The sequence below is a fragment of the Cavia porcellus genome, unplaced genomic scaffold, assembly GCF_034190915.1.
Source record: "Cavia porcellus strain 051 isolate PalLab524CR breed Dunkin Hartley unplaced genomic scaffold, mCavPor4.1 scaffold_1, whole genome shotgun sequence".
NCBI classification, from domain to species: domain Eukaryota; kingdom Metazoa; phylum Chordata; class Mammalia; order Rodentia; family Caviidae; genus Cavia; species Cavia porcellus.
Genome location: NW_026947484.1, coordinates 41,698,462 through 41,770,550, shown reverse-complemented (window position 1 = coordinate 41,770,550; position 72,089 = coordinate 41,698,462). Strand labels below are relative to the sequence as shown.

Genomic DNA, 72,089 nt, shown 5'->3' with positions numbered 1-72,089 from the left:
CAGTACAGTACAAGACCAATAAAACCTACACTGGAGACCTTACAGTACTTCAAAAGAAGATAATAGTCAAACCATAATGGACATCATAGTAAATCTTATTTCCTTCAAAGTGGTTGCCTATACCCTCAAACTTGATACTATCAAACAACATAGAATACAGTAGAATCAGACAGAACAAGATGGGGAGAGTAATACTGGGGTTCAGATCAGGTTAATAGGAAAACAAAAAAGTTACTATAATATATCCAGCTATTGTTTAATTTAGTTTTCCCTTAATTGAGAAAAAATAAGAAAAAATAGATTAATTTTTTTAAAAAATTGTGGAGATTGAGATAAAAGAGGACATTATAACAGAACAACACAGGTCAGAACCAAACAATTTAAGCATCATTGTGTTTCACCCCCAGATAATCTAACATAATAGTAATCACCATAGTGCCTCTTTCCTTGAATTATTTGAGTATAACTTCGTATACTATAGCATCAAGCATATCAAGACAGTGTGAAGCCATTCAAGAGCATTAAAGAATTACAGGGTATTTAGAACCAGTTAACAGAAAACGAACAACGGTTTCTATATTATCTCTTTGCCTATAAAAAATTTTGTTTATACTATCGCATATAGTAAAATATAGTAAGATACAACATGTTAAAACCAGTGGAAACCGATGTACAACAGCTTGATTGGGACTTCAAAACAAGATGATATTGAATGAGCACTAGCTTTTATGATTTGCTGTTTTCTTTAAAATAGCTATTTGTACTATCGCTGATACTAAAAATTGAACAACCCAGGTTAAAACCTTTGCAATTAATGAGTGAAAACATTATATGGCTTCAAACCAATATGATTGGGAATCATGATTATCACATACTTTTTTGTATGTGGTATTTTTGTATTCTTATCATTTCTTACACTAGGGAAACTATTCGGTATTTATACATATGAGTTCAATTTATTTCACTTATGAGTATGGTCTCAAGCTGCATCCATTTATTTATAAATATCTCAACGTGATCATTCTTTATAGCTGAGTAGTACTCCATTGTATAAAAATACCACAACTTTTTTTTATCCATTCCTCAGTTGATGGACACTTGGGTTGTTTCCAAGATCTGGCGATTACAAATTGTGCTGCTATAAACATAGGTGCACATATATCACTGTGGTATGATGCTTTCAGTTCTTCTGGGAATATGCCTAGAAGTGGAATAGCTGGGTTAAATGGGCTTCCAGTCCCAGCTTTCTGAGAAATCTCCAGACTGACCTCCACAATGGTTGCACCAGTCTACACTCCCACTAACAGTGCAGGAGAATTCCTTTTTCCCCACAGCCTCTCCAGCATTTGTTGAAAACACATCTTTTTTACCCATAGATATGGTTTCTGAGGTTGATGGGCATTTGGGTTGTTTCCAAGATTTAGCTATTACAAACTGTGCTGCTATAAATATGTGCATGCATGTCTTACTGTGGTGTGATGCTTTTAATTCCTTCAGGAAGATACCAATGGGAACTCTAGTCCCAGGTTTATGAGAAATCTCCACATTGATTTGAACAGTATAATGAGTATTGCACCAATCTGCCCTCCTACCAATATTGGAGAAAGGCTCATTTTTCACCACTAGAACTTGTTATTGGTTGATTTCTTGAATAGCCATTCTTTCTGGAGATGAAATCTCAGTATTGCTTTAATTTGCATCTCTTGCATTGCAAGTAGTGTTGAACATTGTTTTCACATTTTCTTTTACCATTTGTAATTCTTTATCTATGCAGCTCAGATGCTCATGTTTGGATGGGACACTGAGAGTTGGGTCTGATTTTTTTCAGTACTTTATATGTTCCAGATATTAGTCCTTTTTCTGAGGAACAACTAGCTAAAGTTTCTTCTCATTCTGTGGGTTCTTATTCAGTTGGTGATTTCTTTTCTTGAGCAAAAGCTTTTAAATAAGATGATAACTCAATTATTGATTCTTTCTAATATTTCCCATGAGACCAGGCTTTTGTTCATAAAGTCTTTGCCTACACCTAGGTCTTTAACAGTTCTGCCTATTCCTTTTTATACTAGATTTAGTGTTTCTGTTTTAATATTTAGATCTTGGATCTACTTTTATTTTAACTTAGTGCATGGTGAGGGATATGGATCTGGTTCTAGTCTTCAGTATGTGAAAAGTCAAATTTCACAAAACCATTTAATAAAATGTCTATCTTTATCCGATGAACATGTTTGGCCCATTTGTCAAAAATCAAGTTTGTTTGGAGTTCTTTCTATGTCTTCTAATCTATTCCACTTATTCTGTGGTCTGTTACTTTTCTGGTAACATGCTATTTTTTCACAGCACCTCTGTAGTATAATTTCAAATCAAGGATTGTATCCCCTGTCTTGCCTTTGTTGCCAAGAATTGTCTTTGCTATTATAGGTTTCTTCTGGTTCCAAATAAATTTTAGAATTTGTTCTCTAATTCCATGAGGAATGCTATTGTTATTTTGATCAGGATTGCATTAAATCTGTAAAGCACTGTTTGGAAGTATGGCCATTTTCACTACACTGGTTCTTCCTGCCTAAGAGTAGGGGCTATCTTTTCATTTTCTGATACCGTCTCTGATCTCCTTTTTCAGAGTACTGTAGCTTTCAATGTATAGGTTTTCACTTTCTTGGCTAGACTGATGCCTAAGTATTTCATTTTATTGTTTTCTTGGATGCTATTGTGAAATATGTTGTTTCCCTCATTTGTCTTTTGGTGAGTTTCCTATTTGGGTACAGGAAGGCCACTGAGTTTTGAGTGTTTAATTTGTATCCAGCTGCACGACAAAATTTGGTTGTTAAATCTACAAGTCTCTGATGAAGTTTTGGGGGTCTTCTGTATTAGAGTATAATGTCATCTGTAAATAATAATTTAATATTCTTCCTAACTTTATTCCTTGCATTCTTTTTCTTTCTAATTGCTCTGGATAATGTTTCTAAATTATGTTGAAGAAGAGTTGTGATAGTGGACATCCTTGACTTACTCTTAATTTTAGCATGTAAGTTTGCAATTTTTGACCATGCATTTAATGCAAATTTTGACCATGCAATTAAAGACCATGTATTCCAATTATCTGTAGTTTTTATCATGAATGAGTATTGGAATTTGTCAAATGTTTTCTCTGCTTTTATTGAGATGTACATGTGATTTTTGTCCTTGGCTCTATTTATATGGTGCATTACATTTATTGATTTGTGTATGTTGAACCATCACTGCATTTATGGGATGAATCCTATTTGGCCATAATGCATATATAATATTGTTGATTATTTGCTGTATTCTGTTTTCCAGAGTCTCTTGAAGATTTTTGCATTTGTGCTTATTATGGAGACTGATATATGGTTCTCTTTATGGTTGGATCCTTCCCTGGTTTCGGCATCAGGGTAACTCTTGGTTCCAGGAAAGAGTTTTGGAGTATTGCTTTCATTACAAGTTCATTAAAGAGTTTCAGAAATAATGCCATTAGAACATCTCTAAAATTTTTGTAGATTTCAACACTGAACTTTTCAGAACCTGGGCTTTTCTTCATTGGTAGTTTTTTCACTACATCCTTCATTTCATTGAGTGATATTGGTTTATTTAGAATTTTTTATCTACCTTTGTTTTAGTTGATTTTCTTCGAGGACCTCTGTGATTCCTCCTCTATTCAGCCATGTATTTCCCTTCAGCTATTTCTCTTTCATTTAATTTAAAATGGCTGCCCTTCACCTATTTTTAAACACAAGCATGCCTTCAGTTTATGCTGTTGAATAAAAATAGTAAATGAAAACCACATATTTACTAAATACTTCACATATAATAACACATTATACTTGTCTTTGACTTCAAGGGGCTTATGTTACAATAAAAATGTGGAAATAACTATGCAATGTATAACACAATGAATGAAGTTAGAATATTGCTTCTATGATATCATATGACCCATTCTTTAAATTAGGATTGATAATGCAGCTCCCTTCTATCATTCCATCCTACTGAATAAATTAGTCACTAGTGGTGAATAATCTTATTTCCAAAGTAGTCAAATAAAATTTAATATATTCCTCATCTTAATAATTGTGTTAAACTACAAATTATAAAACAAATTTTATGTGATTCAAAAAACCTTAGACATAAATGCAGTGAACATTCCAAAAGAAAAGGAAAGGAAGGAAATCTCTAGAAATAATTTATTTGCAAGGACATTGTTATAGCATTATTATTCATTATTTACCATTTCTCTAATTAGATGGCAGAAGATTTCTATGGTGGAAGAACACAAAGCTCAACTGGAAAATTTCAGAGCAATTTTGCTTCCTTCCAAGTTTTTAATATCTCCTTTTTGATATTGTTCATGGGAATTCCATTCTGGCCTTTTTTATATTAAATATTTTTTTCAAAATAAGTGAAGAAGAATACTGAGTACATTGCACGGTGCTGATTTTCAGATTAAATCCTTGTAGAACAGATGTATGGGAATGTCTCTGTTTATTTAACATTTATTTAACAGTTCAGATGAGAGCTATAAGGAATGAACAGATATATTTGCATTTCATGCACATATGGAGATCATTTGGGGAACCAACTTGGGGTTCAAATGCCAAACTCTACAACTAGACTTGAACTACAAAAGACCAGCTGGATCCATCCTGTTGAAATTTCCTGTATCATTACTTGAATTTTGTAAGTGATGCTTAGGGTATACATTATTTGAGCTGTACTGAATTTCCCAGATTTCCAAGGCAGTAGGCATGAATAAGGAGAAGATATCAGCCTAGTCATGGGGCCAAATGCTGAGTAGAAGACAGAGGTTCCCAAAGTGTAGCGAGAAGGAGGTTTAAACTGAGAGTTTTAAGGAAGAGGTTTCTCTGAAAGATTGAAGGACCTAAGAGTGGAGCATGACTAGGAGCTGGATTGAGTCTACAAGAAAATTCTCTAGGTGGGGTTCATCCTTCTTGTGCTTTGCCATTTGAGTGAGGAAATAGTCATATTTAGCAAACAATTTAAAATGTGCTATACATTTGCTTTACCTCCAACCCTTCAGGAAACTCTAACCTGTCTTCTCATTCATGAGAGATGTTAATGTGGAAAAGTTATAGGATGGAACAAAAAAGATAAATATGGCCCCATCAGCTTCACTTTCCCTCTCAATGCCTACACAGAAAAGGCGTCTATTGAGAGGACTGATAGGCAGGAGGACACAGAGCAGCCAGCATGAAGGAAGAAAGCAAGGAAGGGCAGAAAACCTAGGACCCAGTGAAGTTAGAAACAGCATGGATGAGCTTGAGCCACTGGGATGATCCAGAAATGAATCTGAAACATTCCCTTCTGCCTCATATATTGGGAATGTCATGGTTTATGTCACTGGCCCCCATCTAGCATTGTGATTGATTCATTATTCAGTGCTCAGATTGGTGGTGCTAGAGCCACCTAGGGGTGCAGCCAGGATATGATGTAATGGTGGGAAGAAAGCATCTCTCTCTCTCTCTCTCTCTCTCTCTCTCTCTCTCTCTCTCTCTCTCTCTCTCTCTCTCTCTCTCCCTCTCTCTCTTTCTCTCTCTCTCTCGCCAGTTTCCACCTTGCTGTTTGTAGATGCCATGAACTGCTGCCCTACCATGCCACCCTGCCTTGGAGCCAACTGTGTATGGACAGAAACCTCTAAGAACGATAAGAAATAAACCTTTCCTTCCCTAACTTTGGGCATCAGGTATTTTGTCCCAGTGATGGAAAAAAAGTAACCAAGACAAGGAGGAAGATAATTTTGTCAGGCAGTGTGGATCAGCCAATGATCATTTGTAACACCCAGCTGAACTGACTCATCGTGGTTGTGTGTGTGGAAGGACAACCAGCACAAAAAGAAAACTGGAGGGGAAGAGATAGCACTGTCGATTTTCCTGGAGAATCCTGTCGTGCTGGGTTTCCTGGTATGAACTGTTGTACTCATTGTCAGAGGAGCTCAGGTCTATGATGTTGCTGAGGATGACCATGGTTCTCTCTGGGAGAACTCTGGTCCTTACCGTGAATGTCACTTCCTGGCTCCAGTGCAGATGCCTCAGTCTACTGGCCCACATCCTTCATCCTACTGGTACAGACTTTCTAGCTTCCACTGCTGACCTTTGGGCCCTCCCAGTGCAGATATTTGATACAGACCTGCATGAGACATTGTCATGGGCTCTAGGCCTCCAGTTAGACTCGGGAAGGACATTGCCATGGGCTCTAGGTGTTCAGCTGGACTCATGCAGGACATTACTGTGGGATTCAGGCCCTTCGCTGGATTCTTTGGGTTTCTAGTGTGTGGACAGATCTCCTGTACTCTTTTGCATTTGACTCTGGGTGACTACTATAAAATAATCTTATGAATTATGTATCCTGAATTAAATCTTTTCTTTGGTAAACCCTGACTACAACAAGAAGAAATGATGGTATAAAAGGGAGGCTGATAAATGAAGCACCTCATTTGTACAATTGTTATTCCTGTTTAGGACAGGTAAAAATGAAGAAATTGGGCTCTTAAATAAGATAGATCAGATTTGCATCCCACATCTACCACTGAATAACAAATTGAGGCAAGTATCCTTTCTTGGATTTCCAAAAGCAAAATGAAATATCATTAAAGTATCTGTTCTAGTGTTGAGAAGTGAATTATATAAACTGTATTAAGTTTCCAGTAAAATGTTTAACAAATTTTCAATTAGACCCAATGTTAGTTAAGTATGGAAAAATTTCTCACTTAAAAAAGTATAAGTCACATCTTCAAATGAATCACATTTCCTCTTAATTTTTGTCATTTTGTATATGTATATTGCTCATTTTTAATCAGGTATTGTGCGATGTTTCAATACGTTAATATGCTGTGTGATGATTAAATCAGGGTAATTAGTATAGCCATCACATCATGCATTTATAATTTCTTTGTGATGATAGTTTAAAAACCTATCTAATAAATATTTTCAAATACACAGTTTTTTAAAATTATAATCATCCTCCTGGGCAGTAGAATACCAGAAAACATATTCCTATGTGTAATTTTTTATTCTATATCTATTGACCAAGATTCTAATTTAATATCTCAAAAATCCCAAAAGGCTTAGCATAAAACAACATTGTAGGATGCTCTACTGGAAAAACAAGGCTTCTCATTATCTCTGTCCTCTTTCTAGTGGCATCCTGTTTTTATATATGAGTAAGAACATGCATTTTTAATTAATCATTAATAATGATGAAGGCTTTTATATGATGAACTATTTATCATTTTGACCAGTGTACCTACCTGTATAAATAGAAATGAGTTAGTAAAAAATGAACATTCTTATAACAAAATACATAATGCATAGTTTTGATTCCCCACTGAAGGACATGATTTAAAAAGCCCACTTTTAGCTTGGCATCTCTTTTTCTGGATGCATATCCGAGTTTTACTAACTTTGCAAAGCTATCTACCCAACCTAGCAATTGGTATGATTTAAATGTTAGAGGTGGAACTATGCTTTGATAAAAAAAAATTCTGAATGCTTTTGAACTGAATATTATAGTAAGTGAATACAGTCAAATTCTGATAATGTTTTACTTTTAAAATAAAGTATATCATGAAAATTTAATTCTCAAGGTTATGTATTTGGGAAATTTACAAGTAAAGATAGAAAAAGTCTTGCACAAAATATGGTTACTCTGCTGCATTGTCATTTTACTGTGTTTTTTGTTTTTTTTTATTTCTTTTACATCTCAGCGCTTTGAAGCCTGAGGCAAGAGAATTGTGAGTTCAAGTCCAAGCTGGTATAGTCACTTGTAGAGAACCTCTCTTGGAATTAAAATGGCATTGAAGCTCAGTGTGAAGGCTGTGGCTTCAATCTCCAGTATTGCCAACAAACAAACAAATAAATCTTCAAAATTTCTGTCTGGTCTGAATCCATAATCACAGATATACCAGCATGGCTTTTCTCATCTGTTCACTCCATGTCTTCCTCTGTACTCAGAGTAGAGAGTTCTTGCTATTTATTAAAATTCCCACTTTCAATACTACGTGAGAGCTTACTCCCTTGGTTTGCTTTTGGAATTCTCCAGGTAGACTCACGAATTTCCATGCTGATGACTGTCATGTAAATATCATGTGAGGGTTCCATTCTTTTAATTGCTCAAGGATGGACACACAGAAACAGCAAAACACCTCTACCTCATGCACAACTTGGCCTACAGTCAAGGTTCCAAAGATTGTTGCAGTGGCATAAAGAAATAGCATATCTGGGGCTGGGGATTTAGCTCAGCGGCATAAGTACCTGCGTTGCAAGTGTGTGGTCATGAGTTCGATCCCCAGTACCGATAAAAAAGAAAAAGACAAAAAAGAAAAAGAAATAGCATACCCATATACCATGAGTGTCCAAATCTTCTACTCTAAGAGCTAGAAATTCGAATGAGAAGTTTATTATAGAGTGGTTTTCTACGCCACTACTGTAACCAATCTACATCCAAGATCAAGAACTGTTAATGTCTCCATTCAAAGGAAAAAGTCCTTAGAGTATTATGTAAAACATGCTCTCCATTCCTGAAGAGGAAGTCCAGATCCTCAGTAAGACTTATGAAACATAATCTACATGTGTTTTATAAAATATTTATAATCCTGGGCCATATAGCTCATAGCTCCATAGCATAATCTCCTGCCTGGCAAGCACAAGGTCTTGAGTTCAATTCCTGATATCTTACATGTAATTTTTTTTTTCCAATCCCAATAGTGACTTTATCCTATCCACACCATACTTCAAATCTCAAGGCTCTTTCTAATTTTTCCTATATTTGCACCTTGAGACTATTTCTTCCAAGAAAGCTCACCCTCTTTCCCCAAAATACATCATCCAGCTAACACCTCCTCACACTTCATGCGTATATTTCGTCAGTATTATTCTGTAACATGTAAACAGTTCACACACTCTCTATATGAACAGTATGCTTTTCTCTCTTAGCACTTAACACAATGACAAGTAAGTATATATTTTCTTATGTTTAAAGTCAGTCTTCTGAAGTAAATATAAGCTATTTCCACTCCTTTTATTGTTCTTCAAATATGACAAGCCTCAGGCATTTGATCTTCTGCAGCAGGGAATTTCTCTTTTCAGAAACCTTTTCCTTTTGCTCTGTGTTCCAATGTCATCTCACAATTATTTCCCCGAAAATGCTACATAAAATAGTCCTTCCATCAATCATTATTCATATTTATGTTATTCTACTTTAGTCTTCTTCATAGTAATTACCTTGATTATATATATATAATTTACTATCCTTCTACAAACAGAATAAACTCCTAAGCATTGGGACCTATTTTTCACTGCTATTTCTGCAGCATGAGTAATAATATTTAATATACAGCACACAATAAATACCAAAGCTGTGCAGTATGTGACCAGATTGACCTCACATTCTCTTGTATGTTTCCGTTTTGAATTTTTTGTGCAAAAGCAACATATTAAAAGATTAACTGAATGTGAGTTTAAATTCATATCCTATATTTACTGTGAACTTCATGTTTCCAAACATTTAAAATGTCATTTTAAATTGGAATTTTTATTTTTCAGCATTATTTTACAAATCAGTGGACTGCTTTTGAGAAATTTTTCAAGCTGAAGATGTAATGAACTAGATCAGTAACAAAAACAACAGCTAAAAATCCAAGCTTTAAAGGTGTCATGCAAAAGAACTGAAAGTGGGTTTACTTCAGATGAAAATGTTAATTAAGATATGTTAAGTGTCTGAAACCCAAATGCAGCATTTAAGATACTGTAATTTCTAAGGGAGAGGTATTTTTGTGAAATTATAATTTCATAGTTCAGATTATGAGGGATACATAAACCAAAATTGTTTCAACTTCTTTTCTCCTAATGGGCCAAAATACATGGGCCATTTATGAGATGATCAAGAACAGCCAGTAGTTTCAAAGATTGCAATGGAACACTTTATTTTTTTTAATTTTTATTTTAATTTAAAGAGAGAAGGAAAAAAAAGAAAGGACATAATAAAAACAATGCAGTAGAAGGGTACAAATAATACAGTATTTCTAGAAAAAAATATATACAGTACGAAATCACCAGTTAACAGGCTACACATTATCTTTCCAGTAACGGTTGTCCATATCACTAAGTTAAAGCATATAAAGTGAACATTCATACAGTGGAATTGGAGACAGTTCCGTTCAATGATCCAACAAGAGCTCAGTTACATGTTTTTCCATCCTACACTCTCGAACATACCTGCGGTTATATCCCTTAGTCCACCTTACTTTCCTCTCTTTTTTACAGTAACAATTAGACTTTTAGGGTTTTACTACTCTCACGGTTCTTATTACTTTTTTGAAGAGAATAAAAACAAATGTGACTAAGTAAAACAGAGTCAGTTAGAACAGAAGGGTGGGCATAGCACATGATGCAAAAATAGAATAGCAGGTGATCAAAAGTGGTTACCATTGTGCCTCTTGCTATTTTCAAATTGAGTTGTCTATATCATCAGGTATAATAGAATTGATCAAAACAATATGGAACAAAACCAATAAAATCTACACTGAGGACCTTACAGGACTTCAAAGAAAAAAAAAGGATGATAGTCAATCCATATTGGACATCATAGTATATCTTATTGCCTTCAAAGTGATTGCCTATACCCTCAAACTTGATACTATCAAACAAAATAGAATATAAAATAATCAGACAGAACAAGATGGGGAGAGCAATACTGGGGTTCAAGTCAGGTTAATAGGACAACAAAAAAGTTACTATAATATGTTCCATTATTCTTTAATTTAGTTTTCCCTTAATTAAAAAAATGAAAGAAAATAGATTAATATAAAAATAGGGGGAAGATTGAGATAAGAGAGGATATTGTAATAGAACAATGCAGGGCAGAACCGAGCAATTCAAGCATCATTGTGTTTTACCACCAGATAATCTAACATAATAGTAGTCACCACAGTGCCTCTTTCCTTAAATTATTTGAGTGTAACTTCGCATGCTATAATATCAAGCGTATCTAGACAAAAATAAGGATGTTCATACAAAAGCCCATCTCAGAGCAGCAATCCACATCTAACGATCTGCTCAGTCTTCCACACACTATAGACATTAGTATGCCTGTCACTTTGTTCTACCAGGAGGCTCCATCATGCACTTTAAGCAGATAACTGTTGTAGAGCACCCTGCTGGCTTAATATAGATAGAGCTTAGGAGAACACGATTCCTTTAAGACTAATTTATTGTAGAATTAGTGAAAAGCAGGGAAACATAGCTAGTTAAGCTTCAAAACAAAGAAAATTTTGCAATATTTCTTGCAGACCCAAATTATTTCATAGAATATAAATTTAAAAAATCAATAAAACAGTCTTATCCAATACAGTTAGCGCTTCTGAATGCATCTATATTTATTTATCCTCATGATTATATAAATAATCATTCATTCAAAAATAATTGAATAATTATGTAGCAAAGATTAGGAATCTAAAACTAAATAAAGTCATTTCTGTGTGCAAAGATTCCACCATAGAAAAGCTCTCCTTAGATATTTATTTTTCTGCAGAGATGTATAATTGATGAAAAATACAGGATTTGTTCCTATTTGTATGTATAAAATGGGCTGGGGATTATGAATAATCTCATAAACTTTCCTCCTTTACAATATAAGGTATAATTATTTCCTCCTTTATAATTTCAGAATTCTCATGGGACTGCAAGTGCCTAAAGGCATTAATACAGGGATAACTTTAAATCTCTGATATCTCCATTCACAGTCAGCACCATAATTATCATCAACAGGAAGGTTCTTCACATATACCTTGGGAAAGATTGACAGACTGCAAGAGCTGATGCAGTATAACCTAATCAGGAGGAAACTGGGAAAAAGCTAGAGCTCACTATATTTATTCAAAGTGGATTTTGATAGACATCTAAACCAGTAAGGAAATTGGATCTTCTCCATGTACCTTCATTTAAAAGTTGATGAGTCCAAATTTTATAACATAACTTTAGTATGAAATATTAAAATAGCCTTTGAATTCCACTGAGATATCAAGAATGATTGTGTGTGTGTATGTGTGTGTGTGTGTGTGTGTGTGTGTGTGTGTGTGTGTGTGTGTTCTGTCTAGTTTTCTGGTTTGCTTTTTTTTTGGCGGGGGGGTGGTTCGGGACCAGGGATCAAATTCATGACCTTGCACTTGCCTTGCAGGTACTTATGCCTGTGAGCTAAATCCCCAGCCCAGGAGTGATTAATTATACTGTTACTTTTATTTTTGTTTCTAAAAGGTCAGTAAACATAATTTACAAATTGAAAATAAATTAATCCAACAAAATATTCAAAATTATTAATTGCAAATTAAATAGTTTAATACAATGCCTATTGAAAAAGACAAGAAAGGACTTTTATTCACTGACTAAATATTCCAACAGAATTCGCGTGGCACATTGTTGAAAGGTAGCAGCTCAAGTGCAGAAAGAGTAAAGGAGAGTAGCGTTACTAATAGCCAATGGTGTGATGGACATACGGAACATCTACTGAATGTTGTAATGGCGGCAGTTTGCAAATGAAATGCATTAGTGCTTACATACTAATATCTCTCTGAATAAATCCAAACTTTTAATAGGAGTGCAACCCTAACGTGTCTTCTTTGCATATGTATAATACCAGTGATTCTGTGTAGACAAGGTGACAATATGCACCTTTTCTTCCCATAAGATGCTGCTGAGTAAATGAAACAAGCACTGTGCTAGTATCACCTGCTGTAGATAAACTGAGGCACATGCAACATTTATGTGTTTTCCAATAACAAGAATATAGTGAGCAAAGTTTTAATTTATTGCTTTTCAGTTTTGGTTGAATAAACTGGAGTAAAAATAAATTACTCATTTTCATTCCTTATCCTGATTCTACTGGAACTGGAGATATCCAAGAGAAATTGCTTTTATATATATAGCAAATAATGAGTGGGTTTTTCCATAAATTAATTGTTTAAAAATTCTCCCTGACTCATTCTTGAATCATACAGGAATAGGAAATACTAGACTTTATCTCCCATGAATAAATATCTAAACCTATTAAAAATGTATGAAGTTTTTCCCCTCAACCTCTAATGTTTTAAAAATAAGCAATATAGCATTGTCATCCTTCAGAGAAGGAAAACATCACAAAATTGACCTTCATGGTTGTCCCATAATCTCCCTGGCTTTCTACCTAGGAGCATTTTTTTCTGCTAAGAGGCAAGGAATGGGAGCCTAAGCTAAGTTGGGGGATCTCAGTAAGATGAGGGGTCCAAGACAAGTCCAGGTGACCTGAAATAACTGGAAGTGGCCGGCCAGTTTTTCTAGAACAGATAGATAAGATGGGATGAAGCCTTACAAAAGGCTGCACATGGTAACTGTGATCTGTAGACACGCCCACCAAACACACTAGAGCGCAGGCAGCTCTGGAGATACTGGCTCCGGCTCACCCACAGCAGCAGAAAGGCATACATACGGTTTGGTTAGTTGAGAACAATGAATGCTTAGGAACTAAATCAACTCTGAGAGAAAGAGCGTCTGCTACGACTAAATTAAAAACAGCCAACGCCCACTCTAAAATTAAATAAGACCAAGCCAGACAAGTCAGAGCAAAATTATCTGCTAGTGGTTTCACTGGCTAAAAAAATGAACTTTTTAGCTGTGCATGGTGGAGCAGCTCCGTCATCCCAGCCCTCATGAGAAGAGGCAAGAGGATCATTGCTGAGTTCCAGACCTGCCTGGTTTACACAGTGGGTTCAAGATCAACCTGGAAAACATAGCAAGACCTTGTCTCAAAAAAACAAAAATAAAATAAAACTTTAAAATGAGGTAATGTAATTCTTTTTCCCCCTCAACACTAGGACTAAACTCAGGGCGTCTTGAGTTTACCTCTCATCTACAGCCCCAGCCAGGGCTTTTATTATCATTGTTAAGCCGTTTTGTTTTTTTTTTTGTTTTTTTGTTTTTTTGTTTTTGTTTTTGTTTTTTTTTTTTTTCTTTTTCTTTTTTAAATAAGCACTAATTTCTCAGATTGGTCTCAAACTGGTGATTCTTTTTCATCAGCTCCCTGAGTACTTATGATGACCCAGGAGGGGTATAATTATTGGCCCAGGAGGTAGTATAATTATTATTCCTTTCAAAACCTCATCTACACTGACCCAAAAATGCTCAAAAATAACAATATGTACTAAGAAAGGAGAAACAAATGACCCACATTAAAGAGAAAATGATTATGAGGTGACATTGTAACAGATATAATGCATCCATTTATGTCTTCAGTTCAAAGTCTTAAAGAAACTTGTGTATGTTTTATCTACTCTATTACAATATATAAAATGTTTCCACATAAAACCAAATGGGGTTTCTCTCAGGATTAAAGTGGTGATCAACATTTGAAAATCAATGTAACTCACTTTATTAGCATAATAAAGGGAGAAACATGTGATCACCTCAATGCCAAACCAAATAAAATCGATAAAGTCAAAGCCCAGTCATGATTTTTAAAAACAAACAAACAACAACAATAACAACAAAAAACCCTCTCAACACAAGAGATAGAGAAAAGACAAAGGGGAGAGAGACAGACAGACAGACAGAAAGAGAGACACATACAGAAACAGAGAAAGAGAAAGAGAGAGAGAGAACAAGCTATGGCTAGCATCACATTTAATGATCAAATACTAAAAACTTCACACTTAAATTGGCAAAGTGGCAAGAGTGTACTAACACCTTATTTACACCACCTCATGCAGGATGTTCAACCCAGAGCAAGAAGGCAAGTAGAAAAAATAGAATACATAACGACTAAAAATATTTTATGTTTAAAATCCTAATAATAAATGAAGTAATTACCAGAATAGCTAAGTGACTTTAACAAAATCAGAGAATGCATGGTCAATATATCAAATCGATTATATTTTCATGTACCAGCAATAGCAAATCATGGCAAATAAAACCTCAAAAATAATAAATTCACAGTAGTTTAAAAAATTCTTAGCCCAGGGGTGGTGGCACATGCCTGTAATCCCAGCACTCAGGAAGCTGAGGCAAAAGGATCACTGCAAGTTCAAGGTCAGCATGGATACAAAGTGAGACCAAAGTCAGCCTGAACTGCATAGCAAAACCGTGTCTCCGAAAGGCAAACATAAATAGATAAATAAATAGAATAAAATTCTTATAAACAAATTATCAAAATATGTAGACCTCAACAATAAAAGTGTAGAACATTAATGAATATAACTAAGAAACTTAAACAAATGATTTTTTTTTTTTTTTGGTACTGGGAATCGAACTCACAACCTCACACTTGTCAGACAGGCACTTATGCTGCTGAGCTAAATCCGTGGCACAAATGATTTTCTTTACTAATATTGGAGGAAGTAAAAAATGAATTTTCCCCAGATGCACTGAGGAAAACTCAAGATGCTCAAAATTCTAGCAGACTTTCTCAGGAGAAATGAGCAGATTGAACTTAAAATGTGTATGTTTGGAAATGCAAAGGTCTTGGAATATGCAGAAGACTTGAAAAGAACAATACCAAAGTTTACCTAATTAAAACAATGATGCAGGGACTAAGAATATACAGTGCCACATAAGGGTAGACAAAAACAATTGCATAGAAAAATGGGTCCAGAAATGGATCACCTCTATATTTGTTTTCAACAAAGTTATCCACATAATTTAATGGTGAAAAGAAAGTCTTTCAACAAACAGTTCCAGAACAATTCTAAATCCATGTTTTGAAAAAAAAAAATTGATCCATATTTTACAATTTTGAAAAAACAGCCTCATTAGAATCATAGAAATAAACATAAAAATTGAAAGTACAAAGTTTTTCTGGAACAGACTGAAGAAAATCTGCGCTGGATAAAGAAACAGAAAATAACTCATCAGTCTGCTCCAGCAGCTCTGGTACAGAAGAAACCCCATGACTTGCCAATTGTTTGTTACAATTGAGGAAGATGAAGGTTTCAGCAAATTCAGTGTCTGCTGAGAGAACACTTTCTGGCTTACAGCTGTCTGTGTGGTAGACTCATACAGGGGGAGAAATAAGTTAGCTCACTGGCATCTCTGTTATCTCAACGACCTAATCATTTACTAAAATCTCGTTTTATCCCCATCACCTTAGAGATTAGAATTCAACCTATAACTTTAGAGAAAAAAGACCAAAGCTTTCAAATCATAGAAAGAGCTCTTAACAATACTTTACTATGTAAAATATAACCAGTTCTTTTTAACTCCCAAAACAAAATTTGCTTCAGCAATGAATATGTAAGACAGAGTTGGAGAAAATATTCTTAAAACATGTATGTGATAAAGAAGACACACAGTACATAAAGAATACCTCAGAGTAAGTATAATGCCAATTTATTAAATACTCAAGGAATTCTGAAGTTAGAATTATTAATGATTACTATAAAGATGGGCTGAAACTTCAGTGAGTATAGCCTTAAAATAATTATGAATTAAGTTTTCAAATAACCAAAGTTAATATCATTAACATTAGAATAAAGTGACATTTTTATTTTATTTTAATAGGATTTCAATAGGATCATTGAGAGTGACAGAGTTGCAATTCTGTGAAAATTTTGCAAAAATCTGTGATTTGAATCTAATCATACAGAGATGCAGGTCAACCAAACTGAGGGATATTGTGGATTGAACTCTAAAATATCTGTCAAAAATGACAAATAATGTCTCCATTAAAGGATATTTAAAAAGACACAACTGCTAAATGCAACTCTTGATCTGGATTGGGTTCTAGAGATGGGCACTACATAAATTGACTTGTCAAAACTTAATTATGGAATGTAGGGAGATAATATTACAATATCGATATAAAATTTCTTGAAATGTATTCTTTGATTTGGTGAGAGAATATCCTTCTTCCTAGACTGTCAGACCAAAGTGCTTAGTGAAAACAGTGCACTGGTTTTCCAGTTTACTTGCAAGTAGTTATAGAAAAATATATGGCTGTACATAAAGATTTGTGTGTGTGCATGTAGACACAGCAAATGATAAATCAATGAAAAGAACAGTATAAAGGAAAGTTTATTATGGGTATTAGTATTTAGAATTTTACTGTATTATAATTATTGAAAAACTCTTATTTGTGAAGTCATGTCTGTGAAATATTTTATATGTGATATAAAAATGGTAATAAAAAGCATTTTAATAGACATCTCAACAAATTTCTGAACACTGAAGCACCATATAGTAAAACATGAAAAATGACTCAAAAATAGATTCACAAAGTTTCTCCCATAGGAATGAACTTTTGAGCTGTAGTAATTAATAATTACAATAATTAATTCATGTAATTAAATAAAGGCAAAACTTTCTATTTAAATTTTGATAAATCATTTGTTTTAAAAGTGAAATTTCTGAAAAAAGGCTAACTTTTCTTCAACCAAATCTTGCTAGCACTAGTTAGGATTTGGCATTTTGTTAATTTATTCCCAACTCTTATGAAGATGGACATTGATCAGTGACACAATTACTAATAGCAGAATTACTAAATGGGCAGCACATGGGTCCATCTCTAAGCAGTACACAATTTAGAATGGACAATAAAATTATATTTTCCCTCCATTATACACAGAAGTCCAATTTTATTATGTTTTCAATTGCCTTTACACATCATTACCCTGTGGACTAGAACATCAGCACTTGAATTTCAAAGCAACACATGGGATCTGCCATAGAACTCCCACTGAAAAAAAATCCTTGCCTCATGCAATGAACTACAGGGTTCACAGACTATGGAAATGGAAATGACTTATTAGGTCATCCTATCCATTTTTTTTTTGAAAAATTATTACATACTCAAGATATAGTCTCTATTCCCAAATGCTTTATCCATTTAGACTTTTAACAACTTTACCATTACAATTTTGTCTGCTGACTTCTGAAAACCATTTCATAATGCCCAAGGACTCCTTTGTAACCTACATGTGTATTTTCCACAAAGAATCTAAAAGAAAGAGAGAAGTACAAAATGTTCTTGTATTTCCATCTAAACTGAGTCTCTCTATTGATTTCTTCATTGAATTACCTTCTTTCTACAGAGTCTCACAAAGTTTTGCTTCAAATTTAGACTAGAAGCAAAAAAAAAAAAATGATAGTACTGGTCAGTATTTTTAATGGTTGTAACTTGGCTAGTGTTGAAATATATACCATAGAGAAAGAATGCTTGTGAAAGCTTCAGCCAATAAAGATCTTATTAGTCACTATTTGAAAGAGTAGTAAAATAACAATATTGTTTCCTAAAGCTTGCACAGCATATCTACTTTAAGTTAATAAGTAATATACTCAGGTGAATATGGCATTAAACAAAGATTGTTAGAGAGATGTGTTCCAAGTAATCTATAATTTTAGTATGTTTAAAAGCAACATACTGTTAACATCTGTGTTGCATCAGAAAGTTAGAGATCAGGAAGATTGTTATTTTAACTCCTCAGAAAATGATTACTTATGTGAAAATTAACAGGATCATGTACTATTTATTGCAGTGATATTTTAGCATATTTAGTAACTGGAACTTGAGAAATTGTCTCACATTCTTCTTATTCAGTTCTTTCCATTAGAGAATAGGTTCACACACACTTTTGAGACCAGAATTATGACATATACCAAACATCATAGAACAGCTATAAAGAAAAGAATGCTGTACTTCTAAAATCTGTGGCAATTGATTCTATTATATTTCTGACTTGAAAAGTGATGTTTGTTTCAGTGAGAACTTAAAATTAGTTATTCAGATATTTATCATACCAGGAAAGATTTCTTTGAAATATGTTAAATAATATATTAATAAAACAATTCTATTAACTTTATATGTTTTTTAAAATTTTTATTTAATTCACAAGTGAAATTTCAGTAAATTCAAGCAATCAAAAATAGTACAAAACATGTATACAGACCATAACCCAAATCATATTTAACTTTAGAGGAAAGACTAAATAACAATAGTAAAACCCAATCCTATGCAAAATAATAAAATAAAAACTAAAATTTCTCCCTGGTATTCAGGTCTGAGAAGGCTGTAAAGTTACAAAATTCTAGTGAAAATTCATAGAAATTATATATTTTAACTGATAAATCTATCACCACATTTAAAAACTAGAGAAAGAATCCTATTAATGAGAGATTGTAGTATCTAAAAGCAGAAAGTAAATGAAAGGTACCACAGTAATTTTCCGTTATATTCTCAAAATTTTTCACATGGAATACAAGGTTGTAATGTAGAAGCATCAATATGTGTAGGAAAGCCAAGACAGTACTGTAGAAGTAACAAATGTAAAACATACACCTAAAGAAAAAGACTTAAAAAAATAAACAATAAAATAAGATAAATATTTTTAAAACATATAACAAATAAAAAGAAGTACTTCCCTGATGTATAGTTGTATAATGCAGGAACAAACTTCTGAAAAGAATCAGTTACAAAGCAAAAAAAAAAAATTAAATATATGTATTATTGAAATAAACATCTTCAATTTTTGAATAGCAGAAGAGACAAAGATCTAATGCCTTTGTAATTCAACCTGAAAAAAATCCCTGAATTTCACACTCATACCATAAAATTGCAGTTGAGAAATAGGAAAATTATCAGAAAGTTTCAACATTAGAAAAGTAAGTGTGCAGCTTTAGCAACGTTGAAAAATGTAATGACCTTTTGTGGAAAAACACACAGAGAGAAAATCAGAGAGACAAACCCTCCTTCTCTACCCATCTCTTCAGCTCTCCCTTAACCAAAAGCTCCAAGAGGAAAGAGGTCATGAGCATCTCACTGTGTGTGCAAGTGAGTCAGCTCCTGATTTAGACAGCAGTGTGCAGAAGGAAAGAACATACACCAGAACCCATAGGAGGTACCAACACAGTGAGTTGCCTGATTCTGACAGGCTCTCCCTTTTTTCCGATTACTATATTAATTTTTATTTCTTTAATTTTTGTGACTTCATCTATTACTCTCTTGGCAGTTTCTTTTGAACCACAGAGGGGCTTCCTTTTTATATAGTCAAATGTAACCTCTCTGTTTAGGTTACTTTTCTACTAAGTCAGTTTTTGATCTCACAGCAAAGTGGGTGGTAGACCTGACTGTTTTTCCCATTTTGTGGATGAGGAAACAGCCGTAGGGATGTGAGGTCAAAAATCTTAGCTTATGTCACTCAACCAGGGTTGCCTTTCACACCTCCCGTATCCAGAGCACACACTCTTACAAATATGAATATTATATGAATCTTATTTAATGTTTTTTAGCTCCTAGCTACACATGTTTGTATCCCTAAGTTAAACTGCTAAATTTATGCTTATTGCATCAGATTTGTCCATATTAATTTGTAATAGATACTGCAAAATTTATCCACCAGTTCTTCTACTCCTGTGCAATGTGTCTTACTATTTAAAAGGAAAATCATGTCACTTTTATAAATGTTCTAATAATATTATCTTGATATGTTTTTAATTTTGAGTTGGGTTTAGCATATTAAGGCTTTTAGTCTTGGTTACATTTTCTTCAGGTCTTCTTAATAATCATTTTCTTCTATTTTTAATTGACTATTTATTTTCGGTTTTTTTTTTTTTTTTTTTTTTTTTGTCTTTTTCGTTTTCGTTTTTATCGGTACTAGGGATCGAACTCACGACTGCCTGCTTACAAGGCAGGCGCTTATGCCGCTGAGCTAAATCCCCAGCCCCGGCTATTTATTTTCATAATAAAAATTAAGAACATTTATGCTTTGACTTTAACCACAATATAATACTCCCTTCATAGATATCTTACTGTTGGCTTCATTGGGTTAATGGTGTTTTTAACAGGCAGAGGTAAAATATTATGTATTAGAATATATTATTATTCTCATTTATATTTTTCTTCTGTGAATCTTGTAGTATACATGTTGCTATATCAAATTTATTATAAATTATCTATTTTAATAATGATATCACTAAGCTATTTATAACAGAAGTTACTAGTTATAAGTTTTGAACAGAAGTTACACATCTATTCTCTTGATTAACTTCTTTTGTTTTTTATATGGTTTTCAATTTATTCTCTTAGGGTAACAAGTGTAAATCACACCATCAGAAATTAAAATTTTGCCTCTCTATAATGATACTTCTTAATTTATTCTTTGAACTAATTATTTGGTACAGTAATTTTGAAACGATGTTAAATAACAATAGAAATAACAATCATGTTTCTTGAATAATATTACCAGAAATTCAAATGTTTTGCAAGTGTGAATGATGTTGCCTTTTGATTTCCATATTGCATCTGAATGTGTCTGCTAATGAAGAATTTTAACAGAGAATATTGTTGCTTCTCATATGCTTCAGCAATATCTGTAGAGATGCCTATATTTTTATTCATTAATATAATATATACCATATATCTGAATAGCATTCAGTTTCTTCCTACTATAAATCAAATTTTCAGAATCATTACCTTTCTAGATTTTACTCTTGAATATTTCCTCATTTTCCTATTTGAAAATCTGCTATATGGAACTATGTGAATTCTAGTTTTATGATAGAGATAATATATGACAATGAAAAAATTTGATGATTCAGCATGATTTTATGATACTAATAATTGCAGCAGCAACAGGGATTATCTTAATGCCTTCTCTAAACGATTATAAATGCCATTACCAAAAAACCAAATAAATAATTTCTTAAACATCTCTACTCATATTACAGTTAAAAAATGCACATTTATAAAAACTAGATAGGTAAAACAGATTTTGTAATTAGTAAATATGGGACTAGAATTCAATCCTTAATATATGAGGCTAAAGTCATTGTTTTCTTTTACAACACAACAGTACTAACCTCTGTTTAACATATCTCTTACCATAATAGATATCACAGAATATATAACATGTCTTCTTGTGTATTATTGTCAGTTAATTACAGCTTAATCAATAAATAATTTCCAGTTATTTATAAAAATAATTTGAGGGATGTAATATAGTTTCCTAGGTTGAAACTAAAGCAAACTTACTAAATGAGTTAATGCAGTTATCTTGTTGAATGTCATCTAATGTCCTCTCTTAACTATCATACTCTTAACCTATTAATTTTTTAATTGAGAAATAATGTAGTTTTCCAACAACTTTAAAAACTAGTCCAAAAGAGCGATTCAGTAAGTGGGGGAAGTTCCAGCAGCAATTCCTCCAGCCTTCCTGACTCCATTCAGCCTTCAAGACAGATACTGTCTGGTCACATGGGAAAGAGACGAGAGTTGTTTCAAATTTTCTACTTGTGAATCTGGAAAAAGTAAAGGTCTTAGGTGCATTGTTCACTTTTTATCAAGTATATTGCCTGGAAAATTTGGGATATTTTCCCATACTCCTTGTCTAAGATAATTAAATTAGGTGTTTTTTTTAAAAAATAAAAATATAATTATATGCTTTACAAAAATTTGCAAATTGAGAATTCATAAAAATTTTACAATATTTATTTGACTGCAAAAAATCCAGGAAGCTAAGTATATGAAATGCATGACTGCTAAAAACAACTTTAGAACAAAAGAATATAATGATTGTGTAATATATTTGTTATAATTTTAATAGCATAATGTTTTTGAATAAAACTGCAGAAGAATGCTTATATACCAAAGTTCATTGTACTAGCTTCTCTGTATGCATAACTACATCATGAGTTCTTCATGAATTACTGATGAGTTCTTTATGAAATTCATTTACAAAACATAATTATTTCAACAGTTAATAGTCAAGTTATTCATCAAATCATTAATGTTGTTCTGTTCCTTTGTGAACACTCAGAATCTACATCTTTCTTTCTTTGTATAAGTTTAAATAAACTCTGTACTAAACTCTTATATTACTAAATGTGCTAGCAAATAGCTGGTGATTCTGTACATCGTTTATGTGACAATTTGCAAATATTTCTTATAGAAATCCTTTTCTTTATTCTGATGGAGGCTTTTGAAAAATCATTTTAAACTCAAAGTTAGTTTCTTATTTTCCAAAATGAATAGCCTTTAATTCCTTAATGCAAAATAGCCTTTTGTGGATTTTCAATAATGCCGTTCTAAGGTTGTGCTTGCAATTATACTCAGGCATCAGCAGAAAAAAGGAAAATAAAATTGGACAATGAGAATAGAATGTCAGAACATTAAGCTGTCAACATATTTATGTTCCCAAGATTATTCACATTAGGACATTACATTTAAAGATTGAGATAAAGTTCAGTGAGAACTATAAGTCTTCACATTTCTGCCAAAGACTTTAGAAATGAAAGAGAAAATGTATTGTTTTGGCTTAGAATCATTTTGTAAAATGAAAAGCTCTCAACGCTTTAATATTTTGACCTTCATAAGAAAAAATCTTTCAAGAAAAGTTTCATCCTCTCTCTTACTTCTAGCCCTAATGTTACATACTTTTCCCTACTATTGAATTCCAGTCAAATTCAAATTGATCATGAAGACGTATTTATTAAGCAGAATTTCTGACTCGGGAAAAAATTAACAGATGAAGATAAAAGGGATAATGTTATAATTTATTAATGTACTTTTCTTGATCATAATGTAGTCATGACATCAAACTGCAGTTCTAATCCTTTAATAAACCACTACAAAGCATGTACTGAACTGCATATGTACATATCACAAAATAAAGTGTATCTGCTCATTGTTTTTCAGGAGTTGGCCAATATCATCAATGTTCAAGGTGTGTGTATGTGTGTGTGTGTGTGTGTGTGTGTGTGTGTGTGTGTAAACATGAATACATTAAAAGATATATGTAACATAATATTTCACGGAGAATTGAGCTACCTCCTAAAACAAAAAACATTTGTGAAAAATCTTCCTGCGGGTACAGGAGATGGAAGAGTCACTGTAGCAGAACTAAAGACATTGAGATTTCCATGACAAATCTATCATCCAGCAAGTATGATTTTGTGCATATAAATTAAAAGTGTGTCATTTCTTTGCATAGTGTAAAACCCTGGAGTTTGATGACAAATTGGTATTTATTTTATTGGTCATTTCTGAATAAATAAAAAAATGATGCACATAGTACAGGTTACAAAATTAATCAACTATGTGACCATCAAGCTGAGAAGGTAAGAGTGATCTATTTGAAGTGTCTACCTCAATCGTGGGATTGGTCTGTGCTTGCAATTAACCATCCTTCACTGTATGCCAGCTAAATCTTTTACAGGAAAAGCTTGGATTGTGTCTTTATGTAGTTTTGTTTCAGGAACTACATATACCCCACACACACACACATACACACACACACACGTCAATAAGTTGGCATCATCAGGATATTTTATATATTGTGCTTTTTTCCATGATCGTCACAGTTCTAAGTTATTTTATCCAAAAGAATCCACTAAAGGTTTGATTTATTTTAAGAAAATATATTAATGTATTTCATAAGTGTATGCTATGAAAAATAGCTATGTGAATTCAAAGGATTAAATTCCCCAGGACATAAGTCCTAGAGTTATTAATGCGAGGTTCTGGAGGGAAACATGCCAATTCATCTCTCACTCCATTAATAGTTTGTGAGATCCAACCACTTCTCTTTGCATACCTCTTAACATTAAAGTTTATCTTTCCGCTGACAAAATCAGATTTAATTTTACTCTACATTTTGGCAGATCACTTAATAAGTGTTTCCAGAAGTGGAAAGAAAAGATGAATCTTAAGAAGTGAAACTACAAGGCTGAGCCATCTCTGCGGAAAAAAAAATATTAACTTTTATAATCTTGAATATCTGGTATTCTTTTTAAAAACTCAAATTTTCCATTATATAAGATTCAACAGCTAAAAGGATAAGGTTTCTTCCATCTTAATATATTTAACCTTGTGAAAGAATTGCCACAAGAATTAAATCCTCAAGGGAATCTAAACACTCAAGAAATTAAGGTGTATGAATAAATACCTTTGAAATATCTCCAGTAACATAAGTAGAGACCCTAATCTACCTAGAGGACCCAAGAAGCCCTCACTAAGGAAAAGACATTAAATGTGAAATTTGTCAGGTAAAATGATAGGTAAGAACATATTTGCTTGAGGAAATAATGCTCAAAGTATTGGAGATAAGCAATAGCTTCTACTTAAAATGAAGTGAAAAAGCACAGGAGACCTGGACCAAATGAACATGAGTGTAGGATTTCAGGACATGACAGTGGTGATTTAAACGGAGGTCGTATGAATGTGACAGGATGTTGATTAAAGACAATTTAAGAGTTTTATGCAAGTGCAAGCCCTAATTTGATTTGTATTTTATATATATATATATATATATATATATATATATATATATATATATACTAGTTGGAAAATGGGGTACAGGAGGTAAAAGTGCATGCTACAAAACTCCAGAGAAGGTGTTGCAGTAGTCCAGGCAGACAGAGATTGTGGGCTTAGTAATGGTAGCAGTAGAGGGTTTGGAGATGGAGACAGATTTAGGAGATATTTGACAAAATTAAGTAAGAGTGTGGAGCTGAAGCAAATGAGTAAGTCAAATGTGATTTCCAGATTTCAGGTTGGAGCTAATAAGTAAGTGGTTAATTGCCATATATATATGCTAATATAAACATATGCAGAATTTTATGATGTTTAAAAGTGCTGTGTTCTAAATACAAGGCTATATAAAAGTTGAAAATAAATGTCTGTCATTCAGACACTAAATCAAAGGAACTTGTATAGCTATGCTAATACTGGGGTAAATAAACTTTGAGTTAGAAGACTTATTAGAGGTAATTACCTTACCAGATACCAGAAGTTCATAAAGCAATAGTAATTAAGATACTAGAATCTGTTACAAAATAGATATAGAACTGGGATGGAATAGAGATTCCAGTGTGAAGATCCAACAGTCTACTTGTGTAAAAATTAAATGTCGCCTTCTTATTTCCTCAGTGCAGTCTTCAGGTGGATTTGGTTTGGTTGGTTTGGTTTGGTTTGGTCTGACTGGAAATTTTCTAGGGACAGGTGAATTGAACCTCACTATTTAGTGGCAGCTACCTATCAAGAACCATAAAGAAAATCTAATGTTGATGAGAATTTCCACAAAAGCAGCTCTCCTAATGTTCACACACAAAGGCAATTCAAACAAAATGGTAAACAATTTAGGATTTCCTTAAAATGAATAAAATTTCTAATCAGGGTTTATGTAATTTTGAATTTACTTTAAAACCTGAGATTAAAATAACCTAAGACCACAAAATAAGCAAAGTCCTGTCCTGTTAAACTTTTTTATTTCAGTGTTTACCACTATATGATAGAATGTAAGCTCAGTGAGTTTCTACTGGGTTGAATGTAAATTAAAGTTTCTTGGTCTGTTTCTCTAAGCCTAAAGTAAATCATCAGGGAAATATAAAAAGTAGTTCACAACTAATTTTGAAGCATTGTTGGGGACCACAAATCATAGACTAGAGGATGTCCAAGGCTGTCCTTGTCCTGCCCTTTGAGCCAGGAAGAAGGAATCACGTCTCCTGAACAGCTAGTGATGCTGTGGTACCCACAGAGCAAGGCAAAACCTGCCAAGGATGTTAAGGCAATGGCGAAGCTACAGGTTCCCTCTGATCCTTGAAAGACTTTTCTGTTCTTACGAGCGGGCCACATTCACCATTACTGTTCCTGGAGACACTCACTGCCCTTCACCCACTGTCCGTGATACAAATGTGATCAACAAGTGCCAAGGCTCTGGCTGCCTCATGACCCTTTGTCGTCCATGAACAACAGGTCATGCCAGACCCATGCTAACACCACTGCTTTGCATTCTGACTCTTTCACTTCTCACTGTACGCCATTCCAGCTGGCAGGAGATTGGGGTCCACTGCAGGGTCCTCTAATACAGCACCACCTTTAACAACTTAAGAAATTACTTTTAAAACATGAAAATGTAATACAGTTTGAAACAACCAACTATCAATGTAAAATATATGGTATTAAGGTAGAGATAGAAAAAGGTCCTTTTCCTCCTCTATATTGCTGTTGGAAATAACGTAAATTTAGCCCTATTATTATCCTTACGGTGCTGAAAAGAAGAGAATTATGGAGAAAAAAATTACTATTTTCAGAATGCCCTGGAAATTTTGCACTTGTTTCAATTTTTACTTTTTTCATAAGAAAAGTAATTTTGCTTTTTATCGTGACACATATCATATTGGCACTGCATGAAGTAACTTCTGTATCATAATAAAATGAAACCATTGCATGGGCATACTTATAATAACATTGTACATGATATTGGATTAATTTAAATTCTTGTAATTATATTGTATGATCCATGTGTTGAAAAATCTTTCCTACAAAAACACACCAGAGGGGAATATTAGGAGTTGCATATTTATGAAAGTACAAAATTATATGATGAATGGTAAAAACTTCCCACTCTTTTTACTCTATAAAAGTGTACCTTTAGGTACACGAAGCCTACCTTAAGGAAAAATAATTGTTCCCTTTGATGCTGTTTGGAGGATGAGTAAAGACTTCTCCAAAAAACATGAGCTGAGCTCCGACTAACTTGGGGCAAAGCCCAGAAAAATGCTTCCCAACAAAGGAAGCAGCAAGCGAAAGCCTTCAGACCAAGGAGGGAAGCAGCTAGATGATACCGATGTAAGGTTGGCATGGCTGCAGAAAGAGGCGGATGTGAGAGGTAGGAGAGGCCTTCCGTGATGAGAGCCCTGTAGCTCTGTCAACGATGAGCAGCCCCCCGAGGCACATATGCAATAGGTTCACCATCACCGAATAATGCCAGGCTTCAGAGACATGATATAGATTATCATCCCAATGGTATTAAATGAAAGACTGTGAAAGATTTTAAGACATGGACTTATAATTCTAAACCTAAATTATGAAAGTCCATAATGCCAGCACTCCGGAGCATGAGGCAGGAGGATTGGCAATGAGCTCAAGGCCAGCTTGGGCTACATGGTAAATTCAAGAATATCCTGGATTACATGGTGAGACCTCATCTCAAAAATTTTTAAAAATTATGCAAGTTCATGTTTAATAATGGTTGAAAGGGATTAATATAGGGCCTGTGTTTTTTTCCTAGAAAAGGAATCAGGGTATTTTGGACCAAGGTAGTAGAGACAGAGAAAAAGGAACAGATTTGAGTGGTGAATAAAATTCACTCAGCACATGGGATATGGAAGAATGGGAAAGGGCCCAGTAAGACACACTTTATTCTTCCTGGTGTACATGGGGGACCACATGAAGTTCTTTCCAACCTGCTACTATTTTCATACCCTGCCGCTACTTTCTTTGCAACCTGTGCTCCATTCACAGTGGCCCACCTATTATCCCTGGTCACACTCACAGATAGGCCTTTTCCTCTACTTAAAACGTCCTGTACATTTTGCTCAAGTTTCACTGGTTCAAAATTTGTCTCTTCTCAGAATCACGGTTCCATCAAATTCATGCTCACTTAGTTGTGCTCTAGGGTAATGATCCATCGGATAGACTTCAACACAAGTAACTGACAGAGTTTTGCCTTCTCACCCTCCACAAATTATATGTTGAAGCACTAACCTCAGTATCATAAAATATGACTGATTCTATTATAAAGCCTTTAAGGAAATAATTGTGGTTAAATGAGACTATAAGAATGATACTGTAATCTACAACACACCCTTACATCATGAGGAATGGAGAGCAAAGGACACCAGCACAAGGGAAAGGCATCTTCAGACACAGCATCAAATTGACAGACAATGCTACAGAGAAGTTTAGGAGCAACCACACATACTGACATCTCAGTCTTGAAGTTCTAGCCTCTAGAACCATGAGAAGACAATTTTCTGCTGTTTAAGCCATCCAGTCTGTGTCATTTTGTTATGGCAACCCTAGAAAACTAATATATAACATTATATTTTATGTACTTCTCTCTTTTCACATAAAATATGAATCACAAAAGGTCATTTGATTTTCTAGTACAGAGCCTGTATGTATCAAGTCTGAGATAAAATTTCCTAGATAAATTAATGAAAATCATAACTGTGTACCTTTCTCCAAAACATTCTTTCCCTTCTCATCTACCTCCAAGAGCTAAACTACAAACCTGACTTCCCTCTAACAGGAGTTCAAGAAAAAAAATTCCCACTTGCCCCCTGTTCATCTCATTGGCTGCTAGAACTTCATTTCAGATTAGCTTAGCATCTTTACCTCCACAAACTAGCTTTGCTTAATTCTTGTCTCCTTATACTTAAGTTCAAAACCCCATCTTCGTTCCACGTATCTATCTACTCCATCTCTCAGAAGGCGATATTGCCCCAACCCAAAAATGGGCATTTGAAATGAATAGATGGTCTCAGATAAAGAAGTAGAAATGGAAAATAAATATATGAAATAATGTTTAACATCACTGATTACTTAAGAGATACAAATTATGACAATACTGAGATTCTACCCCACTCTGAAAAGAATAGCTTTTATCAAGAAATCAACCAACACCAAATGTTGGCAGAGTAGAGGAGAAAAAGGATGGCTTTTTCACTGTTGATGGGAGTGTAGACTGGTGCAACCACTGTGGAAATCATTGTGGAGACAAAAATTTAAAAACTAAGCCCAGGAATATAACTCACAATGCTGCCTGATGAGCACAAGGTCCTAAGTTTGATTCCTGGCACCATAAAAAAATCTAAAACCTAAATGTTCCATTATATCCAGCTAATCCCCTTCTTGGTATCTTCCTGAAAAAATTAAAAGCAAAACATCACAGCAATATACATGCAGACATGTTTGCAGCAGTACCATTAGCAGTAATAGCTAAATCTTGAAAACAAGAAAAATGCCCATCAACAGATGAATGGAAAAAGAATATGTGTTTTTTTTTTTAATATAGAGTGGGGTATGACTGAGCCATTATGAAGGATAAACAAGATATTTCTGAGTAAGTGGATGCACCTCAATATCCTACTCTTTAATGAAGTAAATCAGACACACGTGTTCAAATATTTTCTCTGGCATCAGAAACTGAAAGTGTAAATAAGAACAAAAATTTATAATAGATACTTTAAAATAGGAAGAAAGTGTCCAAATGGGAAGGGGAACTAGGAAAGGAGGGGAGAAAGGATGGAAAGAAGGAATAAAAGGGAAAAATGGAAGCTTCTGTAAGAGGTGAAGAAGGGTTTAAGAGATAGGGTAAAGGGGGAAATAGAATCAAGATATATCACATACAAGTACCAATTCCATATGATGAATGTTATCATTATGTATACGTAAAATGTACCAATAAAATTAAGTAAGCAATTGAAAGTAAAAAACCATAGTTTTTAGTAATAGTTCCATATGTCAAAGAAGTATTTGCTTAGCCTATTAGACCTCAAATTTGAAATCACTTTGTCAATTCCATTTTATAGGCCACCATTTATTTCCTTATTCACTTCCACTGCAAGTCAGCATATACATTGGGCACATACATTTAAATAGACCTTGCTGACACTGAAAAGAATATATAAATTAACTTTCATAGCATTCCCTTTCAGGCTATTTCATAAGACTACAGATTTCATTGTTTATCAGGAGCTCTACAGTAGTCTGCTTTACCAAGCCATTTACAATATAGGCAGCATGAGGTCAGGCTTCACAGAGATCTCCTGAATTACATGGACATCTTGACACAGTTATTAATAACTATGCACCCTGAAATAAAGCATTGCAATTTCTACAATATGTTATTTGTAACATGAACAAGTAAAAAGGTTTTTAAAAGCCAAGCAGGATAAGCAGCATGTCCTCTGCAGTAAGAATGGATTCATATGTGCACAAAATTTAGACAAGTTTGAACAGCTTCACCCATTTGACAATCCTTGCTTCTCCATCTTCAAACATTCCCAACAGACTGAAAAATCCTTTTATAAGATTTGATAATTTCTCCTTTGACAATTACTCATTCCACAGTGAGACCTTCTGCACACTAATTAAAAAAAAAAAAACAAGTTCTACTGGGTATTATATCAGTAAGCACAACCCATTCTGTTAAAAAGTAAACTATAAGTAAATTTTCTAAAGTGATTGAAGAATGTAAATCTTCTTAATTCAAAATGGTAAATTTGGTCACTAAAATTAAGTGACCAAAAGTAATCAGTTGTGATTATTTCCAAATGAAAGTAAAATTATATAAAATCTGTGGATTTAAATGAAGTTTATAAAATCCAGCCATCATAAAAAATACATCTTGGATTAGTCTTTCATAGGCTGTCTTTTGGCTCACAGTAACTCATAACCCTCCAAATACAAAATATATTTAGCCCTCCAAAGGTTTTCCAGTCTCACCCAATAAAACATCAGTGTAAAGTCAAAATTCTAAGTTAAATCCAGGGGGCAAACAAGGCTTCTCCATTCAATCCTTTCAAGACAGTTACTTGGAACAGTTCCCTTCCATCTGTCGACCTAAGAAACTAATGGCCAAAGTTCTATGATCCTTTCATCATAAAGTACTAGAAAGATAATGTGATAACATTATCTTAACATTCTAACATTATTTTGGCTCAAATATGGGGGAAATGAAAAGAAAGAGGATGTAACAACTCTGAAATCCAGCTGCGACTGGTAGGATTTGGGCTTAGATTTCAAGGTCTGTGTAAATTTCTAGCAGCTCCAAACTCTTCTGTCAACGTTCTCGGTTATGCCCTTTTAGTATTCTCTTTTCAGGAAACCAGGATGTGGTTTTCGGCTGAGCAATGTTCTCACCCTGCTTCCTACCAGTGGAAACTTCGGGGTACAGTAGCCTCCCTTTACCCTGTATTCTCTTTGTCTCCACCAGCGCATCATTTCTACTACAACAAACTTCTCTATATTTTGTGTGCTCTGTATGTATATATTTTACTAATTTTCACTCCATCAGATAAAGGCCAAATTAATAAATCTCTCAAAGATCATTTCTTCTTTACCTTGTTCTTCTGCTGAGGTGGGTGATAGACACCACCCTTAAACTATGTATGAGCACTCAGTTTAGGTTGTGAACCCAAAGTTTTAGTATTTTGGCAGAGTCCTTTGGTGACAGAATACTTCAACTTTTGAAATCTTCAGATTTCAGCAAGAAGGTTTAAAGCACTGTTCTTAACTTTTTCTGTGTGCCTCGTTACACCACCCCTTTCTGACTTTTAGGAGATTTTACCACTTACAGAGAAATGAGAATTTTCAAAATCATCCATTTAGTTCATTTCTGTTCAACAGTTCCTTCAAAGTGTCTCTTTATTTTATCATTTTACTACCTGAAGTAAGAATAAACCAAACTGTACTCTTTGGAAATGTCTTCAGTGGAACATATAGATTCACCATTTCAGTGTAACTGCAAATGTGAATTTCCTTGATCTTTCTGCTTTTACATAACAAGGATACCCACCTTCAGAGGAACCCCCTCACCTTCATGGTTCTCTTCATCATCCAGTGAAAGAAAACAAAGCTTTCTATACCACTTTTCTCAAAATCCAGGCTCTATCCTCTCCGTAGTTCCAAAAACACAACCATACTTTTTAAAGCAGTTACCTTTGAGGGAAACATTCTGTATTAGTTTTCTTGGTCACTTATGGAAGTACCACAAATATACATGGAAGATTATGGCACCATACATTTATTTTACTGTTTTGCTGAGATAAAACCCTAAATATAGTGTTACTGATCCTCTGCTGAGCTCACATTTGTAAAATCAAGTGTGGTGCTTTGTGATCATGCATAAAACCCATTACACATGAAAGTAGCAAAACAAGATGCTATCAGTTTTTTACCTGTGATATAAAACTATACCTTCCTTCCATTAATAATATATTTTTATATGGTCAGTATTTTCTATTTTCCCATCTAATACATTTCTCTTCTAAACCTAGATTTCTTTTAGCATCTTCTTTAGAGTATTTTTCTTCTACCTGAAAAAAAAATCTTGTTTGGATTTTTTTCAAGAGTTCTCCATATCACATGTAATAGATGAACAAGAATACCTATTATGTGATGCTTCTATTTGTAAGGAATTCTATAATAAGAAATGATCTTTGACAGAAGCAAAATCATTTTGGATGTAGTGAGACATGGACAGTGATTGGAAATATTTATGATATAGCCTTCTTAAAGAGAAATGTTATGTATCATGATGTAGTTGTGGGTTTGGGTACATGTTGGCATTTGTCAAAACTAATGGAACACTGAATTACACCCTTATCCTCTGGGAATCTCATTAAATACAAATTACATCTCTATAAAAAAAAGAAATTCATCATAAGACAATAGTGCATTTTTATCCTTATTAGGAGAAATACTACTACTATAAGTGCCTACAGGTATGGTCAGTGTTTTCAGATTCTCTTAATACAAAGTGTATATATTTTTTAAGATGAGAAAGTTCTGCAAATTGTGCTAATTTAATCATTATTATGGAATTAACCTGTTATAGTTTCTTTAGTTTTGAGATGGAATATAGTCAAAAATTTTACTAAGATGAAAATAAATCATATTTAGAGAAAAATTTATATTTTAAAATTGCAAAATGCTAAAAGAGTAAACAAAACTACATAATATGGCAATAAAAATCAAATAAGCCTTAACTTGTATTAAATTTTCCCTAGTAAAATTTTGAAAATACTGGGTTACAATGTACAGCATTTTAACCAAAATGCTAACATTATTTTTGTTAGCTTCTCATTAGTCTTCTAGGTATTTACTTTATAACATTCAAATGTTATAAAATCAAGTCCAATAAAATGAGAGTCTCTAGACATTTATTTTCAGAACAATTTTTCTAAATTTCTAGTACTGAAATACAAAATATTGTTTAAAATAATAGTGAAGAAAAAAGTGTAAAATGACATTCTTTTAAAACTTATTTTATAAGACTCATTGATAAACAGCTATTATGCAGTAAAATTCAGAGTGTAAACAGTTGAAATAAACTTAAAAATAGTTTTATCTTAGAGTAATTATTAGAAACTATCAATTTACCTTTGTGTATCTAAAGAATGAATGTATATATTATTCATAAAGCTTATGAAAAATATATCTGTCCATTAGCTAAAATCTATCTTCATTCTTTTTTGTTTTGTTTTGTCTTGTTTTTGTATCAGGAATCAAACTCACAACCTAGGGCTTGCCAGGCAAGCGCTTAAGCCACTGAGCTAAACCCTTGGCATCTGTCTTCATTCTTAATGATCAAATTCCATCATCTTGTTGTTCAGTTATCGATTTGTCAATATTTCAGCCATATTTTTCACTATGAAGATTTTAGTATTCAATTTATATAACTAGATCTTCTGTTTACTGTTTACCCAAACATTAGATACTACTCAAAATACTTTACAAATAATATTGATTCATTCTGTAGTAAATCAAATCAAGATGAATATTACTTTTCAGTTTCATTCTTTAACTGAGGTTCAGAAGAAGAAAGAAGCTGGCCCATAATTTCTCCATAATAAGCAATGGAGCAGGAATTCCAGTGCAGGTCTTTTGACTTAACTGTCACAGTATGATTAACCATTGTACCACAACACCTTCTACAATTTCACCAAGTTCTCAGATGCCTTGAATTTCTCTTATTTACTATTACTTTCGATTCATTTCTTCAATAGATAATCCATAAAGGAATTAAAAGGAACTTTTGCTCAAAAACTAATAATATCACTTTAACATTCATGTTTTATTATTCCAACTGTATATCTGAACTTCTTTTCAGGGCAAAATCAAAAGATAATATTCTTTCATAGCAAGGTGAGGATTTTCAGAAATTCTTAATTTTTCATTGACAGCCAAGAGGTTTTGGAATTATTATTTTATAATTCAATTCAATATTTTCTAAAACTGTGAGTTATGCTTGATGCAACAAAAGCTAATTTCTGTAAAATTTAACTTTCTATGAAATCTGCTATATTTGCCTGTATGTTACATGTCTTGCTTTTTATCCACCACATTATGCGTCTCTCATAGAGAGTGAACTGAATGCTGACTTGATGTTTTGTTCATAAAATCCCCTGAAGTGAGTTCACTTCAGATTGCTGTTCCATTGCACTTTGCACATGATATATGTTACACAGGTCATGAAAGTCATATTGTCATTTGGTGTGAATTAAAAACAGATAAAATCTGAAGTCCAGTGATATAAAACTCTACATATCTTGTGAATGTGCAAATTAATGAAGCTACTTAGAAGCCTGTATTTCACTAACAGCACATTTTGACTGATGCCACATTTTGGCATTTCCTTGTTTGTGCATAAAGGAAAATTTGAAAAATACTCAATTAACCTTTTGTAAAAAGAAATGTAATCTATATGTAAAACAATTATAAATGGACAAAGGTTTCAATACTATCTTGAGTACTTAGTCTCCCCAAATGTCACTGTTCTTAGCTGAAAAAATTAAACTTGCTTCTACAGTATCGTTTAGAGAGCTAAGTGAGATTGCACAAGTAAAGTGCACAGCAAAGGACTGGAGTAATACATAAGAGAGTTCTGATTGTTACTGTGCTCATGAACTCATGGAAGCTAACAGAGTGAATAATAACAATCTTTTACATTTATACAGCTAACTGTTATGTGTATTATAATCACAACAGTACAATGAAAGAAATACAGCAGTTTTACATTTCACTAAAAGAATAAAGAACAGAAAGTTTTTACTTAAACTGAAAGCGGCATTATAATAACAGAAAGAACAGTCTCTTTTAGAAAACTTTAAATACTGTAAAATGAAACATTGTACCCATTAACAGCCACTTCACATATCTTCTTCGTAAAACCTCAGCTCCAAGAAATTATTTACCAGGGGCTGGAGATTTAGCTCAGCGGCATAAGCACCTGCCTTGCAAGCAGGCAGTCGTGAGTTCGATCCCTGGTACCGATAAAAAGGAAAAAGATCAAAAAAAAAAAAAAAAAAAAAAAAAAAAAGAAAGAAAGAAATTATTTACCTACTTTCTGTTCCTAGAGAGTTAGTTTTCTGTACTGCACCTCTCATTTTACTGGAATTTTTTTCCATGATTTCTTTCTCTGAGAAATTTTTTAACATGCATTCATGGTGTGGCATGCATAGTACTGCATTCTCTTTTTGCTATCAAATGACATTGTTCCTTGACCCATATTTCTAGACACACATTTTATGTATTAGTTGATAGTAGTAATGTATTACTATCCCATTGCTGGGAAAAAATAATGGACACCTGAACCTTGAAGGAGGAGGGGTTTATACCTTTTCAGTTTCACAGGTTTCAGTCCATGGTCAGAGGAGTCTGGGTGTAAACAGCAAGGTTTAAGAGCACAGCCAGAAAATGCTATTCACATCATGCTGACAGGAAGTGGAGAGGAATGGGAAGAGCTGGGGATAAGAATGCACGCTTCTAGGTCACCCACCACTAACCCGCCTCTTCCAATGAGACCCCACCTCCAAACACAAGACTATTGGAGGACACTTTAGATCTAAACCACAACAGTGGGCACTCAGGGGACTCTCCACCTTCTGGATATTCTGAACAATATTGTGTAATAAACTATAACTTCATTGTCAGATGTTTGACAGTTTTTGTCAGTATTTTACCCATCCTTATTTCCCTATTGCTCCTTACCTGGACAAGCTAATACCAAAAGAAATCTCAGATGTTCCCTCTTTTGGCGGTGGTGTAAATTTTAAAGCATGAACAGAAACCCTCACTCCTTCCCTGCTCCTTACCATCATAAAAATTTAAAGTCAGTTCCATTTCCACACTCTCTCAAGCCATTAAGTGACCCTTGTTCTATGAAACCATAATAAGTTAATAATAAGGCTTTTCATATGCCGAGAATATGTGCCTTTTATCAACCACTATATGATTTCTAAATATTTTCTTCTAATCTATAAATTGTCTTCTCATTATTTTGGTGGTGTATTTTGATACTCCACTAAAGAACTTCAATTTTTAATTTAATTGACTTTAAATATGTCCTTTGGCCACCACATCTATCAGAGAATTTGGGAAATATGTTCAAGCATGGCAAAATTGGTACTACCCAAAATATTATGACTGAAAAAGGACAAAACAGGTAATAGGTGTCTGTTATGCTATGTGTTTAGATGACCCCCTAAAACCTCATGCTGTAATATAGGGCTTTTTCAAAAGTGACTGAATCTAGGATGTGTAATGCTGAGATTAGAGTGTGTAGTTACTAAATTGGTCACTGATTTGGTTTAGCACCGCCCCAATCACATTAGACTAGCTTGAGTATAAAAGGGACAGAAAGACACTGGTAAGGTCCCTTTTGATTTTGTTACCTTCTGCTACCATAAGGATTGTCCCTCTGCCATGTGCCAACCTTGCCTTGGAGCCAGCAGATTACAGCCTGAAACCTCTACAAACTGTGAGCTAAATTATCCTTTCCTCCCTTAATTTAGGGATGTGGCATATTTTGTTCCAACTGAGAAAAGAAACTAGTACAGTGTCAATTAAAAGACTCCTCCATATATGATACAAGTTAAAATTATACACTGACAGCTCCTCTAAATATTTTATTTCTGCGATTAATATAACCTTAAGCATTTATTTCTTGCTCTTCATTTTCAAAATGATACCAACTTGTGTAACATCTCCTTTTCCCTCTCCAGCCATTGGAGCACAAATGATTTGTTAAAATCAGTAGTTGACAACTTTTCATTCGTGAGTCCTGTACAACTGTTACAAAATTACTACTATTACTCATGGGAAGTGTTTTATCATACTGTTTTTTACCTTTTCTTAACAAACTGCAACATACAGATGTTAGAGCTGCCCTATAATAATCATGCTTTAAAATAAAGAACTGAAATGATACAAAAAATAAATGAAGAAATATGATATTGCTATGCTTCATTTTAAACTATGAATATAACTTAATGCCTTATTTAATACAACCATACTTACGGTACTGTTTCCTATTCCATTGTTTAGTATTGACTGTTAAGGGAAAAGATAAAATGAAACTCAAAATGCTACTTCCTATTTATTTGTAGGTGCTTGGCAGATTTTCTTGATAAACATAAATGTTGTAAGATACAGTAAAATATGAGTTGGAAGAGTTGTATTACCTTCTTATATTTGGTTAAGAAGATAAGATGACTGGCTGCTTTTTTAGGAAGTGTAATAGGTTAAAACACAGTGATGTCAGTGACATAGCACAGTAGAAATCCCTGAACCCTTCTTTCCCTTGATACCAGTATACCAATTCAGCAACAACCTATGGACAAATCCCCTTTGTAAAGGACCAAAAGTTAACTAAAAGATTCTTGCTCACATTCTACTGATGGAATATACAAGTATTTTTTAAAAGTGGATTTCATGTGCAATAGACTACTGTTCAGCCTTTAAAAAATAATAAAATTTTACCATTTGCAGAAGCATGATGAACTTTGAAGATATTATACTAAGAAAAATAATCAAGGTCACAGAAAGACAAAAGCTTCTATTTACATGAGTTATCTAAAATAGTCAAGTTCATAGAGTCCAAGAATGGAAAGATGGATATTAGAGTCGGAGAAGGAGAAAATAAAGAGTTACTAATCAAGAGACATAGTTTCATTCAGCCAATATAAATAAGCTTCATTTATCTGCTCTGCCACATTGCATCCATAGTCAACAATAATGTATTGTACACTTAAATACTGTAGAGAGAAAAATCTCATAGTAAATGTTCTTACTGTAACTTTTTTAGTTAAATAGGATAACATACTGAAATTTTTTAAAGCTAGTCTGTAGAAAGTTGACTACTTCACTCATATATGTAAATGAACTTTTACATATATGTTTCATATATTTCTCATATTATTTCTATTATTGAAAAATATAGTCAATATATCTGGACTTTTCTTGGTCAAAACATTTTGATATTCTAAGCAGTGCTACTATCTTCTTGTGAAAGAGGGTCAGGGTCTTAACCTTGGAAGGTTATTTCATCTCAGAAACACGGCACACACTCAGTCAACTGCACCTCTTTCCAGGAGTCCAACTGGGAATATTGAAATGGTACTTATTTTGACAAATCTTTGGCTGCTTAAATAAAAAAGCAAAAATCAATCACCAAAGTCTATGTTAGGTTATCATTCCAGCCCTAGTATGTATACAAATCTGCATTCCACCATGTAGTATCTTCTAGGTGGTAGTCTCAGACAGTGCCATTAACCATGGAATTGTACCTTACATAATCAATTGATTATTTACTGTTTTTATCAATATCTTCTGTACATTATATGATGACTTAGCCGTCATCATTACTCTGTAAGAACACTTTCCATTAACCTGCAAACCAATGCACTAAATAATTTACCTACTTTAAAGCCCAGGAGACCATTAGGAGAAAGGGGTTGCCCATAGAGACCAAACTGGAATAGAGATCCTACTCATTGCTATTGTATTTCTCATATTTATTTCAATTTTATATGTTGCGATTGAGGATTTTCAACTTTGGAATAAGTATTTCTGCTTAATGTTCCAGTCCATTTAGAAAATTTTATGCTAACTTCTTACCCATTAAAATATTTCAACAACTTTCTAGTTACCAAACAAATTCATGGTTTTATTCTATGAACTCAACTAATGTCTGAGAATATGTACATATTCTATAGCACCAGTATAAAGAAAAATAAATTATTTAATGAAATCTGAATTTAATTCATACCATGGTTAACAAATGTCACCAATTTGTAATATTCAGAACAATGGTGTGTGTTTCTATGAAGAAGCAATGCATGAAAGATATATCTAATTTCCCAATTTGATAATATAATATAGTGTTATATTATTTGGGTGTATACAGAGCCCTTTCTGATTCTTGTTATGGTCTGGGAAGTTTATATTTGTAATCCCAAGAAAAGTTTTTGGAATTCTAGTGAGTTAATTCCAATCTACCACTTCTAATGCAAATCACAGTGAGAATAAAGAGACTAAGGCATATTTGTAGTTGTAAGGAGCCAAAGGGTCCTAAGCCCAGCTATGATGATGATTAATCAGAAAAAGACTTCACCCCAAGACCAAACCCAGATTTTATTAATTCTTGATGAGGGGAGTGACTCAGGAATGAGTGACAGTGAGCATAGCAGGAAGTACATGAGTACAGTGAGTTGGGCTAGGTAGGTGGCCTGAAATCACCCCTCGATATGTAGAAATAAGGATATGCAGAAAGAGTAATCTGAATAACACAGTTAGAGGTAGTATGTAATGTTCTGGGGTCCATGCTTCAGCTCTGATATGTAATCTTTTATGCCCTGGGAAGTCATAGCTTCTTATCTCTAGGATCAGTTCCAGTGGACAGCATGGAGTGTGGTTCCACCTCCTGCCCAGCTCACACATGTTTTGAGGGGGCTCCCAGAGTGGGGAAACACTGACCTGTTACCTTGCTTCAAAGTCTACTTATCAGCACCTTAGCTGGACCCATTTGCATTGCTTGAAGAGAATGGAAGGAAAAGGGGAAAGTCCTAGTCGGCTCTACACTTAACGGTACATGGAAACAGGGCCAGATTTAGCCAAAATGGAGATAATTGCTCTCCTTTCAAGGAGAGTCATTCTGATGGTTCTCCACAGGATGCAGGTTTTATGATCTATAACGTTTGATAATTTGGTGGAAATATGTATTTGAAATAACTTCTCAGACCAACATGTGATATTTCAAAGCATATTCTACATCGATTGGCAATAATAATAATTTGTATTGCTTAAGAATTTTTAAAAGCATAATTTCTTGCTAAGTGTTCTTCCCACAATACAGTACTCTTTAAAGCATGTTTTTAAAAGAAGGAATAAAGTGCAATAAGTGATTTTTTTAAAAATTGGAAAAGTACTTCTATATCACTGTGTGACTTCACATTATGTTTTTGAAAAGAATTGCTGTCATTGAATTATGATAAATTCACAGTGCCTTATCTCCAAACACAGACAATACAATATACCTTGATAAAAAATAACAAAATGTTTACTTTTAATGCAATTCTTAAGTTAGAAATTAAAATAAATGTTTCATGCTAACACATAACTTATGATTCTTCAGCAGTACTTTAAAGAAGCATTATATGCAGTGCACAGTTCTGATCATTATTAAACTTATTTGTCATACTCATCTAATTTAAAGGTACGGATTGGCTGTTATACTGACTACTGTCTATGTTTAATAAATCCAGGTTTCCTTCAAGTGTACTTTGAGAATCATACCTCACTACTGTTATGCAGGTACACATTTATTTAAACTTCCAAGTAAATGCAAAAACACACAAAATTAAAAAGTTTATTTCCTTCACCATCTCTAACGTCTATGTTTTGTCTTTTTTCCTTCTTTGAAATAAGATTTTAGCAATCTTGTAAGAACAACCACATGAGTCTCTCTGTGGTTTTAATTGTATATAAATGATCTATAAATATTTAAATATTTTGCTAGCTAGTTGCAATATTCAATTATAATATATATAATGAGCATTAAAAATAATGAAGAGCAGCAACTATTTGGATGAAACTGACAGATTATTTTATTAGCAAATACTATGTGAAAAGAGTTGTATGTTTAAGAAACATATTAACTGAGTAATGTTTTCTAAAAATGAATGCGTATCAAAAATGTGCTCCCACACTATTTTTAGTCCTGCAGAAGGTGTGTAGTTGGTATTATAATCAGGTTATACTGGAATAAGTAATAATAATAATAAACTGTATATCATGTTTATTAGCCAAGTAATCTTGGGAAAATTATGAAACCACTCAAGAACAAATGTCACCATTTGCAAAACAAGTATTAAAAATGTGCCTATGGTTTGGTACTGTTGGAAAGATTATCTGAGGAAGCAAATGAAAAGAAGTTAAAATAGTTGACTGGCACACAGCGAACACAAGAAGGCTCCCCTCGGAACACTTAGAATTTGTGAGAATTAATGAATAAATAAATTCCCACTACCAAATTATTAAGGTAATAAAGTGAGCTGCCAGGGATCTCATAAAAATCTCTTCTGTGAATCTCTCAAAATAGATAAAACTGATTTTCCAAATGGCTAGGAAGGAACTGTACATTTAAAGAGACTCGGATGCCTCTTTGTTGAACTTCAGTTTTCATTTGCACTCACATATAATTTAATAACTAATAACATCCTGTTCAAGGATTGGATTTTATTTCTAGAGAAATGGAAGCTCTTCATTCAAATTAAAATTTGTGCCATGAGCTTCAAAATGATTCAGTATTGCGCCATTAAATTTCTTCTTTCATAACTGTCATACTGAAATAGCTCAAGGAGTCTATTCCTTAAACTATTTTTTAAATTTTTTATTAGCACATGTCTGCAGTACATAATGATTACTTTCATTGTGAGGAATTTGCACATGTAATTAACACATCACAATTCTTCTTATTCCCCCCTTTCCCTACGCACTCCAACATTTTTACCACCATCAGAATCATTTATTTGTAAGTCCTTATAAACTTAATTATACATACATATTAACAACCAGATTAATAGGCTAAAGACATATAGAATAATTTCCTAAATCAAGATACACTTTTAGATACATTGCCCATGCTTGATTACAACTCTCTCTCTCTCTCTCTCTCTCTCTCTCTCTCTCTCTCTCTCTCTCTCTCTCCATTATCTGTCTGTTGAATTGCACTTTATTTATATATTGACTTTCTCATATAAGAGAAACCATGAAATATTTAAGCTTGTGTGTTTAATTTACTTGATTAAACATTATGGTCTCAAGATATATCCATTTTCCTACAAATGATTCAAGTTTAGTCTTTTGTATGGAAAAGTAGTACTCCATTATGTATAAATACATCTCTTTATCCATTTATCTTTTGGTAAACATATAAGCTGCTAAGATTTAGCTATTAGAAGTTGTACTGCCTTAAATTTGCATATTCATACATCACTATGGTACTCCATCCTTAAATCTTTCAGAAAGGTGCCTACAAGGAGAATATCAGGGTCAAGTGGAATTTTTACTTTTAGTTTTCTGAGGGATCTACACATTTTCCATAGTGATTGTATCAGTTTACACTCCCAACAATATTGAGAAAGCATTTCTTTTTTCTCTACAGCCTTGCCAGCATTTGTTACTGGTCGATTCTTTCAGAATGAGATGGAATCTCAGTATTGTTTTAATTTCTATTTCTCAAATGGGCAGTGGTGTTGAATATTTATTCATGCATATATTGACCATTTATACTACTTCATCTCAGAAGTGTCTGTTCATTGTAGACACTCATTTTTGACTGAATCTTTAAATCTGTGGTTTCTAATAATTTGAGGTCTTGATGTATTCTAAATATTTGTCCTCTGCCTGAGGAGTAACTGGCAAAATCTTTTTCCATTCTGAACACTGTCTTTCCACTGTGTTGGTGGTTTCTTTGGCTGTACACAAGCTTTTTAATTTCATGTGCTCTCACTTGTTGATTCTTGGTATTGTTTCTTGTGCAACCATATTTTGATCAGAAAGTTGTGGCCTACCCCTATGTCTTCAAATGATTTCCCTGTTTTATCTTCTATCAGATCAAGTGTTTCTGTTGTAATGTTTAGATATTTGATCCATTTGGATTTTAGTTTGGTACATGTGAGAGATACAGGTCCAGGTTCTGTCTTTGTCGTGCAGAGCGTCATTTTTCCCTATACCAATTATTAAAAGGCCATTTTCTCCAGTGAAAGGATTTAATCCCTTTGTGCCTAGAATTGTTAATCATATTTTTCTGTTCAGTTGACCCACAAGCCTGTATTTTGTCAATGGCATGCTGTTTTATTTTTCAAATCAATGTAACTTTATAGTATAATTTCAAATCCAGGATTGTGATGCCTCTTGCCTTGCCCTTGCTGCCCAGAATTTCTTTTATAATTCTACATTTCTTCTGAGTCAATATGAATTTAAAATTGCTTTCTCTAGTTCTATATGGACTACTGTTGGTGTTTTGATTGGGATTGTGTTAAATCTGCATCATAGTTTTGGAAGTATGGTCATTTTGACTAAATTGATTCTGCATAGCAAGGAAGAGGAGCTATCTCTCCGCTTTCTGATAAACTTTTTGATCTCCTTTTTTTTTTGAGTATGGTATTTTTTACTGCAGAGGCCTTTTATTTCCTTAGTTAGGATAATTTCTAAGTATTTCACTTTCCTTGATGGTATTGTAAAAGGTGTTGTTTCCCTAACTACTCACAGTGGGTTTGTTATTTGTGTACAACAATGCTATTAATTTTTGAGCATTGGCTTTGTATACTACTGTCCTACTGAATCTAGATATTAATTATAGGAGCCTCAGTGGAGTGTTTGGGGTCTTCTGTGTAGAGGATTATGCACCTGCAAATAATGATAATTAAATTCTTTCTTTCCTCTCCATATCCCTTTTGTTTCTTTATTACATTTAATTGCTCTAATAGTTTTGAGAACCATATTTAACAGCAATGACACAGTGGACATCCTTGTCTTGTTGCTGACTTCAGGGAAAGCTTTCAGCTTCTATCCTTTTGGTAAAATGCTGGTTATCCATTTAACATAGATGGATTTTATCAGATTGAGATAAATACTTTCTATTTTTTATCATAAATCAATATTGAATTTTGTCAAATGTTTTTTTCTGCATTGATTGAGCTGATCATGTGTTTTGGTTTTTTGTTTGTTTGTATTTGTTTCTGTTTACATGCTATGTTACATTTATTGATTTGACTATGTAGAATCATTCCCTCAATAAAGAATACATTAAAAAGGTGCAATCACAATGAATTTTGCCAAAATATAGATGATTTTTGGTAGCTACTGTATTCTAATGCAATGAGAAATTCAGAAGAAATGGTTGTATTAATAACACTATTAACAATTTTTCAACAACATTTGATACATAAAATGGAAAATCTAGGAAAATTTGATCAATTCCTAGATATAATGTTGAACCAAGAAGATATAAAATCCTGAATAGTTCAAAATCAGTAATTAAAGTTAAAGAAGAAAAACCCAGTCCCAATGGAATTGTTAAATTCTACAAAAAATTTTAAAGAAGCTCTAATGTTAATACTCCTCAATGCTGTAGTGAAGTTGAAAGGGAAGCAATATTCTCAAAGTCATTCCTGGGAACAAGCATTACCATGATTCCAAAGCTAGAAAAGGATCCAACCAATAAAGAATTATAGGCCAATATCTTTAATGAGCATAGATGCAAAAATCCTCAATGAGATACTGGCAAACAGAATGCAGCAAATCATCAAAAAACAGTTATGTATCATGACCAGTTAGGATTCATTCCAAGGAGTCTATTATTTTTAAATTTCCAAATATCCATCAGTATCATGCTATCAAACACTTTATATCACAAGCATTTTACCTCACACTGCCAATGAATTGTAGCTGTTTCTGTTCTACCATGGACTCATTATGTGTATAAACAGCAAAGCACAATGGCGAGGCAGGAGAATAATAAAAACAGATGGAAGACATTTTCAGCTGAATGACCTTTTAGTTCATAGGTTTGAATAAGGATGGATCTATAACCAGTGACACCTGTGAGAACTTGCTCATTCTAGCAAAGGCTTTTAACCTTTGCTTCTGGGTTCCAGAGAGTAACAGGAGCTTTGTGGTGGGAGGCAGAACTGAGCTGATGTTGATTTGGCCATGCAAACCATGTTAGTGAATCCTCAAGGACATGAAAATGCATAACCTTGAACATTTGCCTAAGATCTCTTCTCATCATTGCAGGAAATATTTTAAATTTTCCAGTGAACCAAGAAAATGCCATTTTTACCCTTTCATCATAATCGTGAAAATACAAGCAAACTAGGTTTATATATAGTCTTCATTAATAGCTATAACATCAGAAGTATGTTAATCTTGTTTTTAGTAAATCAACAGATTATTTTATTTAACAGATGATGTAGTAGGTCAGATACTGGAATCAATTTCCCTGGACTCAAATCTTTGTTTTAGCTCTTTCTATACCAATTATTAACTGTATGAATTTATGCATGTATCCCTATTTTTGATTTTGGGTTTTTTTTCTGTAAGCAGGCTTGTAATAACATTATTAATTTTTCAACAAATAATTGAAACTGGATGTGGTGGCATGCATCTTAGTCTCGGCTACTTTATAGGCTTAAGTAGAAAGATCGCTTCACCCCAGAAATTCCATTCCAGCCCAGATGACATAATGAGGCCTCATAACAAAATAAAAACAAGAACAATTAGATTAATTGAGATACTGCATGCAGATTATTACTGGAGTAAATCTAAGAATGATCAACAATTATTACCAATTTTATGATAATGATGTTAATAAAAATTGTAGACATAAATTACTAAACAAAAAAGATCAGAAAAATTCAGGCTAATCGAAGAAGAAGAAGAAAAGAACAAGGAGAAAAAGAACAAGGAGAAGGAGATGATAAGAAAAGAGAAAGAAGATGTCATCCTATATTAATATTTACAATATCTTAAAGATATATTTAAAAATTTACCTATAAAATCATATAGAACTTACCACATCTTTTAATAATTTATCTGAGACCCTGTTACATCAAGATTAGTTAATAAAATTAGTATAAGTTGCATAGTTACTGTATAGGTAAACTACTTGGGTTATTATTCAAGTGCAATTGCCCAGAAAGCATGAAGGATTCACCGTTCCTGCATTTGTGTTTTACCGAATGCAGTGGATAGGCAGAACTGCTAAGCATACTTGAAGACATTTATAATCTTTGTAAAAGAGGGGAAAGGAAGGTTGATATAATTGGAAGAATTGAGAAACTTTTATTATTATATTTCAGGTTTGAATTGGCAAACTTGATTTCTCTTCCTCACTAAATCTTTAGTAAAGTAGCTCTTATTAAAGCACGGTGAGGTTTGGTGGGTTTCAAACATTTATATAATAAAGCACTGAGCACATTCTGAAATGGTTCAAAGAAAGATTGCCAGGGAAGCTTGCTTCTCCATCTGCCAGTCTCTGCTGGCAGACTGTGAGTTCCTCCATGTGGGAAAATGTCAATTTACCCAATTCCTGCCAGTCTAAATAGGTACTGGCTACTATAGATAAAGATCTTGCGTGTCTTTAACGTTTGCAAATTATGAAGTATTTCTTCTATTAATATCAGGAGCTAAACTTGTAACTGTAATCATACTATCCCATTAGAAGATAGTATGATTCTGACAGTAATAACATTCTAAATTAGATAACAAATACATATAAACAGAAATATCTACAGAGCCATGATTATGTAGCTATATAAAATTATTTGCCAATTTATTTTTTTAATTTGCATAAATTATTACAAAAATTTGTTACCGATTTTAGAGTCGGGACATATCAAAACAACATTTATGTGAAAAATATCAACTATGTAATGATTTTCCATTCTTTAATTAAATAAATTATATATTTTCATTACATATTAAACATGTTGTCTACTTAAATTAGATGAGAATAATGAAATGAAACTAAAATTGAAGAGCTCAGGAAAAGAATGTATTTAAAAGATCAATATCAGAGTAGAAGCAAAATAAACTAACATAAAAACATACTAAAAGAAGTACATAATGTATTTTTATAAATTCTGGGTAATGTTTTCTATATCTGGTCTAAAAATGATCATTTATCTCAGTTTATAATAAAAATTCTTTGGTTATGAGAATTTGAAATATTAGCACATAATGCATGGCAGATTTTTCCATTTATTGTACACCCACAATGGGGTGTGCACAGACTTGCTAGATGGTATTTCTTTTACCTGCAGCTTCTATTCTGAGACTAGATATTAGGCACAGATAATTTTAACTACAACAGGAAGAAATTTGAAGCATATGACTAAACATAAAATGTTACACTTAGTTTGGCCTGAACTCATACAGTTTGTTAGATTTGTACAACTTGTTAAATTTCTCTGGTTGGACCCCTTGACTGAATCACTATTAACTACCATGACCAATCATGCTAGTCAAATCCAGTGAATATAAGCTGATACTTTTCTAAGGAACAAAAAGAATGCCAGAAGCGCTCATTTCTCAAACTCTGCATGACATTATGTATCCTAAAAAGCTCAAAAGAAAACTTGGGAGGGGAAACATGAAAGTCTTATATAGATTTTAAATGCTTCCCTAGTCTCCTTGGATATGCCAGGAATCTCTATGCATACATCCAACTGTGATTCTGTCTCTAATATAATGTTTTAAGGAGATTAATAAATCAAATGAAAGGGTTTTTTTTAATGTCTTTTAGGTTATTAGCTGCAAGAATTCTATTTTTTTTTTGTCTCCATTCAGTCAGGTCCTTTTGTATCAGGATCCTATTAGTTGGTTTGGGGATACTCATAACATAGCTTTGCCAGTTCCAGTTGCTACATTTTGTCTGTCATTTTCCTCTCCTGAATTTAAAGCCCACTTTGTACAAGATGAAAGACATTTAGTGTAAATGAACACAAACAATGTGAAAATGAGCACAAATAATTTGAGATAGTCACATATTAATAACAGGAAATCTTTCATTTCTACCTGCTTGTATCCATTTGCCTGATTGTTCTATTAGTCCCTTTCTTCTGAAGTTTCAAATAAAAAAATGCAATGCCTCTCTTCAGTATAATTAGAATGGATACATGGCCAGGCCAGGGAAAAGCATTTTCGGTCATTAATTGTCCTAATGACTCAGTCTGGGAAATATGAATAATGAATGTGCCAAACAAAAGAACATGCACATTATGCTTAGAAGCAGAGCAAAAATCAGTGAAAGAATTGCCATCAAGGACGAAAATACAGGATGCATATTGTCAAGCATTTCTTAGCAAATGCTACCTGCTTCTTCATTATGATAGTGTTATCACAAGTGTAAAAGCCGCAGCTTTGTGTTTCAGTGGGTCATTTCTGTGATCCTGCACTTGTTCTCAAGGGTGATATTAAGATGCGAAACTTTCTTTTTTAGATTGTTGTTGCATGGTCATCCTGTTGGATAATGCAAATGCCTCTTTGTCAATTTAAAAAATTCATTTATATGTATGTGTGTGTTCATAATTATGTGGCTAAATTTTTAAAGTAGATTTAGTTGCTAGCATTCAAGAATTTATAGCAAAGGCAAGAACTACTGTACATCTATACAACCTTCATTTATTTTTGCCCAGAGAGATAATGTGATAAGAGACATGAAAGCATTTTCCTTGAACTCAAACCTTAGCTCTATCACTTACAAGTAACAATCAAAACATGCGGTAAATATTTGAATTTTTAAAATTACAGTAAAAGATACAGCAGCATTGACTCCTCCTAAAAGTATTCCTTCTCACTTTGAATTCATTTATCCCATTATTCTTTCCACTTTCTGAAACAATATTGGAATTCCTTCATCATATCTTTAATTACATGATTGTAACTGCCTTGATATCTTGAATTGTCTTAGTAGTTACTTTTCTCATTGCTGAGACAAAATGCTAGACACCCAAAGTTAAAACCATTTTTGGCTCACAGTTTTTACAAGTTTCAGTCCATAACTGGCTGGCTCCAACACAAGTTACTGCAGCAAACAGGCATTGCAGAGGAGAAATAGTTCACGGTGGGCAAACAGTACCAGAGCTACAAAGTAGTGAAGAAGCAAGTAGTGACGAGCAAACTTAGTAGCTTCTTTCTGCTGCATTTAAAGTTTATCTAGACTTCTAGGCTTAGGGAAAGTATCAAACAAATCAGTGGACTGATTTAGTAATCACACACCTTTAATCCAAGTATCACACACTCTAGATTCTGATAGCCACTTCTGAAAAAGCCCCTACTTAACAATCTAATGAGGCTTTGAGGAGACATTTAGACACAAGCCATAATGTGAAATAATTAAAAACCTTTACCTGTCATGGTAGTTTAGACTTTGGGGAAGAGCAAGAAGCTGCATGGTGCCAAATCTGGTGAATAAATTGGGTGAAAGTGCACCATAATATGTTTACAAGCCTGCCTATCATTGGATGGTGCTCCACAGCAGCATTCACTGAACTTACCTTGTAAAGATGGTCACACACACAAAAAAAGACTTCCATAATTACTTCAGAAAGTGGCAATAACAATGGGACAAGTGAGTGCAAGGAGAGGAGAAATATTTTAATGGGATTAATGACAAAGTATCTTTTGTATAATATTTTTCAATTAATGTATTCGCTATATGTTTGACCCACCCTGCTTGCTCTGTAATCTTGAGGAAATAACGTAGTTTGTGCTTCACTTCTCACTGCAAAGTGGGGATACTAGTAGCTAGCAAATAAGACTTTGTGAGAAATAAATGATTGAAAGTACCTAGAAAACATAAAAAGGACAAAGAAAGGTGTATAGCCCATGATAAATATTTCTTGCTTACTGGGATACATAGAGACATTCCTCATTTAACAACTGAGTTTATTCCTGCAACTAAGTCATTGAGTGGACTGGTTGCTAAATGAAGAATTGTATAGCATGTACTTACAATATTCAAAACAAAAAAAAATGGTTAAAGGAAACTTTTGTTGATGATTCTGATTTTATCTGTGTATCTGTTGCATGTATAATGTATAATAAACATAAAACTACAATACCATACTATATAGTAAACTAGCAAAAATTAAAATACTATACTGTAAAAGACCTCACTACTAGAAGGCCTCACTGCCACTCACATTCCATGTCATAAGTTCCATTTATGGGTCATAAGTCTGAACAGTCATTGAACAGGTAGGTGGTTAAGCAAGGAACCAGTACGTTAAATAACAAAAAGAGATGTAGCATTGTCCACTATGTCCTAGATGATATTGGAAGAAAACATCAAATTTTTACTTGGTAATTTTGGGTTTAAATGATCCATCCAGAGTCTTAAATTATAATTAGTTGGAAAATGTAAAATATGAAACATTACTACTTCTATTAAAGCACTGTTACACATTAAGTTAGTTACACATTTTACCATAATCATAAAGATAATTTGGTTTATTGTGCAAAAGCTTAGGGATGCTGCTTTTTCTCTGAGCCTTTGTGATCCCACTTCTCAATGTGCAATATAAAATCAAGGTTGGTATAAACTGATAACTCAATGACTCATAAATGCAAAAAGCTATAGCTGTCTAATTTTGCTTATCTCTCAGACAATTCATTAATAGAAAAAATGACAATTATAAACATAGAAACCTCCTCTAACAGAGAAGCCTTTTAGCGAACCTCTCAACATGACTGCCCTTATCAGTAAGTTCATTTTTCTCTATAGCCCCACTCATCACTATAGCCATGCCTGGGGGGCAGAGAAAAATGGGGCAACAAGAAGATAAAGTTTAGTTAAGGACCTGCCATGTATGAGGGGAAATTGGAAAGTACTGTTTGCCCTCATATTTACATGGTATAGTGTTGGAACATAATTATAATGTAGGAACACATTTATAAGACAGGAAACTTACAGATATTTCATGACCAATTAGAAGTGTCTGGCCAAGTTTCTGTTCTGTTTCTGCTGAATTCAATTGATCTTGACAGTGTCTGAAGCCCAGCTGCAAACCTCTGATGAACACTGTGTCAGAGGAATTGTCTATACCTGAAGGCACCCTGGGCTAATTAAAGGGCCCTACCAGAATGTTCTTATATTATTATAATGCCTTTAACTATGCTTACTCTGTAAGGGCCCCCTCACCTTGTTCTGGAGTGTTTTTATATTATGATAAACAATTGCTTTGTTTCAAGAGTAGCCTGCCTATCAGTATATGACTCAATGTGTGTAACCAATTACGTAACATTTTGTCACTTGCTTTGTACTCCCACAGTGCTGTTGCCTTTGAGGAATTATTCTGCAAGCCTCCATTGGTGTAAAGATTAAATGCTGCCTTCTTACTTCTTCCTTTGGGTTTGGTTTGGTTTGGCTTGGCTTGGGAATTTTCCTGCAACAATGGTTCTTGGAAGAAATAAGAGAAATGTCCCTATACTGATGCCCCTATCCTAATGTATACTGTGAAAATAAGGACCAAACTATAGCAATGTCCAGATCAAAGCAGAGGAGCATGGGAACTAGGGACACGCTGCCCTGGATGTGGCCTAGGGACATCTACCAGCTTTTTAGGACCCCTCCTGGCCACCTTGCTGCTGTACCCACTATAACATGGGACATGTAGCAGCCACTCCCATTGGGTAACAGAGAACATGCAACAGTGCCCATATTGAAATGAAAGGCTGGTGCAGCTGTAGCTCTTCGAGGGGGAGAACCACAGAAACTCCTGTGATCCACGCCATGTTGGAACTTAGGACACTGGGAAACAAGCAACCAGCTCGCCTCCCTGGTAAGCAGCTGTGGTATGGCAGGCTGCAGCCCCTCCAGGGGGAGAACCACCAGTGTCTCCTGAGATCTGCACCACGTTGTAAATTAGGGCACTGGGAAATCAAGCAATCAGCCTGCCTCCCTGCTAAGCAATAGTAAGCCTACTGGTGCATGGGCTGAGAGTCAAACATCCCACTTCCCCTGCACCCCATTAGCAAATGGAAACCAGAGAGCTGAGCATTTCTTGGGAGACTGACCATATGCAATATAGCAAATAAGGGGGATTTCCTTCTACCATCTCTTTGAAGGCAAATATTTTTACTACTGTTTGGCTTTATTCTGATTAATGGTACTGCTCTATTCAATATTCTGTTTAGATAAGTTCTATAATGTTCTGTATTTCATTTTATTTTGCTATATGTGATTGAAAGAACAACTATTGTGAAGATAACAAGATATGGTGTGATTCCTATTACTGTTATCCCGGTAACCGGCTGTCAAGTTCTGTACCAATTTCACTACATCATCTCAATTGGCTTTGTTCTGTCTTGTTCTGTTGTATTTTACTACCTTAAAAATAAAATAAAGAAAGAAAATAAAATAAAGAAAGGCTGGGGCAGGAACACAACTTCTGAAGCAGTCTATGACTTTACCATCACAGATATTACATGCCCAAAGACAATATGCACAAATATCAGCAAAGAAAGTCCAAAAACAGTCAGATCAAACTAGCCCTCTTAGTCAGAAGGAGGCCAGAGCACAAATACCAGAGGGCTCTATCTTTTGTGAACAAGAGGTCAAACAGAGCCAGGTTAATGCAAAGAAGAGTATTAGACAAAAAGGAAGAAAATCTGAAAGTCTGATCATTTCACACATACACACAAAAGACTGAATAACCCCAAATAAGGGTATTTAAACCCAAAGAACTAAGTCATTTTACTTTTCACGTGTAAGTACATTTCATATACTCCCACACAACACTGTTCTCAGTTGATCTAAATTGGACTCCTCTTAACTATTATATCAGTTGTAGACAACACTGATTACATTTCTTTCTTGATACTAGTTTTCACTTTAAAAAAAAAGCTCTGCTACATTTCTTTTCTCCAAAGAGCAATTACACTAAAATATATGAAAACTGATTCTATGTATTGTCAAAAGGTCAAATGTGTTTTCATTTAAAAATCTAAACAAATATTTTTTCTTCCTTTTTTTGTGTACTGGGGATCAAACTCATGACCTCTCCTTGCCAGCTAAGCGCTTATGCTGCTGAGCTAAACTCTTGGCTACTAAAAAGTTTTAATTCAAAGAAATTAGAAAACAAAGATGCTATTTCTTTAATTAATGGAGATCTGAAATTGCTTATGTTCTTGGTTTGTTTGGGAGACAGCTGACTTCAGCAAGAGGCTGATTTTAGACCTCATTACAGCTTTTCACTTTCATGTACACGAAAAGCCAACGGGACAAGAAGATACTTTTCATAGAAGCAAATAGGACACCATGCAGATCAAAAGAGATTGGTGTCATTTCTTGTACTTGCATCCAATTTCCAAGCTGTGGGAACCAAGAACCAAGAATGAACATTTGCTTTACACTAGTAAACCTGCTAGTTTCTCCTTTAAAATTCTGTAAGACAAGGAGAGGAGAGCCCCTTTAAACTTCCCTTCCTCATACAGATCCCAGGAAAAGTAGGGATCACGCTTCCCATTTGAATTAACTGTATCCTAATCTAAAATCAAGATATGTAAACAGGGACAGAGGGATATTCTTATATCTCAGATGACATAGTATAAACATTTTAGCTACATTACCTTGAGTAACCATAACATACCACTAAATACTTTTTTAAATCAATGTAAGGTTTTGTGTTATAATTGTGATGGTTGTAAGCAGTTTGCTGAGACATGAACGAAAATGTTTAGAGCAACAGTGTTTGACATAGTCACAAATGCAAAATAATCCAATTATTTTGTCCATAATAGGAACGATATAACATATGGTGCATTCATGAAAATGACATACATAAATAAAAATTAATGAACCAAAATTAAATGCAACAACATAGATACACTGAATAAATAAAACATTGAATGACAGAACCATGACTAAAAAGGAAAAAAAAGAATATATGACTCTATACAAAATTCAAAGACAGGCAAAATGGACCTGCCATGGGTAGTCTGAGAAAATCCCAACCTTCCCACAAAACAGATACACTAAGATCAGTCACGGAAGGAATTTTCAGGACACATAAGCATGTGGGTAGTTTTATTAAGCAGACTTAAAGACTAAAGCCCTAACACTCAGAAGGGAGTGTAGGCTCTGTGTTTAGGACTGGAAATCTGTGGAATTTGTCAATCTGTAAAGACCATAGGCCCAATTTGCAGATGAAATGCAATGGCCTATTCTACAGGTGAAAGGTCTGTTTTAAAGGAGAAAAGTACAGACATAATCTATTATAATTTTAATATTTAAGACTTTAGGAATGAATTTCCTAGAAGGGAAAAAAGGCATTGAAACCTGGGTAATTTTGATTGTGTCCTAAAACTGCCATTTTCTCAAAAGTGCAATTTTAAAACTATGATTTTCCTTGTCTCCTTTTTACCTATCTTTCTTTCTTTTATTTTATCTCAAATCTCTGGTATTAGGAGTCATGACAGAGTTTTTCACTGGTAGGGATTCACAAGAGGGTTAGTCGGGACAGTGGCTATAGAGAGAGAACATGGGGTTCCTCTTGTTTCTTCTTTAAGTGCTAAGCTAGTGAGTTCATTTGTGAACATACTTTGACATATAAACATATACAGATAGAGGGATGATGATGATAGATAGATGATAGATAATGTGTAACATTTAAATAAAATTTATCTTAAAATATTCATGCGGGTAGTATGTCCTATTTCCTAGTTGCCTAATGGAAAATAAATTTATAAAATTTCTATTGGTCAAAGAAAACTGGAAGTATCAAATTTGGTATTTTCCCGCCCTTACAAACACATTTTTCCAACCGCATCTCTTTGACATCCACAGTAAATACACATGCAAAAGTGCTCACACACATACAGTTAGCTGCCATCCAGGAGATACTCATTTCAGTTACTTGCAATCTGCCTGGTTCTTTTTGCTCTCATTACCAAGCCAAGTTGCCACACAGCTATACTAAACAAGCTATAGAGGTAGTCTAGAAAGACTGAGAAGATACTCCAATTTTTTTCTATGAATATTCTCGTTCCAGGATTCAGTTATTTCATTCAAGTTGTCCTAAGTATAAAATAAACCTCGAGAAGCTACCAGAGGCAAAAGAATCAATTTGTTAACATTTATTGAAAAGTCTTACTAACATATATTTAGATGTAGGTTCAACTGGTAATTTCTTCTTCCATTCCTTTAAATTATATGCAGTTGCAAAGTTGTTTATAGCTTGCCTTCAGCTTTGTTCTGCTGTGCTTGTCAGTGATAAATTTTTTAAATTGTATTTTAAAGCCTGACTTTAGGTAAATTTTGATGCATAACACAGTACGTATTTTATAAAATGTTCTTGATTAAAGAAATTTGTTTCTAAGTTATCCATTCCTTTTGCATATACTCAATTGATATGATAAAATTTTCAATCTTTCTGTGAAACCTTGATAATTAATAGGAGGAAGTACATGTTATAAAGCTTTTGATGAAATCTGAGAGTACAAAATGAAGCAACCAAGTTTAAGTGTAAAAAAAATTTTTTGAGTAAAGTAACTAAAAGTATTAAATTTTTAATGAAGGATTGTACATAAGAAAAGTATAAATGATAAAATTGTGCTTCTACTATGGAAATACTGTGATAAAAATATGATCTCTAGAATTATATTTCTTTTTATTAACTATTTCACAGCTGATAAGTATGATTACTAAGTCAATGTGGGCTTTGGTCATGATTTGCACACAGTATATTGAATTTATTCAACACATGATCCTTCAATACACACACATTGGACAGGTTACCATGGTACCTCGGCAGACACCGAGGTAGGTTGAAGTGAGATAAAGTAAAGGAATGATGTCCCCAGTGAACTTGCATACTATTAGAGGTAAGGGATCTGTAAATATAGCAATTTTGAAGAAATGTACATAGCTTTCTTGGTATGCAATGATACAAAAAATAAAACATAGACCATATGTTTAAGGTGTCAGAATTAAGACTGCCTTTTAACAAGATTCTAACAAATCCATGTGGAAGGAAGGACTGAGATTAATTAATCAACAAAACACAATGGGGATATTTCAACCAATGAAAAGAGCCTCTGAGTAAGAGCACATGTCCAACTTACTGCTCCTTCCAATGATATTTATGCATGAATTTCAATTTTCACATGAATGTGACTCTCAAACAGGTGGATACTACATGCAGTTCCTCAAAACAGGCCCATGATTTCATGCAGTTGAGCAGCAAGAGACGTGGTTAAAGTAACTGGCAGAAACCAAATCTTAAAAGGTCTTGTGGTTAAAAGATAAAAGATAAAGAGTATCTTTATCCTGAAGGTTATTGATCCAAAATCATCAAATGACAGCTGAAAGGTAAATTAGTATTTAAATATAACCTTACTCCTAAACTCATGCTCTTACCTACTATCTACTTTGCGCAGAAATTCATTTTAGGAAGATACTATCAATATGTACAGGGCTGTGGAGGAAGAATGGGATTATACAGTCAGAGCACAGAGGATGCCCTCATGGTGACTGAGATGCTAAGGCCCTGCACGGGAAAGGGAATAGAGGAGGCTGAGGATTCAGGGGACAGGAATTAAAAGCTAGCTCACAGATTGAAGGATATTCAAAACACAGCTCCACAAAATCAGACATTAAATCAGTTCTATGTTACCATAAAGAAATCTTTAGGATCAGGTAGACTAGGGTCCACCCTAGCTCTCTGATTTAGCAGGTACCCTTAGAGTATTAATCCCCATCACTAGTTATGTGTGAAATGGGAGCAAGGACGTTCAAGCTCACAGAGATATTCTGAAATTAAATGAAGGAAAGAACTTTATAATATCCATCACAATGCCTAACACACAGTAAGCATTCTCACACTAATTTTTACTAAAAATTGGACAAATGTGGCTCTTTACAAAAGTAGAATATGTTATTCTAATTTTCTCTCTCTCTCTGCCTCTCTGTGTCTTTCTGTCTCTCTCTCTCTCTCTCTCTCTCTCTCTCTCTCTCTCTCTCTCTCTCTCTCTCTCTCTCTCCCTCTCTCTCCACCCCCCCGCCCTTCCTGTCTCCTTTATTTCCCTCCCTCCCTCCCAAAAGACCATTCTGCTTGAGTTAGTGTATCTTTTGCTACTGCCATCACCTGTGGACATCAGACTCCAGTTTGTTGGCCTTTCAACAGGGAGTTTCTGGGGAATTTCTAAAACTTTGGTCCTGAACAGGCACAGTATTTTTTATCGCTTCCATTCTGTGGCTTCCAGATACTTATTCTGACCAGCTACTAAATCTTTTGACTTTCAGGTATACAGACAGTGTTGTGAAATATGACCCTAATCCTATAAGACTAGCTAATAAATACCCTCTGATATTGTATCGTATCTCTAATAAAATATAAAAACATATATATATATCTCACTAGATATACATGTGAGAAATTAGTAAGGAAGTATAACTAGGAAATATCTGTGTGATAAAGATATTGCTGATGAGTTACTTTTTACAAGATATAAATTTAAAACATTTATTTTGTTGTTGTTGTTTTAAAGAGACCAAAACAAAACAAAGCAAACCAAAACAAAACAGAACAAAGTAGAGCAGAGTAAAACAATACAAATAACACAGGATTTCAGAAAAAGACAGCAGGAAATCAACAGTGGCTACCATAATGTGTCTTGTGTTCTTCAAAGTAGTTGTCCATACCTTCACACACAATAAGTTAATTCACATCAAAATTGTATAAAAGCAATCAAAACACAAGAATGAGAGCCTTGAGGGCTTTCAAGACCAGATAGTAGGAAATAAATAATAGCTATCATAATGTCTCTTATTTTCTTCAAAATAGCTCTCCATATCTTCATACATTTCAGAATCAAATAATTGAAAATAGACGAAAGCCAATCAAAACCAAGAATAAAATCATTATTGGCTTTTGAATCAAAATTATAGAAAATCATCACTGGTTACCATGGTGTCTCATTTTCTTCAGTGTGTGTTGTTCATATTACCACACATACTAAAATCAATTCTTATAAACTCTTTAGGTAAATTTCTACACATATATAAACATATACATTTACATCTATCTTTTCTGTATTAGAGGAAAAAACAAAACAATGAATAGATAATTACATCTAAGACCTCAAAACAATAACAATGTAAGCTTTCACAACAAAGTGGTAGGAACATATTTTGTTATTTGCATGGTTTTCTTCATAAGTCTTATTTGAATTACTAGATATAATCATGAAAATGTATTTAATGCTATGGATGATATCTTTTTTGTTCCTAGAATTAGTAGGACAATCATCTTAGTAATCTTAAGTGTATATATACAAATTTTTATCTTATTTTGTTTCTTGTCCTTCTTTGCTCTTTTTCCCTGTCTGAGTTATTTTTTTCCTATTTAAGCAGTTTTTTTACCCTTTCATAATACTTATTGAAGATTTTGTATCTTATCTACTCTTTCAATTTCTTACACCATGGAAACAACACGGTATTTACATATGTGAGTTTGATTTATTTCACTTACGAGTACGGTCTCAAGTTGTATCCATTCTTTGCACTACAATTTAAACAGATAGTTCTTTTTTGGAGAATTAACCTCTGTACATGTGGCCTTTTGTCAATTTTTATAAATAAATTCTATTATGATACATACACATAAAGAAGAATATATAAAACACTGTGTATGGTTTAAAAGTAAAGTCAGCACACATGGAACTATCTCTGAGGCTAAGACAGAACTTTTGTTTCACAGCTAAATCACATCCCATCCAATCACAACTCACCATTTGAGCCTAAAATTATTCATTTCATGATTTCTGTGTTAAACATTTCCTTGTTTTTATAATTTTGCCTTTCTTTTTTAATGGTTCAAAACATTTAAATTTCTTTCGATGCTTTACTTTTGCTTCTTATATATGGGATCTAGCCCATCTACTTTTCTGAAGATTAGATAATTGCTCAATATTATGCTTATCGGTGCTATTGTACATAACAACTATACTCAGGTTTTAGAATCGGGGGCAATGCTAAACTCTTAAATGAACTAGGGAGCATTTCCCTTTCTGTCTCTCCAGAGCATTTAGAATTGCTTCACTCTTAGAAAATTTAAAGAATGTTCAAGAAATAATTCTATTGTACTATTTGACTTTTTAATGTAGGATTTTAACATAATTTAAATTTTAATTATTATAAATATTTCAGTGTTATACATATCAAAAGACAAACTTACTTGGCTCCATTACAATGTTTGTCTTCATTTGAGTAGCGCTGATCTTGATTTACACACTTACTCAGAAAAAATAGAATAATTGGTAGAAAAGTTTGGTTTCTTAAAGGTAAAAATTAAAAATTTTCTCATTCCAAATAAGTAAATATAAAAATTAAATGGTCAATAATTTTGAAGTTCTTTTGGAAAGGACTCTTGTGAATATTTTTAGCTTTTTTTTTGGGGGGGGGGAGTGGTACCAGGTATCACACTCACCACTGCATGCTTGCAAAGCAGGCACTAATGCTGCTGAGCTAAATCCGCAGCCCAAGGATATTTTTATCTTTAACATTAAATGATAATGAAGTATCCTTTGAATTCTACATGCTTAGCACATGTGTAAAACATCTCTCTGTCATATCACAATAGCAAAAATTCACTCTGGGATTTCAAATCAGCCCAAGAGCAATAATTCTAATCCCCAGGGCTGAGGATTTAGCTCAGTGGCCTAAGTGTCTGCCTGACAAGGGCAAAGTCCTGAGTTTGATCCCTGGTACCAAAAAAAACCAAAATTTTTCCAGCCCCCCAAAATGAGTGAAAAGGTGCACTGAGAGAGATGGAAATAGGAATTTTTATCTATTGTCTTGTCAAATAGAAGCAAAGCAACATTACTGAGGACCATAATGAATATCAGTATCAGAAATTAAACTAAATTATGTTATGAATCTGTGAGTTAATTCCTTGCCTTTAAGTTTTCATGTTCTTACATTTACTCTTTGTAATCCAATTTCATTTTCTTTTAAGCAACATTCTGTATTACATAATTTTTAAAGACTTTATAGAAATCAATGTCCTTCCTGATGGACAGGGTTATTTGACAAGTACTTTACTTGTCTCTAATAAAGTTTGAGTTAGATATTATGCATAGTCATTCAGTAGTTCCAAAGAGTTAAGTAGATTTCATTGAAAAGCCTAAACCTAGATTTCCTCCTACAAAGAAAAATAAAGTGCAATAAAATCATAAACATAATTTTAGCAGGAATTACAAATGCTATCCTTGTTAATCACAAGTACCCCAACAAAAATATAACAATGGAAAAAATTTTTAAATTACATAATGCTATCTTTTTAAAGGGTAAAAAATTCAAAGAACAATCAATCAAACAAATAAAAATAAACATAAAAAATAACAACCACAGCCAAAGGACAATAACATCAACAAAATCATTATTACCACCAGCACCAACAACACCAGCAGCAACAACAAACAACAATGGCACCAAAACAATAGTGACACCAACTTTCAGAACAAGACATAATGCTATTGTGTGGCATTACCATTCATGTAAAGATAAGGTCAATTTGTCCAGACTGTGTTTGTACTATCTTGGAAGAAATAAATCACCTTAAAGTGGCCTATCACTGCCACTATGAGGGTTATAGAACTCTTCAAATTGGGGACTAATTTTTCAAGAGAAAATAATTCCAATCTGAGCTGGATGGAGATTATTTTTGTGATCATAAAGTAACTACCTCACAGTCTTTCAAAACAGAAAAACATTTATGGCACAATGCTGCAGGGTTTTGGTTTTTTTATGCCTTTTCTTGCATCTTTGCAAAAATCTGAATTTAATCCCATGCTCTACAAAGATATGTAATTGAAATCATTTTTTATACTTTAAAAAGCACAGTATCAGAAATTTTGCCCTAAAATTCACGACAGAGGATAAAACAAAACAAAACAAAAAAGTCTTGTTGTAGAAGTACCAATATGCCTCCACAATTACCTTTTCCTAACAAGTGTTTCCAAGTAAAGCTTTGGGATAACTTAAAAAATGAAGAAATACACATGGAAATTTCATGTTCTATCCCTGTTTTCTTATATTCTCTAACCCTATGAATATGGTAAAATTTGTATGAACAGTGCTTTGCCTAATAGAGCCATCTAGCTTTTCTCAAGTTAAAAAATCCTGTTTGACAGAAACAAGCTTGGTTTTATGTAAAGACTTCCTGCTTGATAAAATGTAAATTCCTATCCAAAAGAGGAATGAAATTATACCCACTACCAGAAAGCTCCACTTGCTCTAAAGGATTGAACAATATATACTAGTCTGATCTAGTTTGTCTGATATGAAATGTAGAAAATATTCACATACATAAAGAGGTATAATTATGGCCTTACTGTTAATGATTTTTGTATACTGAAAAGAACCAGATTCATAGTCATCACTTGCAATATTTACTTATTTCAAGAACATAACATCTCCTTTGGAGCTGACATACTCATAACTAAATTTTAGGACTTCAAGGCTGCTGGTCTATGCTCTGTCTAATATTTGTTGATATGTTCCTCCTTCTTTATCTTCTTATGTCTCATCACAGATCTGTAAGTTTTAGAGACTCTAAATGTAACCAATATTGTTTTAAAGTTCAGTAAGTTTATTGAGATAGAAATTGTATACACCTGCCATCCAACAGGTAATCCCTACTTGGCATTCTATAAAATAATGTTAGTCTTTAGTTTGAATGTATTATTTTTCCTGGAAGTTCAATATCCTTTGGGAATTAGGCTTAAATTAATACATGATCTCTTTCCTGAGATCTACAGTCTAGAGGTTAAGAATTCTCCTTGGTTAAGTACCCGCCAAAAGCATTCATGAGTACTGCTCTCCAATTTATGGCAGTAATTTTATGATCGTGAACATACTGATTATCTTTTACAAACTTTCCTTTTCTTATATAGAAATTCTGTACATGGTTGAATTATTTCACTTGCCTATTGAAATTCCAGTATAATGTTATATAGAAGTGATGATTGTAATCGCTGGATTATTGTTGGGAGCCGCGGCCGAGCCCGGTCGCCTTACTTGGCGGACGTGAGGCCTGTAGGAAAGAGCAAAGCCTGAGCTAGATTACCCCTCCCATCGAGTGTGCTAAGATGGCGCTTATCTCCTGCTTCCTGCTTGGTAAACAACCCGCCCTGTAAGATCTCCTGCTTCCTGCTTGGTAAACAACCCGCCCTGTAAGATCTCCTGCTTCCTGCTTGGTAAACAACCCGCCCTGTAAGATCTCCTGCTTCACAACCCGCCCTGTAAGATAGTCTGCCTAGCAACAACTGATGTTAGCCAATCAGCCCGCATCGCGCGCTTTGAACTGATTGGCCACTGTAACCCTATAAAAGTGAGTGCCTCTCCCGCCAAAAAAGAAGAAGCAGAAGAAGCACGCAAGGAGCCGCGGAGAGCGGACCGGTAGAGGCTTCGGGACAGACTGTAGGGAGAAGCACGCAAGGAGCCGCGGAGAGCGGACCGGTAGAGGCTTCGGGACAGACTGTAGGGAGAAGCACGCAAGGAGCCGCGGGGAGCGGACCAACAGAGGCTTCGGCCGGGAGGATTCCCGGGGCAGGCTGTACGGAGAAGGAAAATAAAAGAAAAGGTTGTCCACTGCCAGACTTTGTTGTGTGTCCTTCCTGCCAGCCGGGAGTGACACCGACAGATTATATGATGGTTAACTTTTAGTTTTTTGAGGAACCTTCATATTGTGACTATAATGACTATATTGATGTACATTCCCACCAACACTGTATTTTCCAGCATTTGTCACTTTTATAGTTTCAATATAGTCATTCTAAATGAGGTGAGATACCTCAATTTGGATTGGATTTCAGTTTTTCTAAGGACTAGCCATCTTGAATATTTTTATATTTTTGATCACATATTTATTCTAAAAAGAGCTATTTGGTTGCCTATTTTTATTTTTATTGTTTATCTTCTGTTGCTGAGTTACTTGAGTCCTTTATATATTTCACATATCATCTCCTTACCAAATGAATAAAGGTATTTTGCGCACATTGTATGTTCATTTTGTTACTGGTTTCTGCTGAGGCAGAAGCTTGACATAATCACATTTATTTTTTTCTTTTGTTGGCTATTCTTTTGGAATCTTATCCAAAAGTTCATTGCCAGTTTTGATCGCTTTCCATTTCTATCTGCAACTCTTTATTTGTTTGTTTGTTTGTTTGTTTGTTGCTTTATTTATCTTTGGTACCAGGAATCAAACTCAGGTCATTGCACTTGCCAGATAGGGTCTGTGCCACTGAGCTATATCTCTAGCCATCTCAATGCTAATCTCTTAAAATGTTTCTGACTTACATTGAGGTCTTTGATTCACTTTAAGCTGCTTCATATGTATAGTAAGATATAGACTCTAAATTTCTTCTATACATGAATATCTAGTTTTCTCTGCACCTCTTTTTTAGGAAGCTGTCTATTTTGTAGTATATCTTGGAGGTAAATTTATTGAGATTTGGTTGGTTGTAAATTCATGGATTTATTTCTAGTTTCTTTGTTCTTTATTACATAAATCTATAAATATTTATGCCAATACCATGTACTGATTACTACTCCTTAAGTGTTTTGAAGTCCAGTAGTGTGATGTGATACTCCAGCTTTGTCTCATTTGCTCAAGATGTTGTAGTCAGGGTATGCAAGGGAACACATTTAATGCAGGACATATAATTTGTAGGGCTATTCTTTAATATTCACCCAAAAGTCAAATGCAGAGGAGTGCAAGAGATCTCTTCACATGCTAGAGACCCAAAGAATCTCCCTGAGAACCTGGATCCCATGGCAATATCCTTCATGAGTTTAGCTGGAAGATCTAGAGGCCACAACAATGTCTCAGAAAAGTTTGTAGCAAGAATCTACACTGGAAAGGCCCAAAGATCAGTGGTAGAAGCTGGAAAATGTGCACCAGTGGGGAGAACGGTCTGTGTGTGCAGGCTGAAGGATCTGCATTTGAGCTAGGAAGCAGTGTTCAAAGTCAGCACCAGAGCTTCTTTTTTTAAAATTTTATTTAAAAGGAAAAAGAGAAAAAACAAAACAAAACAAAGCAGTGTAAGGGTACAAGTAATACAGAACTACAAAAAAAAAAAAAGTAAGAAATCACCAGTTAACAGATTACATATCATCCTAGAGATAGTTGCTCAAGTCACAGTATCAAAGCATACAAAGTGGACATTCAAACAGTGAGACTGCAAACAGTTGTGTTCAATGATCCAACCAAAAACATTAATATGGTCAGCTATTTAACACCCCTAAACACACTTGCAGTTGTATCTTTTAGAGCACTTTTTTTCCTTCTGTTTTTTACAACTAAATTTACACATTTTGGGTTTTATTACTCCTTAGTTCTTATTACTTTTGGGGGGGAGAATAAAGTCAAATATGGCAAAACAAAGCTGTCAGTTAAAACCAAGGATAGACATAGCACATGATGTAAAAACAGACTACAAGGTTATCAACAATGGTTACCATAATGTCTCTTGTCTATCTCATTAGGTATTATAAAGTTGAACAAAACAGTAGAGAACAAGACCAATAAAACTTAAACATTGTAAACATTATGGGACTTCCAAACGAGATAATAGTCAAACCAGAATGGGCATCTTAGTGAATCCTTTTGCCTTCAAAGTAGTTGCCTATACCCTCAAACTTGATACTATCATACAGAATGGAACAGAGTCTAATCAGTCAAAACAAGGTCGTGGGAGTATTACAGGACTTCAAAACACGTTAATAGGAAATCAAAACAAGTTACTATTATATATCCTGCTAATTTTTTAAATTTTTCCCCTTAATTAAAAAAACCATAAAAAATAACTAAACAAGTTTTTTAATGAATAAGGGAGAGATTGAGATAAAAGAGGACATAACAATATAAAGCATTACTGTTTCAGCAACCTAGTGCTTCACCACCAAATAACCCGACTTAATAGTAGTTACCATACTGTCTGTCTATTTCCTTGAAATATTTGAATAAAACTTCATATACTATAGCTTCAAATATTTCCATATCAAGAAGCCCAGAATAAAGCCTTTCCAATTAATAAGTGAAAACTTTATAAGGCTTCAAGGCCACATAATGGGGAATCATGATTACCACATATTTTTATATATTTGAATCATTACTTACATTAGGGAAACTATTCGGTATTCACACATGCAAGATTGATTTATTTCACTTATGAGTATGGTCTCAAGCTGTGCCCATTTATTGATAAATATCTCAATGTTATCCTTCTTTATAGCTGAGTAATACTCCATTGTATAGAAATACCACAACTTTTTTATCCATTCCTCAGTTGATGGACAGTTGGGTTGTTTCCAAGATCTGGCGATTATAAATTGTGCTGCTATAAACATAGGTGCACATATATCACTGTGGTATGATGCTTTCAGTTGTTCGGGGAATAAGCCTAGAAGTGGAATAGCTGGAATAAATGGGGCTTCCAATCCCAGCTTTTTGAGAAATCTCCATACTGACCTCCACAAAGGTTGTACCAGTCTACACTCCCACCAACAGTGTAGGAGAGTTCCTTTTTCCCCACAGCCTCTCCAGCACTTGTTGTTGTTGATTTTCTTGATCCTGGCCATTCTTTCAGGAGTGAGATGGAATCTCAGTGTGGTTTTAATTTGCATTTCTCTAATAACCAATGATGATGAACATTTTTTCATGTATTTACTTGCCATTTGTATTTCTTCATCTGAGAATTGCGTATTCATCTCAGATGCCCATTTTTGGATTGGATCTTTGAATTTTGGAGGTCTGAGTTTCTGTAATTCTTTATATGTTTTAGACAAGAGTCCCTTGTCTGAGAGAGAGTTCACTAAAATCTTTTCCCAGTTTGTGGGTTTTCTTTTCACTATGCTGGAGATTTGTTTTGACATGCAGAAACTTTTTAATAAGAAGTGGTCCCAGCTATTGATTCTGGGAAGCATTTCCTGTGCGGTTTGAGTCCTGTTCATGAATTCTCTACCTACACCTATGTCTCCAAGGTTTCCGAAGCCATCCTCAGTGACAGCAAGGACCCACGCTCCTGTCATGCTGAGAGCAATTAAGTTCACATGAGGAAACCAGCGCAACAAGCTTCTCCAGCGAAGGGAGGCCATCTTCCCCTCTAGTTTTCCTTTCATACTGTTGGCAAAAATCTCAATTGAGCCTTCCACACCCAGAACCACACTGACTTGTTTCAGTTGGGTATTACACACTGACCAATACAGATGCCTGTGTCTATTCAGAGATTTTGTGGTTCTGTATAAATTCTAAAATTGTTTTTCCTACTTCTGTGAAGAATGTCATTACTATTTTGATGGAGATTGCATACAATCTGTAAATTACTTCGTGTGATATGGATATTTTACATTCTTTGAAGCTTCCAATCCATAAGTATAGAGACCTTTTCCATTTTCTATATGTTCCCCAGTTTTTCTCATCACTGATTTGTAATTTTAATTTTAAAATTTTCATTGTAGAAATATTTACTTGGTTGTATTTATTTCTTGTTTACCTTTTATGACTATAACTGCTTTCTTGATTTCTTTTTTAGCAAGAGTACTTTATTTTTTATTTTTGTTTTCCAGTACTATATTGAATAAGAGTAGTAAAAGTGTCATCCTTGTATTTTTCCAGATCCTGAGAGAAATACTTTCTGCTTTTCATGCAGTCTGGTGCTGCTGTGGGTTTCTTTTATTATGTTGATGTACATTTTTCTATGCTAGTTCCTTGGGAGGTTTTTATCATGGAAGGATGTTCAGTTTTACTAAACGCTTTCCTACAGCTATTCAGATGATCATACCGCTTTTGTCTTTCATTTTATTGATGTGATATATTACATTTGATGACTTGTGAATGTTCAACCATCTTAACACACCTGAGATAAACCATCCTCAATCATAGTGTATCATCTTTGTGATACATGCTTGAATTTAGTTTGCCAATATTTTGTTGAGAGTTTTTGACATCTATTTGCATCAGAGATACTGATTTGTAGTTTTCTTCTCTTTTCTTTCTTTCCTTCATTCCTTCCGTAATACTCCTCCCTTGCCCCATCCTCTCTTCTCTTCTCCTTTTTTTTCTTGCTACTTTGCAATAGTTTAAGAATTATTAATAATTATTCTTCAAAGGCTTAGTAAAATTTGGCTGTGACTTTTCCAGGCACAAGCTTTTCTTTGACAGGCAACTTTGAACTATTAAATCAGTTGCATTATTCATTATTGGCATATTCAGGATTTCTGTTTCCATGACTCATTTTTATTAGATCATACCAGACCTGGGGATGTATTTATTTCTTTTAGGTTTTCTAGTTTGTTGACAAATATTTGTTTACTATAGTCTCTAATGATCGTTGGTGCATCAGTCATAATTTTATCCATGTTTTTACTTATTTTTATTTTTCTGCTTTTCCTTGCTTAATCAAACTGAAAGCCTGTGAATTTTCTCCATCTTTTCAATAAATATATTCTTTGTTTCATTGACCTTTTTTAGTCTCTATTTTGTTTCTTCCTGCTCTGAACTTTGTCTCTTTTTTTCATTAATTAATTTAGAGCTAGATTTATTCTTGCTTTTCTAGTTCTGTGATTTAGATGTAGGATATTTATCTAGATCTACTAGTTTTTTGTATATTGTGTTTTTTTCATTAATTTGGGGGTACTGCAGTTTTCATTTTATTGTATTTTCATTTTCATTGGTTTTAAATTTCCCCTTTGATTTCTGTGATGATTCATTATTCAAGGAATGTTGATTTAGTTCTCATCATTTGTATAATTTCTAATTTTCCTCTTGTTGAATTTTAATTTCAGTTCATTATGGCTAAAGAAAATAGATATGATGATAGATTTCTGAAATTTTGTTAAGACTTTTTGTAGCCTAACATAAGGTATATCATGTGTTGATGAAAAGGGTTCACATCCCCAACTATTACTTTCAATCTGTCTGTCTCTATCTCTATCTCTCCTTCTCTCTCTCTCTTTTCACATCTAATAATGTCTTTTTATACAATTGGGTAACCTAGCCTTAGGCACAGGTAGATTTTAAATTATTATATCCTCTTGATCTCTTGTTTTCTTGATCTCTTAGTCACTGCATTTCCCATCTTTTGTTTCTTTTTTACAGTTCTCTTTTTTAAAAAAATCTAGCTTATCTGACTATAAGTATCCACATTAAGGTTAACAGATGACATGATTGACTTGGGAGCTACCTAGAGAATTAGTAAAACACACTTCTGGGGTTACGGATGAGTCAGAAAAACATGGTCTAAGTCTGGTCACTGGCTCCTTCCTCTCTGCTCTGCTTTCCAGCCACTGTGAGCAGAGCAGCTGTGCTGTCCCTTACCGTGCTACCCTGAGTGGACCCACAGAAGCCAGGGGCAAAAATAAAACTCTCTTCCTTTAAGTTTCCAGGTAGTTTCTCAGTGACATGAAGTTGACTAAACAATAAATAGCCACCTACTCACTTTTAATTTCTATTGGTATGAAATACATTCATCCACCCCTTCACTATTAATCTGTGCTAACTTCAGTGGTTACTGCAATTACTGTATATTAAATTGATAGTTACTATATATTAAATTGAATTAAATTGAATATTGCCAAAAAGTCAAGATGTTAAAAGCTTAGTCTGCAGTCTGGGGTGCTGTTGCTGGGCGGTAGAATCTTTAATGTGTGGGTCTGGTGGGAGGTTTCAGCTCGCTAAAGGTTGCACTCAGTTAAAGCACTGTGAGCCCAGTTTCCTCCTCCTCTTCTCTTTTACTCTGTCCCTCCATGAAGCTAATGGTTTTGCTTCACTTTCCATTTCCTGCCATGATATACTACCCAGCTACAGACCCAAAAGCAGTGGGGCCAATCAGTCATGAGCTAAAGCCTCTGAAACTATGAGCCAAAAAGTAAATGAAAGGCAGAAATTTTGTGAAGCAGTCAAGGATTTAACAACTGAGCAGGTCATGCATCTGGGCTGTTAGTCTTGGGCATAGAAAACTACGTTAAAGGGTAGAGGGTTAATAAGATCTGAGTTGCAGTGCCACACAAACTCTTCCTATTTAAAAGAATAGGTTTAACAACTTTTAATATATAAGGGGTATGTAACTCTGCCAAAGCTTCTGACCACATAACATATTCCATTTAGCATACCCAGATATATTTTCTTCAGTTCCTAGAAGGACTCTCCTGCCTCCAAGAGGAAAGAGTGTTACACATGTCTATTCTAGGGAACCCTGCAGTACCAAGACTATTTTGTATGGGGTTACCTGGTGTGGGAGCATGTACTTCAGGACTGCTAAGTATAGAAATACCCATAACAGGAAGTAAAGAGAATGCTTCCTGACTGTAGACTTAAATTATGCCAACTAGGGTCCTCCATTTAACTTCCCTGGTAATCTTGGTGGGTTAAACACCTTTAAGCCACCACTTCCTTCTACATAATTAGGGGAAACCTTTGATAATGCTATTCCTTGTACTCTGTCAGTTGGAAATGATGGTTTGCCTGATTCAAGACCAGAAGCTCCAGCTTTTGGAAATGAACTGATAGACTAGGTGACCCCTATGCCTTTAAAATTGGTCTCTTTGGTCTTGTAATACTCCTGGATGTGTAAATGAGCTACCAAAATTTGGAATAAGCCCTGACCCAATCTATATTGCTGATTCCCCTAGCTTTAGGTATAGCTCTGGAAAACCAGAATATGCAGTAACTAAAGTACAAGAGGGATGGAAAAATGAGTAGGAAGTATGTTAAAAAATGATGCCTGAAATCTCCCCAAACTGAGGAAAGATGTAAACCCAAGGCCTAGGAATTTATTATTCCTCCATCTATTCCTTCAGCTAGAGCGTTCCCCTCAGTGGTACACCACAAAGCACTTCAGCCAGAAATAGTGATCACAAACTGACATGGCCCCCTGGTTCAGTTACAAACACCCTCTTTCGCCACCTAAAAACATCACTGCTCTATCCCACCCACCTGTGGGACTGACTGGTCAGAAACCACCTTTAATTCTCCCTTTCATGGAAGAGGAAGATGGGAAAATTCCGAAGCCAGATATACTCCAGGTTCACTGGGGTGAGAGCAGCTCAGGGAGAATAGTAAATTGGCTTCTTCTGAAAAACTTTTCAGCCAAGATCAAAGGTTCAACTCTACCCACTGAATGCAGCATGGCCCTGATAATAGGGCCCTCCTAAACCTCTCTCATGGAAATTCTCTGGTCCATTACAGTTCAAAAAAAGAGGTTGTGAAGGCACAAAGACTCTGCACGTGCGTGTAGTGGAGAAAACTACTGTTCTTGCTGAGTTTGCCAGTGAAGAGATAGGTCATTTCCTTGCACAAAGTCAGTCCCTGCCCCCCTTTCCGACTGGCAGTCTCTAGAGTCCAGTTGGAGATAGCTGGGCTCCTGTAACTGTTCCCATTCATTCTCCAACCAGAATGATTTTAATCACTGGAATACTGATGGGTTGTCAAGAACTAACTGTGGAGACCTTCAGGGCACTTTACTGTGGGAAACTCCACATTACTCCACAAGACTGTGGGAGAATTAACAGTCCACCCTCCATTAGCTCTTTTTGTTCATTATCTGGATCAGGGTGGAGAATCCATGTAACGGTGTAGATGCAGCCTAAACAACTGTGACCTCAACATGTGAAAGAAAGGACCAGGAAGTTGGGCTCCCTACCTGCAGCCAGGAGCCAGCTGTGGAAATTGCTCTTCTCTGGACACTTTCCATTGTTTTCCACAAAACATATCAGTTTGAATATTTGAATTATTCAGGCCTATACTGATAGAGCCCTGCCTGGAATTTGTCATGGTGATGATGCAATGCTGAATCATCATGGTGCTTAACTCCTTTTCCCAGAAGCCCCCATGGGCTCTTCCTCCCAAAAGCCATCATGGTGCTTAACTCCTTTTCCCAGAAGCCCCCATGGGCTCTTCCTCCCAAAAGTCTTTACCAAAGCTCATGCATGTAAAGATTTACCCAATCCCCTGCACTCTCACAGAGTAAATTAGCTTACATCCCCAAAGCCCTTCGCCCACCAAAGCCTAGATAAAGCAACTCCATCCTTTGTCTGCAGAGAGCCACCCCAGCCTTCTTTGTGGTGACTCCCTCCATGCCCTCATTAAACTCTATTATCTAGTTGTCTCCTTTCTCTTAATATTCTGCATTGCTCTAGATTGGGTACAAAGTTTTAACCCAATCATGTATTATAGTGTGAAAAAATATCTATTTATACTCCCAAATGGCACCATACATGCTAAACTGTGTACAGTGAGCTCACTTGTATATATTCATGCTTAGCTTTTGGACTCTTTCTTTTTTCCTTCCCCTCTACCCTATAGTTTTGCAAAACCAATTTTTGGGTTGATAATATATGATCTTTTAGCTTTTCACTGAATGATATTCTCTCTGTCTAACCTGCATTTAGTGTATACTGACTCCCATACGGTTTTTTCAAAACCCACTGGTAGTTTTGAAAAACCGTGTCTGGAAATATTTAGATCTAACATTAGGCCGATGACCTTTGGGGCTTTGAGTAGAATATAATGACCATAACTATGTCAATTGTATTGTTAAAGTGTTTTAGAGGTTTTTGCACCTGTGTCAAGCAAATGTTTGATTTTTTAAAAAGCACAAAATTAAACAGTATAGCCAGTAGATAGCCATGTTCAGAGTATATTGGCACTATAATGGTTGTTTGTAAAGCAAATTTATCTCCATTAAAAGAATCAAAA

The 72,089-nt window shown here is 34.2% G+C and overlaps 1 pseudogene; it reads left to right on the top strand.

Annotated features, from left to right (window-relative positions):
* Positions 1-27,531: 27,531 nt before the first annotated feature.
* LOC100717008 (trinucleotide repeat-containing gene 6A protein-like) lies at positions 27,532-70,900 on the top strand (annotated as a pseudogene).
* The last annotated feature ends 1,189 nt before the right edge of the window (positions 70,901-72,089 follow it).